This window comes from Chanos chanos, chromosome 7 (genome assembly GCF_902362185.1).
Source record: "Chanos chanos chromosome 7, fChaCha1.1, whole genome shotgun sequence".
Taxonomy (NCBI): domain Eukaryota; kingdom Metazoa; phylum Chordata; class Actinopteri; order Gonorynchiformes; family Chanidae; genus Chanos; species Chanos chanos.
In genome coordinates this window covers 44,278,282-44,350,370 of record NC_044501.1, presented here as the reverse complement: position 1 = coordinate 44,350,370, position 72,089 = coordinate 44,278,282, and the positions used below count along the sequence as shown (strand labels likewise).

At 39.8% G+C, this 72,089-nt stretch overlaps 1 protein-coding gene across 1 annotated transcript; it reads left to right on the top strand.

The window, feature by feature from the left end:
- Positions 1–56,914: 56,914 nt before the first annotated feature.
- Positions 56,915–60,758, top strand: LOC115816457 (serine/threonine-protein kinase Nek4-like). Its single transcript, XM_030779412.1, has 7 exons — positions 56,915–56,996; positions 57,413–57,555; positions 57,741–57,831; positions 58,332–58,429; positions 58,548–58,631; positions 58,773–58,829; positions 59,733–60,758. The coding sequence occupies exons 1-7, from the start codon at positions 56,915–56,917 to the stop codon at positions 60,756–60,758; spliced, it is 1,581 nt and encodes a 526-aa protein (XP_030635272.1).
- The last annotated feature ends 11,331 nt before the right edge of the window (positions 60,759–72,089 follow it).

Sequence of the window (72,089 nt, the reverse complement as noted above, 5' to 3'; positions counted from 1 at the left end):
AGCGATCACGAGTGTGTGAACATTTCGACCTGTTGGCCATCAAGAGCTACTATTTGTCTTTAGTATTAGGACTTCTGAAACAAATAACGGTAGTTGTTGTTGACTTTATTGGTCTTTATTCTTTATTTTGAAACCAGGACCCCCACAATTGAAAAACGGGCATAGCAAAAACTGTTCATTTTATGACAAATTTCAAGCTAAATGAAGCATAAGATGATCATAATGTTTGTGTGATATCATAACATGCTTTCCATTAATAGGTAAAATATGATCTTTTTTGAGGGAATAGTTATATTGTAGTTAATTGAGACATATTGCAACATATGCATTTCTGGAAACACTTTAATGAGTAACCAGTGGTTACTAGAAGATCAAAATGAACAGACATAGCTTTCTTAGGCTTTCAGTGTACACATCGTATCAAAACTGAAATCAACGAGGCGTTGTATGCATTCTCTCTCCGCAGTCTCGAGTTCATGGCTGCCATAATTTCTGCAAACCACCAGATGTCACTGTGCTGTCTGAAGTTGCCCTTCGAAACTTTGAATCTTTTTTTCAGAACAATCAGGAAGAAGCCTTAGAAGCTTCACAAGGCGTCGTCCGCCCATCCCTATCAGCCGCTACTGGTATGTCTATACTGTCAACACTTCTTATGGCCTATACTTTGTACCGCCTTCTGGAGGATACAAATAAACGAATAAAGATAGCAGAATGTATGAACTCTGAGACCAACTTTTGTTCCTTAAAGATATTTTAACCGGATCATGGAAGAAATTCATAAATGTACGCTAAAATTATTATTTCAAAACACAGTACTACACTGCATAACACTCCATTAAAAATAAAACTAGTTACAAAAGGATGGACAAATCATATTTAATAAGTAAATAATACAAAAGTGAGTGAGTCAGTGAGTGAGTCAGTGAGAGAGGGAGCGATTTTGTTATTTATTGAGTTAGTGATTTGGTTATTCAGTGATTGAATGACTTAATGAATAGGGATGATGGTACACTATTTTCCTTTGAATGTGTCAGCAATTTTTTGTACAGATACGCTATCAAAAATTACATTTTGATATCCAGGAAGTGTGTCTGTTCACGTGTATGTTGATGTTCATGGGATGACCAAGTGATTACAGCTTTACATCATGTCTTAAATACCAACAGTGAAAGATGCTACAGCACAAATGAAATCCCAGTTGATTTTATTGCATCTCAGGTCATTACAGAAAATATGTGAAAGGGAAAAATAAATGAAAACTGACAAATTAGGCTGTGGTGACCATGGCCAATCATTCTGAGAAATCAATAAATCTGTCTGTCTATGTATGTATGTATGTATATATCTATCTATCTATCAAACAAACAAACAAACAAACAAACAAATGAACAAACAAAAGATAAACATATGGAGATGTTAATCCATCTTTTTATATGGCAAGCTGGCTAATCTGATCATGGTTATCTCATTATGTGTTTTGACCTTTTACCTGTGAAGTGGGGCCAGTGTTAATGGCTTTTCTCACACACAGCTGATCACAACTAGCGAACACAGGCACTTATTTTAAATGACTAAAGAAGACCAGGATGTTGCAGGACTTTAAAAAGTTTGAATTCTTTTTGGATGTTGCAAAAAAAAAAAAAAAAAAAAAAAAAAAAAAAAAAGAAGGAAAGAAAGAAAGAAAGAAAGACAGAAGTTTGGGAGAAGGCAGAACAACAAACATAACTTTGAAACTTAAGACAAAGTTCTTAGCATTCAGTTGTGTATCCTGGTTTGAGTCACTCAGTTATTTCTCCAACCACACAACAAATTCAAAATTTCTATTCGGAAGATCTGCTTGAATGGAATTTTCCGAATTTTAAAAATAATTGAAAAGAAGAAAAAAAAACACGTCTTCTTTGGCCATAAAACCAAACTGAATAAGTTTGTGTGATCTGTGCATCAAACTCTGTATGATAGAACAGAACAATTACTATGCTGAATGGCTCTACAGAATACAGAGTGCTTACAAGCTATGAATACAGACTATAGCATTTATGAGTTGTATTTTTAATACACACACACACACACACAAACACATACACACACACACAAACACACACACAGCATGAAATAAGACAAAAGATCAGAGTAAAGTAATATTCAAAGTCAAGCGTTTATTTTGCTGTCCCATCAGAATTTCATGTGCAGAGGACTTTTCTTATTAAGCATTTCGACAGACACCTGGACCTGAGACCCCCAGTGAGCAAAAGCCTAAGGCAACAGTGGCAAGGAAAAACTCCCTCAGATTATGAGGAAGAAACCTTGAGAGGAACCCGACTCAAAGGGGAAGACCATCCTCTTTTGGCACAAAACAGGTTGTCTGATTTGACACAGGGACCTTTTTTCTCCACGATTGGGGACACCCCACGAGGCAACAGGAGAGACCACTGGAGCCTGAAGAATCAGCAGACACCCTGTGAAAAGAGAGAAAAAGAGTCTGTCAGGATCATATCAGTTTAATGAACTTTCAGTCATTAACCAACAGTATGAAAGAGCAGTGTGTGTGTTTCACCTGCATAAATCTTTGTTGCAGCATGAGTGTCTACTCCTTCAGTTGATAAAACAAAACATAGGCTGTGGTCCTCCTCTTTTTAAGAGCGAGCTCCCTCGTTGTCGTGGAGACGCTCTTATCGCTGACCGATAACCAGCGTGAATCTTTCTGGCTGGTGCAGTCAGCTACATAGTGCCCTGTGGAGAGGAATTCAGTTTGAAGGGGTTTTGTGAATAGTCATATTTAAAAATGAGCACAAAGTTAATTGTTTAGTAAGTCATGAGAAAATAATTTGCTTATATCAATAGTTCTAATAGCACTACCTCTGCCCACAACCATTATAACTGTAGACTGTAGACTGTGTGTCAGTGAACTTACCAGAGTTCAAAGTGAAAAGTGAGCACGGTGTTAATTGTTTAGTGAAATTCATGAGAAAGTCATGAGAAAATGATAGTTCTATGACTGCTACTTCTGTCCCACACACAGTATGACTGTAGACTAAGAGTGTGAGTCTGTTTGGTGGATGTGACTGAAGTAGTGGTGTGTATGTGAATATTTCCATATGAGGATATTAATACACAGAACAGTCTCCAGTGTTTGTTTATGGATGTTCTGGGCTGTAAGGTGTGTGTTGTGTGTCAGTGATCTTACCAGAGTTCATCGTGGAGCCGATGTGACTGAGTACACTGACTAGAGTGTACCTGCTGCTCTTCTCAACCTACAAACCAGAGACAGCACACACACACACAAAACCAAAGGACAGAAACAAAACACACGTTATCTGATATGTGATATCCTTTCTTGTCCTCTCTCTTTATCGTTCCGTTTCTCTCTCCAACACACACTTTCCCTCTCTCTCTCTCTCTCTCTCTCTCTCTCGCTCTCTGTCAGTCTGTCTGTTTCTTTCTCTCTCCATCTCTCTCTCTCACTCTCTGTCTCTCTCTCTCTCTCTCTCTCTCTCCCTGTCTATACATCTCTTTCTCTCTCTCTCTCTCTTTCTCTTCTATCACATGTTACATCACCCTGCTTCTCCCTGTTTTCTATCTTATCTTTCCCTCACCATGTTGTCCCTGTCTGATGCTCTCTCCTCTGCTTTGTCCTCTGCTTTTATGAAGGAAAAGAAAAAAATTAGCTCTTAAGCACTGCTCTGAGTTTGATGTCTTCTGTCTATGATAATCTGCATCTACAGTACATGTCTGTGATTCTGCTTTTGATTCATAATGTCTCTCTTGCTTGAATTAGTTCTGTCTGTCTCTTACGATTTTGGTAACATACCTGTGCAGATCACGTCCTGCTGACAGCCGATGACCCCTGACCCCGGCCTCACAGTGGTGACACGGCTGTAACACAACATCATACAAATGAGTTTTTTCAGTATTATTAGACATCATATAAATGAGTTTATTCAGTATTATTACACATAATACAAATGAGTTTATTTATTATGTATGCATTGACCTGAGGAGTGATTGAACAAATTTAGCAATGGGAGAACATGGTAACACAATGTGCATGCGTGTGTGTGTGTGTGTGTGTGTGTGTGTGTGTGTGTGTTTTCTCACCCCTGATGTGGTACATTGAGGCGCAGCTCAGGGAGGAGGTTAATCTCGTCCTTCTGCTTGACCGGCCTGAAGGACGGAGTGAATCTATATCTTTTAATGTGGAGCACAAGGACCCTATAGAGAGAGAAACACAGATCCATTACCACCAAAATCAAAATCATATTAACTTTCAACAATACTGTTAAAACATAACCGAAGTACACAAATGTGTATATTAAAGTTAAAATCAACATAGTTCAACAATAGCATCAAGTACTTTTAAGAATGAGGTAGAAGATGTTCCAGTGAAAGTCAAAAGACTCAGTGACAAGGTTTAAAGTCAGTCACTAACAATGAATCATTTAGTTGAATAGCAACACATTCAGTTTGCATAGAACTCTTAATGGTGATTAAAATCTTGCTGTGCGTTAACTCACCTGGGCAGTGTGTGAAACTGGTAACTCCACGTGGAGGACTGCCCATTACAGGTCTCACACCTGCACTCCACTTCTGAGCCCTACAGAGCACACACAAAACAGGCCTGAGTTAAGATTACACTCAACATCTGACCCCAAGAGTTTACATAGATTTAATGTTAAATGTATCACTTCATTAAGTATGACTTTAGATTAGTAATATTTTATACAGGCTGCTGTACAGAGAGAAAAAGACTCTGACCTTCAGGTACTGGTTCAGGCTGTCGACGACTGAGCCCCTTGGAACCAGGTCCACGGAGAGATGTGTGTACTCCTCCGCTTTGGTCCTCTGAGCTCCACAGCTGGAGAACACAAAAATGACACGTAAATACACATGTACCAACACTTTAAACTCCCAGTAATTAAATGCAGCTATTATTATCATTACTATTACTAGTAGTAGTAGTAGTAGTAGTAGTAGTAGTAGTAGTAGTAGTAGTTGTAGTAGTAGTAGTAGCAGTAGTAGTAGTGGTAGTAGTAGTAGTAGTAGTAGTAGTAGTAGTGGTAGTAGTAGTAGTGATGGTATTAGAGTCTTTGTACCTGTTGCAGGTTCTGACACACATTAGCTGGAAGCTCAGGTATTTGTTCACTGGGCATTGGTAGCTCAGGTTTCCAACCAACCCCAGAGTCAAATCTTGGTTCTGCATTTGGGACAGCGTGAACATCAGGAACTCGTGAGCATCCTGAAAACACACGGAAACACAAACTTCATGTCAACACACATCCTCATTTACAACAAAAGTATCAGCACTTTAATGTCCAGTAGACTGAGTACACTGTGTGTATCTTACATTCTGTCTGTCGATCCTGAACTCAGGGTTGAAGGCTGCTGCCGTGTCGATCAGCTCCATCAGGAGAACAGCCTTCCACATCACGTCAGAACAGAATCTCAGTGACCACAGGTCCACAAAACACCTGCACAGAGAGACAGAGATAAGAGAGATGAAACAATACGTATGAAGACATATTGAGGGAAGGAGAGGCAAAAACAGAAGTTGAGCCCAGTTGAATGGGACTTTGTGTGTGTGTCTTTGTACCTGATGAACTGGGCTGAGGGCTGGTTGATCCAGTTCTCTCTGTGGTCAGACAGCTCACGGCAGAAGGGCTCCAGACTAAACAGACACTGCAGTGTTGAATTGACATAGCAGGTCTGTCCCAGATTTGGCAAACTGAAATAACACAGAGTCAATTAAGACATGTCATATGGACACACACAGAGTACATTAGAAAAAACATGTTTATGATCACACACAAACACACAGTACATTAAAAACACAAATATATCATACAGTGTGTGTGAGCACCCACTCTCTCTCTCTCACACACACACACACACACACACACACACGCACATATGTCTTTACCCTCTGTTCAGGAGCTGTGTCTCACTGATGATGGAGACTGTCTGAGGGCGTGGTCTCACAGCCTGCTCTGTCTCCTTCACCTCTATAACCTGAGGAGCTTCACTGTCTCCAGCAGAACAGCGCACAGCACTCCTGAAATGGAGAGAGACAGACAGAGAGAGGGAAAGACACAGAGACAGATATATAGAGAGAAAGAGTTTGTGCTGTAGCCATGTTCATTCAGTTTAAAACTCCTTTTAACTATTAACTACCCATTTATAGGCTTCAGACCAGGAGCAACTCTACAGGTTTAAGTAAACACATACACTTAATAAATGTAAGCATATACAGTCATTAGTATCTGAGGAAACGGTGTTCAGTTTGGGTTAAGGAAAAGGTAACATATAGTGATACATTTAATATAAATGTTTTAATTCAGGTTTGTTTGTCTAACAGGTTTATGGGCTTGTAGCTAGTGTTAAAAGAGTCAAACTCACTTGTCCACAAGAGTGGAAATATCCCCATTTTCTGAGGTCACCGGGGCCTCTTCTTTGTCATCCTCTGAAGCCACTGGGACGATGACCTCTTCAGTCACTGGTGTGACTGGGATTTCCTCCGTCGTTTCAGTGGAAACTGTGGTTGTAGTGACTGTTTCACTTGAGACGTCACGTTCTGCTGGAGCCTCTTCAGGAATCAGCTCCTCTTCTTTAACAGCCTCCTGAGCTGTGGGAGTCTCACTCTCCTGGGTGGTTTCTGGACTCACCTCAGGAAGGGGCTCCTCTGTAGTTACAGCAGGACTCACTGCTGTTTGGACCAGCTCCTCCTCAGCTGTGTGAGTGGTCCTGAGGGGAAAGGCAGAAATCAGTCAGTCACAGAGAAACTTCTCTCTCTCTGTTCCCACACGGACAGACACACATACAGACATACATAATATATATAAAATAAAATGTAACGTTACATTTCAGATATTTCGGTCTCGTGACGGGTGGGCTCAGTGGTGCTCACATCGTTCCTCCTCTCACTGTCCACATCCTCGCTTACGCGAGAGGTCCTTTTTTTCACCAAAAAAACAAAAAATAAAAATAAAAAAACAAAAAAACAGTGTAAGCTGTTGACGACTAGTCTGTCGCTTCTGTGAAACCAGCCACTACACATTTCCTCACGACAAACGGTTTGAAATTTCATTCGCTTCGAGGACAACCGGTACTTGCGCAACGACGACCGCAAATACATCGGTGAGCGTCAGTGTCCGCGGGAGAGCCGTCATAGAGACCCTGTACGCGACACCTGACCGCTGAAACACAGCTGGTTGCATTAAATTACACAATTCTGATATAAACGACGTTATTCTCAAGAACACTTATTATACCAGCTTCAAATATACAGTCATCATATGTTGTTTACCTCTGTATGAGACAAAAAAATAAAACAGTTTTTTTATCCCTAAATTTAAGACAGAATTACAGAGAGAGAGAGAGATTGCATATTACCTGTCCCTGGCAGTGTTAGTTTGATTCAGAGGAACAACCTTACCCCGCTGGAAAGAAAAAGAAAATCGAATTAAAATGCATACACATATTAGAAATGTTTCGTATTATTTAGACTGTAGCTATTCCGCAGAAGACGTCTATATCTTGATACAAAATTTAGCCACTCTAATGTTCAAAAATCTTACCTTAGGGAAACAGCACAAAAATTTTGAAAAGCAAGGCATAATCCTTCTTCCAAGACAAGTCAAGTCCGCAGTGCTTGAAAAAGTTCAACGAAGTCGTCAAGTGTTCAAGTGAACAGGACGAACGTGATCTCGACCTATATGCGAGATAATTGTATCATCGGCTGATCGCTTATTGTGACGTCATTTTCCTCTATCTGTGTAAATATTTTGGAAAGCAAATGGCCTATAGAGTGTCTATGGCGGTCAAAAATTGCCCCTCAGACTCTGGATAACTTGACAATTTATGACACCAAAGAGAAGTTTTCGGAGTAAATTTTAGCATGCCTGTTTATTTACTTATTTATTTGTTCATATTATAGACACTTTGGGTCGTTATAATATCAACTAATTTACGCTGTTTTTCAATGCATAGGCTTTTTGTATGCCCACAATTAGGCCAAGGTAATCAACTGGTTAACTGATGGTTAACGCCAGATTTTGGGTGCTAGAGTTAGTCTTTCCTTTTGCGTTACAACTCAGTGCTGGCAAGCAAAGGCTCACATCTGAAGTACATGTAATTGCAATTTCAAATCAATAAAAGCTTTTAGATACAACTTAGTTTTTTTGTTTGACAGTTTAAGTGCGGCGTGCGTCAGTGATTGTAAGAGCTAAACACTGTTGTGCTAAGGGTGCATCTTTCGTAAATAAGGGGAAGATTTGTAATTAACTGTATTGTTATATATGTATATATGCCTTTATTAACATTGCCATTGCCAATTACCGTAATTTCCCTGCCGTATGCCTTTACTAGGATACGAGTATTGGTATATGTAGGCTAGTCCCTTTTAATACGTACTAGCCACGTAGCCGTATAAAGGATAAAGGATAAACGTAGCATAAATGATATTATGCTTGTGTACCTGTACAGTGGCGTGCATGACCTAAGTGTAACCCCTCCACCGTTACCATAGTGCCGGTCAACGGTCAGCGTTCATTAGCGAGCCAATATGGCGGCTAAAGATGGCGGCGCCCTGCAAATTATTTTCTTAGCATAGCCATGTAGCATGCTACCGTTAGCTATGTAGCATAATACAGTCAAGATACCGATATGGCCACCGCACACTAGCGCTATTAGTGGGCTCATGAACGTGGACCGGCAACAAGTTATTACAGTGTATCTAGTCATGCAACCAAATGTTCCCTGTAAATAGTATTGTTTACGTGTATGCATTTGTATGTATGTTTATGTTTACATCCACGATTCACTGTTTATTCATGGTTTATATGTTTATTTCCAGTAACCACACCAGACCATACCTTGCCAAACCTCAGCCTCTTTCTATGCAAGTTCAAGTGTGCTCATGTCGTGCTGTGCGTTTGTAATAAATATTAAAACCCAAACTGGATGCTTGAATTGTGTTCTGACTGACACCCCACGGTGACAACAAGGTCCCTTAAACAGCGCACAGGCACAGTGACACAGGGAGCAGCACACCTAACACTACACTCTGTCACTCTCCTTTTCAATAACTATAACTATACTTGTCATGACTGTGGGGAGTGTCATTCCTTTTTTGGCCATAGGGGTCCTCAGCCTTTTTGTTTTGTCCTTGCCACATGTTCAGTTTCCCTGTTCTTCATTACTGATGTATTGGTATCACCTGTGTCTTGTGTTCTTCATTATTGATGTATTGGTATCACCTGTGTCTTGTCTTGGCTGTCTGTTTAAACCATGGTCTTCCGTTCATTCTTTGCTTAGTCTTTGAGCTGTTCTCTATGTGTGTGTGTGTGTGTGTGTGTGTGTGTGTGTGTGTGTGTGTGTGTGTGTGTGTGTGTGTGTGTGTGTGTGTGTGTGTGTGTGTGTGTGTGTGTGAGAGAGAGTGTGAGAGTGTGTGAGTTCTTTCTTGAGTCCTAGTTCTGGTTTATGTAAGATGAGTTCTTTTTTTTTTTATTGGACTCTGTAAGTTTCTGCCTTTTGATGAAGTGTGTCTGTTTGCCTTTTCGGATTGAGCCTGTTTTCACTATCGATTTCTGTTTTTCATTTTGGATTGTGCTGCTTTTTTCTGGACTTGTGAGATTTTGTGTTTCATTAAAACCCTTTTTGAGATCCAACCTAATCTCCTGTGTCTGACTCTGCAACTACCCCAATCCTGGGTGGAGTGTTTACTGAGTGTTTGTCTTCTGCCCAGGCAACCAGGGTTCAAAGCCCACCAGGTCTAGCCTTGTGACAATACTGTTACTCACTACTGGGGTGACTTAGGCCTTCATGTTCCAGAACTTTTGAACTTTAAGTTGCAGGTGCAAGTATTTACTGATTTTCTTCTGGTCTTTGGTGACTTTTAAGGCCTTCCCAGTAAACGCCAATCCCCAGTTAAAGTCTCTAATGAGTACCATTTCTCAGTCATTTACATCAGAGTCATTGATAACAGAGACAACGCAGCTCAATCAGAGAAATGTAACATTGTTACTGTAATTAAGGAGTATATTGGCAAGGTTAGTTCAACCAAGAATTCATATAGCATATAGCAGTTCATTTTGCTGATGCTTTTATTGATTAGCTGTTTCACTTGATTGATTCATTTCAAGGCAAAAAGAGAAATGCAAGCAGGAGAAAGAACATACTGTGATTATTAACCCCCCCCCCTTTTTTTAATCTTTTTGTTGATTTGAGTTGATGACTCAGTGGTAGTGAATTTCAAACACTGCTGAGTCTTAGAACCTCTTCATTTTGCCAAATTCATTGCACACATTGATGCAAGTCTCCTTGAACAGTCTTCATCATTCCACCCTGCTGAAAATGAAACAAATATTCATTTTGCACATAATACGTCATAAGAAAAGTAACTGTTATTCATTTGCTATACTTGTCGGTAATCGTGGAATACAGATAAACCCTGCCAGTGACATCACTTAGGGGAAAAAACCATCGAAGTAAAATATTCAGGAGTTATTTTTCAGACAAGCCACATGGATTTGTTCAATGACACCACTATGCAGAGCTGTTGGTTTAAGGAGGACTCACAGAAAACTCAAATTTCCATGAGCTTGGCTCCGTACACACAAAGAGAGCATTGTTTACTCACGTGAACTTCAACTCTTTTCTGAGTCAAACAGCATGTGAAATTCTTTCTTTTACATTACCAAGACTGTGTTACAAATCTACCCAGTGAACAGAATTGCGTCTCCTATATCTCTCAAGTCTCAGATCTGTTTATGGTACTTACCAGTATTATGGATCTCCACACAGTCCTCTCTCCTCCCTTTGTAGTTATTGGGTTCACCAGAAATCCATCCACTGTAGTCAAACTTAGACCCATCACTCCACAACCACAAACCGTCCTGTAGAGAGTGATAATGATCAGGAGAGAGACCTAGTGATTCTAATCAGAGGAATGATGAACTTTTTCTGAAAAAACGTTTGAATTACCATTTAGCTCGTCTTGCTCTGTAGAAGAGCTCTGTGCAGTAGTTTATGTTATTGAATCTGATAACTTTGATTAAACAAAGAGAGGAAGACCACAATTCTCACACATCGTGGAAAGACAATGATAGTATTTTATTGTGGATCTTATGATTCACCTCCTTTTCTTGTATTTATTTACATATTCTTGATGAAAAACCCAATTCCAAGCAATACTCTTGCTGGTCAGATGAGTCCTTTGAGTGAATATTGTCACCTGAGTAGCATCATAGGCTCCTATCCAGGTACGCTGGTTCCTCAACACCTTCCGAAGGACGCTATCTACTGCTGCATTGCGCACAGATGCAAGGTGACCACCAAGTCTCAAACATTCTCTCTGGAGAGAGAAAGAATGAGAGAGAGAGAGAGAGAGGGGGGGGGTGTTCTCATTATTATTTATTTATTTATTTTTTAATACTTCATCTTCCTCCCACTTTGGTTTGTTTATCTATGTAATGTGTATCCTTGTTGTATAATTGCATAATGTGGACAAAAATACCCATCAGAAACAGAAGGAGTTGGGTAACTTTAGGTAGATGTAGATACTCATAACGCAACATTAAAATGACTCCTTCCATTTACAAGGTTTTTTCCCAATATTTATCTTTTTCTCTCTCTTTTATGACTGGTTCACTGTACCTCTGCTTCAATCCATGTTCGTGGGATGCTGACAAAGAGGTAACATCGATCTTGAAACTTTTCCCAACCAGATGGACATCGGCTATTGTTTTCTGTGGAGTAAGAATACATCAAATAACGTCTTTAATCGCAGCATTAATGGTATATCAGTCACTGATGTCACAACACAAATAATACATTATTCTTGTTGTATCTACTACCTGTTGCACCATCAGAAATGAAGACTGCAAAGAGGAGCAGTGAAATGGTCAAAATCGCCATCGTCAACGATTCCTGGAGAGTAAAATGTGTTAAGAGGAGACAAACAACTTTTCGTGGATGAAAAACAGAACAATCTATCTGACTGGAAAAAGCACCATACCTTGTATTGAGCTGTATGTGAGTCTGTGAGGGTTCTGTGAGTTTTGAATACACAGCCGCTCTTATATATACATTTGATCCTAACTTTGCATGTCAAGGTCAATAAGAAAGACAAACACCATATGATACATGCAAATGAACGCAGCCTGAAGATCATAAGATAACCATTTGCATATGCGCCGCTTATCTACTGGTTTAATCTTTTAAAGAAGTTGTATAAAGAACACATAAGAACAAGACAGACCGAGTGCTACAACTCAGTTCCGGTTTTTGTAGCCACAGGCGTAGTCAAGTTCAGACGAACTGGTGTTAACTGCAGTTTTCACTTCCTATTTCAAGCGTGAAGAGTTAATATGCATGTTGATGTCCTTTGTATTAAGACCTTATTGAGCACTGAAAAACACATTAAGCGTGCTCTTTATGGTTAATGCATTCATTGATAATATCTCAGTTCCTCTCTCTGTTTCTCTGTCTTTATCTTGTAAGAATTGGGCAGCAAGTGACAACAGCAAGACATGACCAACACTTGAGTTTACATGACAAGATGCACTGGAATCAGTTAGTATCTCTCTGTATGGTGTGTCTTTACATACTGGCAACATCCTAAAGCCAAAAGAACTAACAAAAAGAGAGTTACTGAACAACGATGGAAAATGTTTTAATGTACTTCAAATAAATGAAAGAAAAAATACACAAGGTCTTCTCTGCCATTTTATATAACCTTAACCAAGAGTAAAGTGGTGTTCTCCCTGGCTTACAACTCCATCATATGAAAAATTACAGCCGCTAATAGAACCAAAACAAAGTTTTCCCACATTCTACTATGGTATCTGCGACTAAGTAAATAATGGGGTATGGAGGAAATGATATTTTTGGTTTGTTTGTTTAAAATCAACCATAAGATCAAATTAAGGCCTTATGCATGATGTTTGCAGGGGAATATCCAGGATGGGCAAAGGAAACACAGGTATTTCAATCCAAATGGCAATGCATAACCATGTAAAAAACTTTTTTTTCCCATCATTTCCAGACACACACACACATACACATGCACACATGCACACACACACATACACACGCGCATACACACACACACACACACACACACACACACACACACACACCACACACACACACACACACACACACACACATATACAGTCACTGGCCAGTTTATTAGTTTCAGTTGTCTAGTACAAGCATCAACCTATTATGGCTTCCACAGTGGGATGCTGTTTATGTGTGTAATGGCATTATGCAGTTATACAGATACATGCGGATAACACATGATGCACAATGTGAAACCAGTTGTTCTTCACATGTATTTCGATTGGTGGCCAGAGTGATCATAAGCACTGTTATATGATGATGGGTTGACTAGTTTAAATCCAGTAATATCATTCAGTGAGGGGTCAGGTATATGTGTGTATGACTGGAGTAGAGCAGGTCATACCCAGAACAGGAAACAGGCACTGCTGGTCATTGCAGAGAGAGACGACACTGGTCATTTATGTTTACATTCCATGTTTACTTTCAATGCACTGGACTAATGGGTATCCATCCACGAGCCAAGCTGTGTAATAGGTCTACAACCACAGCATATAACATCCTGTTCTGCGCAACCCATACGATGTGTACAGTGCCAAGGACCAACCCAGACACAGGTGTGCTGCGTGATGTTCAGTGGTCAGCCCCCTCTGCAGGCCATTGTGCAGAGGGAGCTCGAGGCAGAGAGAGAGCAGAGAGGGGCAGGGAGGGGGAGATTACAGGTCATGGCAGAGAGAGAGGACAATGGTCGTTTATGTTTACTTTCCATGTTTATTTTCAATGTAATGACTGATGGGTATCCATCCATGAGCCAAGTTGTTGTGATTTCTCACTGGACAGCTACACCCACAGGACATAATATCTTGTTTTGAAAAACTCAAAGCAAATATTACAATACCAAAAGCATTCTCCATGAAGCTCAGTATGTATCATCATATCGACATCAAATGTTTGATATTTGTATAATATTACTGTCAAATAAATTACTTTTTGTCCAGTAACCTTTTTTTAATAGTTTCATTTTCTAGACACTAAGTGTAGTTGGAAGTGCCTGTCAAATGGCAGCATTACTATAGATACTACTTTACTGAGCTGAAAATACCAGAGTGGGATGAAATGCCTCATGAATTTATGGGGTGATGTATTAGTACATGATTAACAATTACCATTATGTGATGTCATGATAAAGTTGCCTTTAAAGAAAGGTTTACACTCTCTTGTGACCTTGATTGAATGAAGTGAAGTGAACTCCACTTACAACTGCACAGACACCCATCTATCACCACTAGAGGTTAGAGACCAGGAACTACCCATCAGCCCAAGGGAACACAACCCAATTACTTTTCTGCTGGACTCTACAAGAAAAAACGTTTCTCCTCTATTGGTAGTAAATTTGTAGGTTTCCTGTTACCCCACCTTTTCAGATATGACGTTTTCTCAGACATGTGTTTTCTCATATTGGGCTGTTGCTTTCATCACCTCATGAATGTATCGCACTTGTTTCAGTTATGATTAATCCTCTTCTAGAATTTCAGCTGTAGTCCATCTTAACAAAGTTAATTGGATTTGTGCTGTAAATGCAGAGAAATCAGTGCTGAAAAGGTTCATAGTATTCCAATCATTCTTGTGTTACCTGTTGAGCACTAATAGGAACCATTCTGTGAATTTACACAGCACTGTTATTAGTCTAATAGACTGACAACACAATACTGAAGACAAAGCACTTACAATGAAGAGCAAAGGAAAAAGGTGTGGTACAGGCATATATTTACACTGAAACAGTTCAATGAGACATGTGCTTGGTTTCAGTAACTTTAAACTCTGCTGGGAAAACAATATACAAAACTACTTTTCCCCTTTCCTTTTATTGATATGACATTGAGACTGTATTGGTCTCATGTGAGTACATCATCAAATGTTAATTAATCAATGCTCCTTTTATTACGTGATGATGTACTGAAATGAGATTGTAAGGAAATCAGCAGTTTCATCCAAATGCCATGCAACTACCATCAGAAAAAGGGGAGAAAACAGTAGTGTCTGTCTGCTGTCCATGTGTACTTTTACAGTATGGATTCCATTGGTATCCAACCAACAAGGACTAGTTCAGACTTCAAAGATCTTATTTATGTTTGTTACAATATGGTTTTAGTATGAATCTCTGTGAAATGTGAAACCAGTTGTTGTTCACAAGCATTTCATTTGGTGGACAGAGTGATTGTTAATGCTGTTAAATGACTATTGGTTGGCCTGTGTGAATCTGGCAACATCATTCAGTCAGGGGTAAGGTAAAGTAAAGCAGGTGGCAGCCAAAGCCAGGAACAGGTGCCACTGGTCACGGTGGAGAGAGATGACAATGGTCATGTGTATGTTTACTTTCCATGTTTATTTTTTCAGTGTGCCAGACTGATGGGTATCCATCCATGACCCAAGTACAACCACAGGATATAACATCCTGTTCTGCAGAACCAAACCATACATGCGGTGTAGGGGACCAACCTAGACACAGGCGTGATGTGCGGTGCTAAGCAGTTAGCCCCATCTGCCCGCTGTTCTCGGAGAGGGAGCCCAAGGCAGAGAGAAAGCAGAAAGTGGTAGGGAGGGGGACAATTTCCCACCTTTTCCCTCCATCCTCTCTGAAAGGGGGAGTAGGCATGTCCCTGGGACAACACATTAACAGTCCTTCTGCAGGTTCATCTATAGAAGCGTAATATAACCTTTAACTTCTCTAGACAGTCAAGTTTGATCGTCTTCTCAGTCCTCGACCAGGGCCCATGAGGAGCCCCACCGAGGCAGATCTTAAGACATCACTAAAGCATCCAATCACTAGTAGCAGCAAGCGGTGTGTACAAAGGGCCTTTGGCATAGATGTACGTTTGATTTAGATGATACAGTTTTGGGTGACCTTGGTTTTTTAGTATCTGATTTTTGAGAGCTGATTTGACAAGACTGCATGCATTACAATGTACATTTACATCAGCACCCTAACCCTAAGCTGTGTAAGAATATAGCACCCAAAGTTAATGTAGTCCGTGTATTAACCCCAGTGATAGTGATTGTACACACAATCCAAATGAGGGGATAAAGTACAGAGAATGGATACCTTATAAGTAATGGGTACCTTACAACAATTAAAAAAAAAGTCTGATTAGCAATAAGCTGGCTGAATGAGACATGCCATTTTCTGAGCTGCTTATAATTAGGGTTCTCAGAACTAGAGAGCTAGGACAAGGAGAACTGGTTCTTCATGTTTACTTTCTTACTTTTTTCGGTGTGTGGTATCCATCCACCAAATCTTTGTTTAGACAGCTGCACCAAAAGGACATCATGTGCTGTTTTTGCAAAACTCGTAGTGAATGGTGCAACACAAGTAACATCCTCCATAAAGCTTAGCATGTTAGCATGAGGGCTGTGACCTCTGGACCTCCTCGCTGGGAGGCCTCAGACAGTACAGATCGGCAGCAATGTAAATCTCCGTGATTGCACACACACACTGTGAACAGTGAGTTTGTCTCTGCATTTAACCCATCCAACACACCAGTAGTGAACACACACAACAGACGCAGGAGCAGTGGGCAGCATTCCTCTTAGGGTTAAATGCTCAAGGGCACACAGCCGTGGATGTTGGGCCTGGGAATCGAACCAGCAACCCTCCAGTCACTGGCCCGGTTCTCTAGCCTTTAGAACACGGTTGCCCTAGCAACACCATCACACTCAGGGGTGCATGCTGAACCCACTGCTGTTCACGCTGCTGACCCATGACTGCACCTCCAGCATGAACCACCTCATCAAGTTCTCCGACGACACCACCGTAGTGGGTCTCATCAGCTGATGGCTGAGATGACAATAAAGCTCTACTTGACTTGACTTGGCTCTGATCTCTTATAGAGAACATGTGGAACTTTATGCCTTTTTTCAGTGTTTGTGTGCCTGCTGGCTGCTGAGAGACCTGTGTCAACCGCAGGAGTCTTCTTTTACCAGGAGGATCTTCCCACCCTGGTGAGGGATATGATATCCAGTTCACAATGCAAAAAAACATCACTGTACAGCAGACAAACATTTTAAAACTGTGTGCTAATGAGGCTTAAACTGAAAACTGAAAATAAACAGTCAGACAATAAGCTAATGGGGAGGGACGTACACTCAGGTGTTAGTGTTTTATGGACACATTTCTTGATTGATAAGTTTATCGATCTAATAAACTAGCAACAGGGGCAATAAAAGCACGCAGAGCGTTACAGATAAACTACTACATCCTTTTAAGTATTTCAGTTGTCTTCACTTTCTAAGGGTGACAGTTGTCTGTTTCTTTGAACAAACATGCTTTTACTGTTGTCAGATGTGCTGTGTGTGCATTTCCAGAGATAACGTCGCCTTTTCAGCTGCACTGCATGATACACGTCATGAACGTGCTGGACCATTCCTTACTATACAAAACCTGGTTTACCTGGCAAAAGATTTCACTAACATAGAGAATGGTTACAACAGAGAAACAAAGAAACTGGTATGTATTTTATGCTCATGTTAAACTAAATGTAATACCACAGTCAAGATGTTACAATGACCACCCTCACAGTTACTAAAACATGTCACCCAAGCATACATTTCAGCCCTGTCTATATGTTGCTGTCTAGAGTAAATGGTTGACTTTGCTCTTGCAAATTATTATTATTGTTTCTGAGGTTTAGATCCCGAATACAGAACAACTAACTGAAGGGATTTCCTCTCTGATGTGTTCTGATCATTCAGGTATTTTTACTGCACCAGTGAAGGGTGTTCACTCCCCCAGCTACCACATCACAGGCACGAGTAAGACGCCCGTGGGTGTGAGTCTCTATCAGAATGAAGAGAAGATCAGCGCAGCATATGATCTTGCTTCTTCAGACAGCACTGATACAGTTTGTGTGACGAATCAACTCTCCGTCACGTATGGACTGTTTGCAGGCACGAACTGTTCATATATATTCACCGCACAAACATACACATTCACCACATAACACGGACAAAGTGCAAGTTAAATATTTATTGATTGTCGTTATTGTGATTTTGTTGTGTGTGTGTGATGTCCAATGTCTTCGTTTATTGATCTGTGAATAATAGAGAAAGACTAACGTTAGCATTCTATAGCATTCCATATCATTTCCAATTAAGTTGGCCAAAGATCCATTTACATATTCCATTATCCTCAGATTACCGTTAAATGCTACGTTAGGTTATGTTGTCTACGTGTAAATGTTGATTGATTGTTAATTGTAAGAGCTTCGCTTACCTGTGTGATGCTTCCTGGAGGTGAGGTTGCGGCAGTGACGTCAAAGAAACCGGCACGTCGCAGCCTCAGGTATTTTAAAACAAAAGTCCCGCGAACTCCGCAGGAGATCTGCGTGCGTCACATCCTGTTTTTAACTATAAAAGCCCTCCATTTTGTTTTAGACGGGGTGGGATGTTGTTGGTTGGTTGTGGAAGTTGGTTGGAGAGTGAAAGTTAGAGAAAAAATTATTGAAGAATTTATGTCTTGTTTGTTTTCCAGTGTGAATAGTGTAAATTCACCGGGTGTTCGTCACAAATCCCAATCTTGACTCCTGCTGCCTCCTTGCCTAAGACGGCTCCATCACAGTTTGAAACGGGACAGTTCTTAGCTTAGAGAAGGTGGATAAGGTTTCCATTCTCCTCTGAGCTTACCATGCGCTGACTGACAGTTACAACCATCGTGACACCTTCATGGGCTTCCTGGTGTTCCCTCTTTGAGAATTTGACCTAAGATTCACTGACAGGCCTAAAAAGCATGCTCTATACCAGCTGTTGAGAAAATTACTGAGACAGTTACTCATCCCAGTCCTGGCCTTGTCCAACCACGTAGGTGAGACAGGTCTGTTTTCAATATTCATTAGCGTTATGGTGTTAGGGTGTGTGTGTGTGTGTGTGACCCATCCTGTACTCCCCTCACTACAACACCCTACAGCTGCAACCCCCTCTACTCAAGAGAAGTCAGTCTCTCTCATACTAATAAAATGTAAAGTCACTCCCATATGTTGAATATGAATTCTGATACACTATTTAGATCAATTACAACACATAGTTTTCAGTTTTATAACAGTAAAATAATGTTTGCGCTTTGCCTCCACAGCAGAATTTCTCAAGCACAATTTAAAATCCCCCAGAAAATGCATTTATTCTCCTAAACGTTCTCTTTTTTTACCTCTAAGATCACTGAGAAAAAATTCTAAAAATTGCTTTTTGTGTGGTTTATTATGGTGATAACTGAATTTGGCATTTGATTTCTGTCACTTTCAGTCCCACTGGAGTCACTTTTCCATGAAGAATAGTTTAAAAGGATTTCTGAAATCCTGAAAAGGAAAAATACACACCTGTCTTTTTACTTACCTGAATGTCATCCTAACAAAACACACACACACACACACACACACACACACAAACACACACACACACAGACACCATAAGCTGCCTGTAGAAACCAAAAATGTTCATCTGCTCCCTTAGAAAATTTGGAATGTTTCCGTGAAAGGCACCTTGTCCACCATACAAGACTGATGTCATGATGGCAGGATTATAGGCTTCATATTACGAGTAACCACTTCCTACAGCCCAAAACTCCATCCACTGAATGCATTAAAGAAGCATAGCACCTGAAACATTATCTCTTTAAAAAGTACTTCAACTCATATCTAATTACATTACAGTCACTTCACGGTTACTATTTTCACATGCCGAGTGACAAAGGCACCGAGCATAATTTAGCTGGCACAGTGGCAGGTCTGTGCAGACCGGCAGTTACTGTTGTTACTATTTACAAAGCAAGAAGTTCAGTCGAGGTGGTGGGGACCTGGCAGTTTCCTCGCCCCGCCCTGGTGCCAGTCTGCAGCCCAAAATTAATAAAAGTAATAAAAAAAAGTGAATACGTTTCTGAGGCAAAACCATGATAGAGTGAAAAAAAAAATTCGCTCAATGATCTAGAGGATTTGTAAATGATCTATGGAGACAACTGGCTGTCTTAAGTCCTTAAGTCACATGATGTCATCCCAAAATATTTTGTTAATATTTTTGACTGAACCTGAATGTGCATATCAGCCTTGAGTTTCACTGTGACTGTTGTCGCAATCTCAAACACAGTGAGCTGTGTTTAGCAGGTCACAATGCCCCAGGGCAATACACATGCACCGGCAACATCTTTGCAAAGTGTTACACGTTATAAGAATAAATTCTAGAAACAATACACTATGTTAAAAACACAGTGAAGTGTTACTTGTGGGCAACACTTCACTAAACACAATACAATGAACAAGACGGAAAGTTCACAGTTCGCTGAATAAAACATCACTAAATGAGGCGGGAGTTTGCATGTTCTCCCCGTGTCTGTGTGGGTTTCCTCCGGGAGCTCCGGTTTCCTCCCACAGTCCAAAGACATGCAGGTTAGGTGAATTGGAGACACTAAATTGCCCCTAGGTATGAATGTGTGTTTGAGTGTGTTTGTCTGTGTGTCTGCCCTGCGATAAACTGGCGACCTGTCCGGGATGTTTCCCCACCTTTCGCCCTAAGAGCGCTGGGATAAGCTCCAGCACCCCCCGCGACCCTAATCAGGATAAGCGGCTTAGATAATGAGTGAGAGTGAGTAAATGAGGCGTTACTGGAAGTCCCAATCCAGCAAGATCCGGAACAGGTCTTTGGGCGATTCCTGCTGTCGGGAGTCCGGCTTGCCGCCTTTTATCCAGTCACTAGTTGAAATGAGGGGGAAGAGACTGATGGACATTGGACGGATTGTGTTGGGCTTCAGCATGTGAATATGTTACAACTGTGTTTACATTGTGATCACCACTGCAGTTGGTTCATATATTCATTAGTAGCCTGTTACAGTGCACACACTCCACTGCAGCCTAGAAATATAAATACATATTTCCCAAAATGGTTTGTGGAACCATGGTATGTGGAATGGTATATCATATCCTCAGGAATGATGCAGAATGTTTACAGTAGATTAATCAGGACAATCTGTCACGCTGGTGGTGTGGTGCATGACCCAAGTGCAAGACACGATGATGGAGGTGACAAAACGGAGGACTTTACTAACAAACTGAAGATCAAAATACAAGTGCAAAACAGGAACAAAAACTGAAAACAAAGGGTGCAGCATAACAGATTGCAAAATACACAAACAATGATAGACAAAGGACAAGGCAAACACTAGGGCTTAAATAGAGGGAGAACTAAACAGGGCAAAGCAGGATTGGTTGAAATTAACAAGATTAATAATGAGACAAACAGGAACAGGTGAGGGGCGGAGACAGACAAAACAAGAGCACAAAGACCAAACAAAACAAAATGGAGGTGCAGGCTGTGACATGAGCAAAGGAAACACAGATGTTTCAGTGTAAATGGTAATGCATACAACATGCAAGTGAGTTGAAATTGTATTCTGATTTCCATATGAAAATGTGACATTGACAGTAGATGATGTTTTAGATATCTCAAGATCACATGATCAACTTTATAATTTTCTCAGTTCACACTCAGCTGATTCTCTTTTCTTAATATTTTTAGATGCTGTGTTGTACAGGCAGTATTCCAGAAAGTGGGTTTAGTGAAAACTCTGAGTTAGTAAGTAATAAACCTCCTAATAGAATAGCTTTATGGCTTTGTTTTTCTAGGGGAATGAAGCCATAGGACTCTTCTATTAGGAGGTTTACTACCTACTCTGAGTTAACCAACTCAGAGTTTTCACTAATTCCGCTTTCTGGAACACCCACCAGGAGTCTAAGTTTCCAGCTTTACTAGGTCAGAAATCCACCTGCAATCAGTTGCCATTAATTACATTTCTTGTGACAGTAAATTTCCCCTGGGCACACTCATGCACCTTCAAAAAAAAAAAAAAAAAAGAGTCTGATTAAGATGGATCCGTGTGCAATCTGTCTGTCAGTTCATCTCCTGACTGTCAGCAAAGTATTGCTTTTAAGCATGATATCATGACAAGTCTCATCTCTCTCTGTCTGTGATTGGTGTTGTTCAGTATGGATTCTAAGCAATAAAAATGACAGTGTCCTTTGAAGCTAAGGGTTGAAGTGTTAACTTTGTGATTCTCATGAGAGAAAGAAAACAAAAGAAATATTGTTTTTTTCCCCTGAAATTGTCTCAGTGACAATAAAGGGAAGACTAAATTGAACATGAGTTTTATTTGCATTTGTCAATTTATCTCATATCTGAGTGAACCTGATATAATCTTGAGAAAAATCATCACTTTCCATGCTCAAGTGCTGAGTTTCTATATATTCCTGCCTTGCTAGTTTTGGGAAGTTGTTGAATGAGAAAGGGTGGCAACACAGACTCCAACACAGAGTTGGAATCCACATCTCTAACAACCCTTTGAACTAATTCCCAGACAGTGGATCAGGCACTCATAATTTATTATGATTAGAGCGCCATCTAGCTTTATAACTCTGCAATGCACCATGTATGAGACAAAGAGTCTGAGTGCAACAGATTTCAAACCATGAATGAGACCCACAAGCTCCAAAGGAATTTGTTTTCATTTGTGTTCATATAGTAGTTCTGAATTAAAAAAAACTGATGTTCCCCTATGACATATATAATCATACTCTGTTTCATGAAATGAGTAACTGATGGAAAAAGGTAGAACACAGTTCATTTTGCTGATGCTTTTATTGAGTAGCTGTTTCTTTTGATTGTTTAATTTGAGGGCAAAGAGAGAAACGCGAGAAGGAGAAAGAGCATGCTGTGACTTTTTTTTTTTTTTTTTTATCTTTTTCTTGATTTGAAATGATCACTCAAGGGTGGTGAATTCCAAGCACTGAGAGTCTGAGAAGCTCTTCATTTTGCCAAATTCAGTGAACACACTGATGGAAACTTATGCGAACAGTCTTCATCATTAAATCTGCCTGAATATGAAAGAAATAGTTCGTGCATAATGCATAGGCAGAAAAATAATTGTCATTAGTTTTTTTAAATATATTTATCAGTAACCATGGAATGGGGGCAGGGGATGGGGGGAGGGGGTGATCAGAGTAAAATATCCAAGAATTATTTTTCAGATACCGCTATGCAGAATTCTTGATATAAGGAGGACACAAAGAAAACTCAAACTTCATGGGCTTGGCTCCATACACACAAAGAAAGCATTGTTTACTCATGCAACTTCAATTCATTTCTGAGTCAAACAGCATGTAAAAGTCTTTCTTTTGCATACTAAGCCCGCATTACAGATCTACCAAGTGAACAGAATTGCGTCTCCTAAATTCTCTCATGTCTTAGACTTGTTCATGGTGCTTACCAGAAGTGCGGATCTCCACACAATTCTCCCGCCCTTTGTAGTTATCGGGTTGAGTAGGAAGCCATGGACTGTAGTCAAACTTTGACCCATCACTCCACAACCATAACCCTTCCTGTAGAGAGTGACAATGATCAGGAGAAAAACCTAGTGATTCAAATCAGAGGAATCATGAACTTTTCCTAAAAGTGTCTAAAATACCATTTTGCTTGTCTTGCTTTGTAGAAAAACTCTGTATAATAGTTGATGGTGCTGTATCGGATTATTTTGAGTAAACAAAGAGAGGAAGAGTCTCCTTGTTTGCATTTAAAGATGTTTCAAAGGTCAGTTCTGTCACATTGTGAAAAAAAAACCTGTAGTATTTTATTGTGGATGTTATGATTAACCTCCTTCTCTCGTATTTATTTACATATTCTAGATCAAAAAGCCATTTCCAAGCAATATTCATACTGGTCAGAAAAGAGTCTTTTGAGTGAATATTGTCACCTGAGTAGCATCATAGGCTCCTATCCAGGAACGCCAGTGTTTCATCATCTTCTTAATGATGCTAATTTCTGCTGCATTGTGCGCCGATGCAAGGTTACCACCAAGTCTCAAACATTCTCTCTGGGGAGAGAAAGAATGAGAGAGAGAAAGAGAGAGCAGAGGTGTGTGCTGTATTGACATTATTAAATGTCTTATTAAATTAGAGCACTTCATTTTCTTACCACTTTGGTTCGTTCATCAATGCAATGTATATCGTTGTTATATGTTGTATGTATGATGTGGACAAAAATACCCATCAGAAATAGAAGGAGCTGGGTAAATTTAGGTAGATGTAGATTCTCATATTACAACATTAAAATGACTCCTTCCATTTACAATGTTTTTTCCCAATAATTATCTTTTTTCTTTTTCTTTTTTGACTGGTTCACGGTACCTCTGCATTAGCCCATGTTCGTGGGGTGCTGACAAAGAGGTAACATCGATCATGAAACCTTTGCCAACCAGTTGGACATCCGCAAATGTAATAATAGATAATGAAACTGAGGGTAGCCCCACAGCGGCGCTACTTTAGACTTCTTTTGTACCTCTATGCATCACATGCAAATCATCTTTTGATCACTGCCGTGGTCTGCCAGTGCAGGGGCTGTTACCAGATACTCAACTAATGTCATAATAAAAGACTTGAGCTATACTTTGTACTTCATACAGTGACTGACAGTGTAAACAGTTGAAAATGCATGAGTGTGTGATCTTGGCCGATGGTTTGTACTTTATGCTCACCATGTGACTGCTGTAACTTTTATGAACCAGCTTCATAATGTTTATTACAGGAACTTATTTCTGAGATGTTTTGTCACTATCTGGACAAGTACGCTTAAAGAATGTAAAAAGCTCTGAGTATGTGGTATTTTTCTATATATTCTTATCTGCCTGTCCCATGACGTTGATCTCGTGGTTACCAAGACACAGGTAGATTTGAACAGTTCCGAAAATCATTTTAGATGAACTGAGCACTGCACATGGATCAGTTTCCTCCCTGGAAAGTGAGAGAAATGTTTCTTGCTCTGTGCTCACAGACTCATTGACATTTACACTCAGAGATGGCCAGTATTTCAATTAAATGTATTTAAAATATGTATTTAATTACTTTTGAGTATTTTGTAATTTGTATTTTGCTGAATGGAAAACAAAAAGATTGTATTTTGTGCATTTAAAATACTTAAAATACTTAATCAAATATGTCATTTTATTCTCAAAGAAGACAAGAACTTTCATCATCAGGCTTACTACAGGGCCGCTAAATATAGCCTATCACAGTCTTTGGTTTGATGCAAGTAAATCACATGACACATCCTGTTGGGTCCAGTGTGCTCATTTGGAACTGTTTGTTTTCTTCACTGTCCTGCACATGTTCGTTTTAACTCTCCTGGTCTCAGGACTGACACACCTGATTCCACTGCTCAATTAATCATCAAGCCCTTGATTGGCTCAATTATTGAAGAGTTAAAACAAAGACGTGCAGGACAGTGGACCCTGAGGTCTGGAGTTGAGAACCACTGTCTTACGGTAAAGTGTGTAGTAAAACATACGATCAGATAGTGCTCACTGTATGTCATTGTAGGACAGAAGAATAGAGCAATTAGTAGCTGACATTCTAGCTGACATCACAGGCATGCTCAGACAGCCTGGAACAGTGGCATCTTGTGCTTAGTCTTATGGACGGCTTCATTATCCATAAATCAGGCTATCTACTTTTGTCCCTGAGGACAAACTTCATTTCTAACAGCTAAATTTAGGTATTTTTTATAGCAGTTAATCTCTTGTACTAAATTTGTTGCACTTCTTCAAACGACTGCTTGGAAAGTTAGAGATCTGGGAAATTAGCTTACTCCACTGTTGCACTTATTGTAAATCGCTCCTGAAAAAGGCATCTGCAAGATGTCTAAAACAGTGTTACAGATAATTTTGTATGTATTTTTGTATTTTCAAATGACAAATTACTTGTATTTGAGCAAAATACTTTTTCTCACCAGTTTTTTGTATTTTATTTGTATTTTATACATTTGATGAACAAGTATTGAAATTTGTAAAAAGATACGTTTTGATGTATTTGTGCCCATCTCTGTTTGAACCTCTATGTTCTTTGTTGAATTATAATTTGAAACATTGACGACCTGAGGACAGGACTAGGAAAACTTGGGAAATGGCCCAGGAAAGTACCTTGTTTATCACAAAGTGCTATGATGGCGTGATTTGGCAGTCCAAGAGGACACACCTGGTAAATTTTCCACTGCTTGCACTAAACAAAATTTCCACCCCTTCAGTGAGGGCCACATAGATCTGAGCATTAGAAAACTTACTCTCTATCTAGTCCTTAACTAAACCATAACTGTTTTGTTACAATTAAGTTAATGTGTCAAAAGTATTACTTTGTTTTCTTAAGTAAGTCTTTATGTGTTTCTGTATTTCGTTGTGGCCACTTTAAGAATTACAATACGTTAGTAACAGGAGTTATGTCACGCGACCAGCAATTAGAACGTTAGTGAGCAGGATACTAACAGCTGTTGTTTTATTATATCGGAGATAATCCAGCGATATCTGCATACGTCTCATGCCTTTGGTAGCATCGTGGGTATGTACTGATCGTTTAATTGTTGTCTGTGGTCGCAGATCTTTATGTATTTATTTATTTTTGTGTCAGTGTTACGTTCTGTGAAGTTAGATTCCAGAAATCTGTTAGCTACAAGTTGCTATTGCTACTGACTACATCGTTCCTAGGCAACTGGAAGTTCATACGGGAATAGTTACAAATAAACGAAAAGATGACTGATTACATGTTAAAATCTAATGTTATATATTACATTTGAAGTTAAATCTACAATAAATACATACGTCTAACACTAAAAAATTAGAAGATTTAATTCATGCTAAATTTGATTGGTATATTTACATTGTAAGTATCTGTACGTTTTAAAAGCAAGCATAGCGTTGATTACGCTTTGTATGTTTCAGTTTCACCCTTTTTTGCAACGTCAATAAACCTGTGGACAAGGAGTTGACTGTCTTCAGAGTCTTGGTGTTAAGAAGGCGTTTATCTGACTGTCAAGTTATATACAGCACATGTAACGAGGACAGAACAATAACAATAATCCAAGCACTATATAGCGTTCTGACACTTCAGTACTTAATTCCAATTCTGACATGCATGAAATGCATAATTTTAGTCCAGTCACTTCTTATGACCTTTCATATTTTCCAAAACAAACGATAAATGATCTAACACATGCATGGTGTTAGTTTCTGAGCTGGTACAAAGTTTAACAAAATCAGACATGAAACGATGGGTAAATGAAAAAAGTTATCATGGACCTATGGATTAGTTTTGTTGTGTGGGTGCCAAATCCAAATCTTGAGACAGGGAGTTTAAAGTTCTCTGAAACCCCAAAGGAGGGTCACAGCTGCTGCTACAAAACCTGTGACGGATTGTAGTGAACTCTTATCCTCTCTCTTCTCAGTGTCTTAGTTGGTGCTGACTCAGTGTTGGATCTTGTAAAGAAATCACAGATCCTCTTTTAGGATTTTACCTAGCCTGTTTAGGGCTACAGACATAAATACCAGGATGGATATTGGACAGAATTGTGGAATTGGAGCATTAAAATGATACAAATGTTACAAACATGAAACAGCACAGAATTACCCAATATGCATAAGTGTTGCTTTGTGATTCTGTCCAACACAATGACACTACACATATATCCTTACAATTTCGCATATCTCGGAAACTTTAGAATGTCTTGGAAACAGAGAGAGTGATGAGCTGGTAAATGAGTAACAGATCTGTTTTACCGTCAAGCTACCAGTTTAGACTTTGACTTAAGAACGCTGATATCAGAAGAATCTGATAGCGAGTCAATTTAACTTTGAATATATTTTCATTTTAATTTTAACACACATACATGGAGAAATTATGTTGAATTTCTAACATTTACAAATGTAATTGCCCAAAATGTAATTTACAATTTAATATCTTTGATTGCCATAGGGACAGCATGGTGGCGCAGTGGGTATCACTGTCGCCTCACAGCAAGAAGGTCTTGGGTGCCTTCTGGGTGGAGTTTGCATCTTCTCCCCGTGCCTGCATGGGTTTCCTCCAGGAGCTCCGGTTTCCTCCCACAGTCCAAAGACAAGCAGGTTTGGTGAATTGGAGACACTAAATTGCCCCTGGGTATGAATGTATGTGAGTGTGTTTGTCTGTGTGTCTGCCCTGTGATGGACTGGTGACCTGTCCAGGGTGTTTCCCCACCTTTCGCCGTATGAGCGCTGGGATAGGCTCCAGCACCCCCACGACCCTAATTAGGATAAGCGGCTTAGATTATGAGTGAGTGATGATGATTGCCATAGATTAGATGTGTCACAATGGAACCAAATGTGTAATAAGCATCATGGACCAAGAGGCTCTCCATTCTAATTTCAGCAGCATCACTGAAGACAGAACCAACAGATTCATCTGATGGCTAGCCTGGTTAAAAATGTAAACTGGAGTCAGCACGATGTGACTGAGCTATTCCGTTTTCTTAAGAAACAGTTTGAAAGCAAAACAAAGAAGCCAGATTTTCCCAAGTGGATGAAATTCTCTATTCTGTGCAGATTCAAAAATTCACTGTTGACTTGAGATATACGATGGACACAACATTATCCAGCTATTTCAGGACACTGACAATAATGACAATAAACATTGCAATATTTTAAGAGATGAGAAAGAGGATGACGTTGACACAATCCTTGAAGAAATTCATCAGTGAGGAGGTGCAGAGGAAAGCACACTGCCTCGTATAAAAGACATTGTTAGCTCTGTCTTGTCTTTGATCTCATTTAATTCTACAGCAACTCTTAAAGGACTGAGCAAAGAACTTTTTGACCTGTACAAGGCTTTGGAAAAGACAAGAGCAAAAGAACAAAAAAATGGCATCTTAATCTGACACAGATGGTGAGTTGGTGCATCCTGGTACTTTCAGAGTCAATTCAGCTGATCCAGGTCAGCACAGGGCAGGGAAAGTCGTGCATAGTGGTGTGCATAGTGTTGCTGCATATCAGGCCCAGTCTGGAAAAAGTGTTGACAATACAACCAGATCTCCTGTACTTGCCAAAACAGATAAAGAGGAATGGTGTCCATTTTACAAAAGACTGGGTATCACTGTAGACTTCAACACCAATAAATCTGAAGAAGAGTTGAAGAGATGCTATGGGTGTCAGGTAGTCTATGGTACAGCCCATGCTTTTGCTGGTAACTTACTGTTCCATCACTTTGAGATAAGAGGGGTTAGAGTCAGCAGACATTTCCAGTGTGTTATTGTGGATGAGGTGGACTCTATGATGTTAGATCAATGTCATAAAGTGGTTTATGTGAAATGTGGTATGCCTGCCATGCCAAGTCTAAACAACATTTTAGCCTTGATATGGTATATCGTAAGCCAACACAAGCGACTTAATTCAGAAGCCATATTAGGCCCACCCCTACCCTTCTATAGCATCCTGCTGGACAATGTTGATACAGGTCAAGTTGGCAGAATTTTGGAAATAGCTGAGGATGCAGGCATTATTCCATGTGGTTCATCAGAAAATCGCAGGGGAAATCCTGAGGACACTTTACAGAATGTAAATAGTATTCTCCCTCTCATGGGCCCACCACCTGCGAGGGGAGAAATAGGGGCCGGGTGCGATGCCACACGGGTGGCGGGTTGGGGCGAAGGCCCAGATGGACTGGACTTATGGTACGGAAACTGGCTTTTGGAATGTGGAATATCACCTCTCTTGGGAGGAAGGAGCCGGAACTTGTGCGGGAGGTGGGGCGATACCAACTAGACATAGTTGGGCTCACTTCCACGCACAGCCTTGGCTCTGGAACCAAACTCCTGGATGGGGGCTGGACTCTATCCTTCTCTGGAGTTGCATGGGGTGAGAGGCGATGGGCAGGTGTGGGGTTTCTTGTTAGTCCCCGACTGAGCGCTGCTGTGTTGGAGTTTGTCCCAGTGAACAAAAGGGTTGCGTCACTTCGACTTCGAGTTGCAGGGGGGAAATGTCTGACTGTGGTGACGGCATGCGCGCCAAACAGCAGCTCAGAGTACCCAGCCTTCCTAGAGACACTGGAAAGTGTTCTAGTGAAGACACCATCTGGGGACTCTGTAGTTCTACTGGGAGACTTCAATGCTCACGTTGGCAATGATGGAGAGACTTGGAGGGGAGTGATTGGGAGGAACGGCCTACCCAGTCTGAACCCGAGTGGTACTTTGTTGTTGGACTTCTGTGCAAGCCAGGAATTGTCCATAACAAACACCATGTTCGAGCATAAGGCAGCTCATAAGTGTACCTGGTACCAGAGCTCCTTAGGCCAACAGTCAATGATCGACTTTATAGTCGTCTCATCACACCTGCGGCTGTATGTCCTGGACACTCGGGGGAAGAGAGGGGCAGAGCTGTGAACTGATCACCACCTGGTGGTGAGTCGGATCAGATGGCGGGGGAGTCTGCCGGATAGACCTGGTAAACCCAAGCTCATACTGAGGGTGAACTGGGAACGGCTGGCTGAGGACCCTGTCCGGAAGATCTTCAACTCACACCTCCGGAGGAGCTTCTCCCTGATCCCGAGGGAGGTTGGGGACATGGAGTCCGAATTTACCCTGTTCAGAGCCTCCGTTGTTGAAGCGGCAGCTTTGAGCTGTGGTTAGACGGTCACCCAAGGAGTGTCCAGTACGGTGGCTTGCCCCCTCTGAGTTGGGACTGTGTTACTGCCTCCTGTGGAGGAGTTCAAGTATCACTGGGTCTTGTTCACGAGTGAGGGTAAAATGGAGCGGGTGAAGAAGGAGTTGAGCCAGAAGACAAAGCTCTCAATTTACCAATCAATCTTTGTTCCAACCCTCACCTATGGTCACAAGCTCTGGGTAGTGACCGAAAGAATGAGATCATGAATACGAGCGGCAGAAATGAGCTTCCTCCGCAGGGTGGCTGGGCACACCCTTAGGGATAGGATGAGGAGCTCAGACACCCGGGAGGAGCTTGGAGTAGAGCCCTTGCTCCTCCGCATTGAAAGGAACCAGTTGAGGTGGTTCGGGCACCTAGTCAGGATCCCTCCTGGTTGCCTCCCTGTGGAGGTGTTCTGGGCACGACCAACTGGGAGGAGACCCTGGGGCAGACCCAGGACACGTTGGGAGCATTATATTTCCCGGCTGGCCTGGGAACACCTTGGGCTCCCCTAGGAGGAGCTGATGGATGTAGCCGGGGAAAGGGTTAGTTACAATTTACAATTTGGTATTTAAATAAGCAATTGGTGTAATATTCCTCAAATCCAGTGTCACACTGGTGGTGTGGTGCAGGACCCAAATGCAGGACACAATGATGAAGGTGACAAAACAGAGGACTTTACTTGAACTGAAGATCCAAATACACGTGCAGAACAGGAACAAAAAACCAATAACAAAAAGGTGCAGCTTGACAGTGCGCAAAATACACAAACAACGATAGACAAAGGACAAGGCAAACACTAGGGCTTAAATACAAGGGAGAACTAAACAGGGAAAAGCATGATTGGTAGAAATTAATAAGGTTAATAAACGAGACAAACAGGAACAGGTGAGGGGCGGAGACAGACACAGAACAAGAGCACAAAGACATATCAAACTAAAAGTCCAAAATGGAGGTGCAGGTTGTGACATCCAGTTCCTGATTCTAGAAGCTCACTGTGAAAACACATAATGGGAGAGATGACCTGTCGAGGTAGGACATGGAAAAGGAGTCTTTAAATAGGGGATCGTTATTAAAACCGTGGTTTTTATTTAGATAATTTGATATATCAGTCTATGTATGTACCCCCATATTCCAATGTCACATCACTCTGCTGAGTTTAGGATTTTTGACATAGGTAATCAAAATTACATCATTTACCGCAAATCTAAGAAAATCATTTCAAAGAACCGTGGGCAGTTTTTTTTGTTTGTTTGTTTGTTTGTTTTTTTCCCAAAACCAGGTATGTACAAACAAATTATCAAATAACCTAACACAGCATGTGTACTCTTTTATGAGTACGCACTGTATATCAGATTATCATTTGAGAACTAGTTTGTGTACATTGTTCATAATATTGAAAATCAAAAAGCATATCAAAAGTATACAGATGCATTAAAATTTGCCTCCTCTGTATCTTTCATGTTTCACAATCTTGAGGAATATTTGTATGATTGCAGTAGTGTTTTGTTTCTGTGTGAACAAAACAAACAACAGTTTATAAATCCATAAAACTGATTAAAATGAATACATCCATATGCAAGTAAATTCAATTCATCACTGAACTATGATAATACTGTAGAAAAAACAACTGAACAGTAATGCAATAAATCAGTCTTCCTCTTTGAAAAAGCAGGATCAAAATTTGTCAAAACAACTATTAAAATTCTGTAGCCTTTCTCTTATGAAACATGCTTGGTGCAGCCTTCAAGTTAACTTGCACTGCATATGCACCTTTCAATGAACACTCTAATAACAAAAAACAGCAAGACGTACTTCCTCATAGAAAGTGTACCTTGTGAGAATGAGTGTAATGTCACAGTAATTTCTCTTTACACTTTGAGCTATTTTTCAGCATTTAGTTACATTCAGTGGCTGGGAGGACCATAATATTAATCTTTTTACTTTGTCTATTAGTAGTACTTTTGTGGTGTGGCCTCCACGTTCTTGGGTTAGTATCCTCTGAAGTTTCCTGAGCACAGATTTTTTTTCTTGTACAAGTGAAGTTCACGAGAAGCACTATTTTTAAATGCAAGCACTAAAAAACAATTTGTTCAAGATGACCTTTCAGCAAATTAGCTTGTGCTGTCCTGAGACGACACATTATTTCCTAGTTGTGCACAGCATAGAATACACTGGAAGCTGAACACTTGCTTTTGTCACTGTTATCTAGCACTTGATTTTGGTTACCTTAAATAACCTTCCCTCAGTAAATATTTTCTTTTTGAACTTCTTAGTTCAGTTACCCAACCGTTGTCACAACAAACATAAAACAATGAATCCAGGTTTAGCACAGAAAGATCTTGGACATCTGTGCAGATCCACTCCCTGTCTCGGTATGTCAGGCTGTGAAACTGAGTGCATTTTCTCATTTGATAGTGTGCCCATTAATTTGTTGACATTTGCATGCTCAACAACATTCTTTGCTGTATTATTGTTTGATACATTTTCAACTGTCCATATACAGCTATAACAAAGGACTGAATTATGAGATCATGCAAAATTTCTGAGAAATGTATCTTGTTTACAATGTAGTGATATGATGGTATGATTTGGCAGAAAAAATTTTCTCCAGGTTTAATATAACAAACCATTTCTTGAACTTGCCAGAAATCCCTCCCAGTCAATAAAACAGTCAGTTAAAAACTTAAACACTGGTTCTTAAGTGCTTCGAAGGACATATGATTAACAAATAAACAGAGCAGCTGAAAACACAGCTGTTGTGCCAGCTACATAAGCAGGATAGTTTTTACTTCTCTATTAATGACATTAGTGAGTATGCTTAAGTGAAGTTCTGAAGAAGACATTCACCTCAGCAGCCAAATTCCCAAAGGATTTTTCATCATTATTATCTATTTGAAAAGTGATAAATGAGAGAAACATTTTAATGGACGTCAGATGATTAATAGTCCTTGTCTTTTTGTGCTTGTCTAGTTGTTGAACCCAGTTGTGGGGCCATTCTTTTCCTCATAAAGATACAGATCAGTCATGGTGGCAGTGCTAATGATCATATATAAAAGTCAGAAGTCAGAATATTACATAGCACAGTGTGTAATGGTAATACAAACTATTCCAAACTAACCATTACCTATTCCAAACTGACTATGAAAAGTGATCCAAACTAACAACTGGCATTGTAATGTAAACTACCCGTAACTAAATATGCTTTAAGCATGTTTAACCATTCAAAAAGACAGGCTTGACAAGATTATGTCCACCTTAAAAAGAAACAGTGTTAACTAGAGAGAAAATTATGCATGTGCATATGTTTATGACTGTTAAAATGTATTATCTGTTATGGGGCAACCAAAAGATATGTCTTTTTGTATAAGGAAACATCTTCTTTTAATGAATGTGTGGAGGTGTGGAGGGTAAACTAACAAAACAAATATTTAACCTGCCCCCCCTCTCAGGGGCGACAGTCTCCTTCCCCTGTCACCAAAGCAAGACATAAAAATCATCTGATCCATCTACATTATTTGAAGTCACAGTCCAGACATTACTGCTGTCTTGTCGCAAACTAAATGGACAAAGTGCAGGGCATCATTTGATCCTGTTCCAGAAAAACAAAACAAAAAATATATATATTCATTGACGACATTTTGGCCTTATATGATGATGTTGGGTTGATGATTTAAAAGTTGCATATTCAGGCACAGTTTAAAGGGTGTTTTTGGAGCTTTGGGTTCCTCAGTTAAGGGCAGTGAATAACCATGCAAACATTTCTTTTCAGAACACTACAATGGAAGTGACATGATAAATATAATGAGCCATAATAAATAATGAAATTGTAGCCCCACAGATGCTCTACATTAGCCTTCTTTTGTACTTTTTTGAGAAAGGGGGATTTCCTTATGTAAAAGAATAACATTTTCCCCAATTTCCACAGTCCACAGCAAAAAAAAAAAAAAAAGTGCTTCATTATTTTCTATCAAAATTAAAATCAATACGCCAGCATCAGATCAGAGAGTTAGTTGTTGTATGCTGTTTAAATTTGACTATATTTCAGCTGAAGTGCCTGGTTAAGAATGAGTGTTTAAGTGTTTGCACTTCTTGTTGACTGGGTCAAGTTTTTTTGTGGGTTGGAGTGGCAGTTTGTAGTATTAAATCTACAAAGTGCATCCTTTTTAGTGTGCCAAATCTCTCCATTGTTGTACTAAAGGATAAAAATATCTCAAAAAGAATGTAGCAAGGAATGTTTTGGCGTGCCAGTGCAACAAGTTAATGGGCACAGTACCAGTTCAGGAATTTTCCAGAGTTGCACAGTATGACACACCCACACCCAGACAGTTGAACGATGTTACATACCCAGAGGATGAAAACAGAGAAGAATTCACAAAAAATAAAAACAAGGGAAGCACATATGTAGGCAGACCATGGCACAAAGAATAATACATAGCACAATTGTGAAAGCACAAGATACATGACACACAGTATTGCGCAACAGATTATTGGTAGGGACAACAGAGCAATGCATGCACCTTGAATACAAAGTTACATCAAGTATAGCAACAGAGGCAAGTCGGTAACAATAACAGTGAATCAGTTTGCACAAACGCAAGATGGCAACAAAAGCAGCAAAACAATGGAAACAAAAACAAGACAAAGGCAGTTTCAAAGTTCTAGACATACAAAGAAATGAAAGAAATAATGAAAGAAAAAGTAAAAATGAACAACTGAAAACAGTGGAGGGCAGATCTCTGGAGGTGATAATAACATGAAGGATGTATAAAGGCTGATTTAAAAGTTGAGTTTTGTGTAAATTCACAAGTAGGGGCATTTCTTAAGGTAATGCAGTCCATGTGATAGGCCGAGTAATAGTGGTAGAGAACATAGTACAAATGATGGAATAATGTTCAGAGATAGGATACCTTAGAGGTAATGGACAGATACAACAATTCAAAAAGAAAACCTCAATAAGAATAAGCCAGTTAAGTGAGATAATCCATCATCTGATTTGCATATAATTATGGTTTCTCAAAAGTTGAGACTGGAAAGAGAGTTGTAACAAAGAGAAGGAGAACCAGTTCTTTGTTTATTCTCTTACTTTTTTTTTCTTCCTCTTTCAGCGTGTTGGTTCCAACCACCAAACCTTTGTTTAGACAGCTACATCTACATCCTGTTTTGCAAAACTCAGACTCCATAAAGCTCAGTATATATAATCACATCAAAACGAAAGGTTCTGATTTGATGTTATAATTGCACAAAATTACCATTACATGAAATACTTTTTGTATATTGACCTTTTTTTAGTCCCCACCCCCACCCTTACCATGCAGTGCACATAAAACCCTCTTTCTGATTACTTGCTATGTGACTTATAATGTACTTTTGATTCCCGGCCAGGCGGCCAGGGTCCTCACTGTGTGGAGTTTGCTTGTTCTCCTCATGTCTGTGTGGGTTTCCTGAAGGAACGCTGAAAATGGAGACATCAAATTGCTCCAGGTGTGAGTGTGTGTGTCTGCCCTGTGATGGACTGGTGACCTGTCCAGGGTGTTTCCCTGCCTTTTGCCCTATAAGCACTGGGATAGGCTCCAGCTTACCCCATGACCCTAATTAGGATAAACAGCTTTGTGAGTGTAGTTGGAAGTGGTTGTCAAAAAGTAGCATTACTACGATACTGCTTTACTGAGGTGAAAACACCAGAGTGAAATGACATGACCATGTAAGTTTATGGGGAGATGTAAGAGTGCATGATTAATATTGTGTGATACCGTCACAAAGTTTAAACAGAGGTTTTTAACCCTATGGAGTCTGAGGCCTGTCAGCCACTTTTGAGGTAGTCTGACATGCCTTAACATTTTTATATATTTCACCTATCTAAAAAACAAGTGTTACATATGCTTATATTCACCACAAACTCAGTACCAATAATCTGAGAGCAGTAAGAATTTCATTAATCTATTTTTTGTTTAAATCAACTGTAAACATACACTTTTCAAAAACCTGTTTTCGGAGGTGCTGAGATATTTTAAAAAAAACACATTATAAACCTGTCTGGCCAAGACTTTTGAGCTCTGAGCCATGTAAACACAGGTGTTGGCTACATATAGGTGATTAAAGCATTCAGAAATTTCATGAGGTTTGAGTACTGAATTGTTATAACTTTGGACTGACACTAAGTCAGTGGCCTACACAATGAATATTGATCAGATAGGTGTCAACACACCTGTCACAGTCCCCCGCCCCACTGTCAAAGGTAATGGCCCATCAGTCTGGAATGTCATTGCGACCTGTCATCGTGTTTGGAAAGTCAGTGTGAGTTGTAAGAAAAGAAGAGACAATAAAGGCCTTTTCACAGTTCATTGAAAATGCTGTGTTCAAACCCAAAGATACAATAGATAACAGAAGTTCAAGTTTCAAGTTTATTGTCATATACTTGATAACAATGTAACATCATTACTAGTAAGTTCATTCAAATGTTTTCAATGCAATTACTCATCATAAAAATACTCGGTCTTCATTGCACATGAAACGTTGCATTGTACGACGAGATAAAACACGGCACAAGGAAGTGTAAATCACCTTCTTACAGAATCCAGAACTGGTTTGAGCCTTTGTACCCAGACAGTGCTAATCAAAAGAATAAAGGAATGTTCCAGATGTTCTCAAAATGTGGGGTGAAAAGTCAATGTTAAAAATGCTGTTAAAATTTTAGAAATCAAAGGCTCTTTTGACTTTGTATGTCTTTATATAATACACAGTGACTTTGCATATGACTTTATATATTACACACTGAATGCCGCAGAAATCATTTTTACCCAAATATCATCAAGTGACTGTATGAGAGGAATTTGGGCACCACATTTACCTTCTGTCTTAACTGACTGTATTAGTGAGTTTGTCTTGCCAGTGTTACAGATTCAGGTTGATGGTCAAGCAACCAATACCATAATGCTCTTCATATCCAATTCTCCTAGATAACCAAGCTCCTGGATCAGCACATTCAGTAAGCTTGGACATGCTTCATTATGTGATCAGAGTATAGGAATACATCTGTCAACATTTATCACAACAATTAAATTCAAAATGGAAAAGATTTTTTATTGTTGAAAAAAAAACATGGACACACACACACCCACACAAATTAGAGCTCCCAGTGTCATCAGTGCAACCATCTGTGTAGACGTTATTCATCTCTGTCTACATCATGACTAACTGATTTATGCTGACTATACTATCTGGCATAAATACAATGCCTTTTTTACTGTCAGGCAGTCACTTCTTGATTCTATGCTTGAGGTGGCTCCCTGCACAGACGTTAGGGAGACAAACTCTCTCCATACCTTTAAAGCCAGACTAAAGACTTATCTATTTTCTCTATTTTAATGTATAATATATGGTTAAAAACCAAGTATACACAGTCAACGTCTCATTGAAACAATGGAAGGACCGCGTCACCGTTTATAATGCACCACGCCCGAGCCGAAGCCAAACGCGGAAGGGGGAGAACCGCTGACTGTTTAGGGATGCCATAGACCATGAGTATTATTTCAGAGAAATGTTAAACTAATTAGAACACCCAATGAAGTTAATTGAGGGAACTGAGACAGCTGTGGGATGAGGGAAATTATGCTTACAATGAACTACAGTGGCCAAAAAGACGCACATCGGTGCGGAATGTGCCGCCACTAGCTACATTTTTCCATATTCTTTATTTGGATTTTGGTCAGCTACTTGACAGAAAGAGCACACATGTGAGAACAGGTGGTGAGCAAGCCCTTATAGAAATGGTTACCTTGTGTTTCTGCCTCTATATAGATAGGAGTCAGAACAGAGGAAACGGAGGAGAGATTAGCGAGACTGAAGTGCACACCCATTCTGGGGACTTGAACTATGCAGTCACACTTGTTTACAGAGGCGAAACTCACACACTATTTTGCACTACCTGGCTAGCAACATTTTAGGAGACAAAGGAAAGAGGCATTTCATAAGAGCTCTGTGGGAGGGGATTTTCTTTTACTTTCTTTACTTTTGTTTTTCAAGGCCGTGGTGTTGACTGTACATGGTTAAATGACTAAGCTGTGGAAACTGAGATTTTTTGGGGACAAAGAAAAAAGACATGTCTTAAGAGCCCTGTGGGAGGGGATTTTCTTTTACTTTCATTTCTTTTGTGTTTCCAAGGCCTTGATGTACATGGCTATATAACTTGGCTGTGGAGATTTCTTTCTTTCTTTCTTTTTTTTTAATTGTCTTGACACATTTGGAGTAGCAGTTCTAGCCAATTACATGGTGTGAGTGCATACTGTGGTCAAAACAAATATTTATAAAAATTGAGAGATGCTAACTTCATCACTGCATTACTTGGTGATTATAGAAATCGCTACATGTAAAATGCAAAAAGTACAGTCTTTATAAAATGTACAACACCATTTGTTTTTTATTCCATGGATCCTGCTCAATGGACTTAATTTTTCAGATACCGAGCGGTTTCAGGAATTATGCTCCTCTCGAAATGTTAAAGTGTAAAACTGGATTGCCCAAATGCCCTACCAGAAGGAAGAAGCTCAAGGAGGGGAAACACTGTATGAGAACTTTCTCCAAAATGTTTAAAGACTTTTGATTGTGGTGAGCTTTACAAATTGAGGAGATAGATGAGAGATAGTGACCAGTGGTCTTGGTTGCAATCTTGACTACTCTATTCAAGAGCCTCATACAGAATTTTCCAACACCCCTAACTTCAAATTTCACTCCACTCCAAGCTGCCTGAGGAAATGTAATCTTTGGTGTGCTCTTTTTACATCATTTTGTACACTGACACCCCATTTAAGGTCTGTGGCAAGAAATTTAAGCTCTCTCACCTATTCAACTGCTTCACCACCAAATTTGGGTGGCAGTACTTCTCATTTCCCTCTTCTAAAATCTAAAACAACCCCCTTAATTTTCTGGTGTTACACTGTAAATTATTTTGGCTGCATATAGAAGAAACCTTCCCCCTATATGCAGGTTCATCATTATCCACAGTCCTCCGAAACAGCAGTAGTACCATTTGCACACTTCAGAAGTTTGAATCATGAGTGAGTCACTTGCATACAAAGAATGCCGTAGCAAAGAAAAGCAGAAATCCTGAGGAGCACCAGTGTTAAGAGTTAGCTGTCTGGAGAAAAGTGAATCTTCATCACTCGCTCCCCTATGCTAATTGGAGATTACTAAGTGTAATTTTGTAAACCGTGTGAATATGCTAAAATGATATCTGAACCTGTAATATGCTCTTGCCCCATCCCAGCACAGCATGGTGACAAAATCTATAGCAGGTTATCATCACCTGCAATGGACTGGCGACCTGTCCAGGGTGTTTCCCCACCTTTCGCCCAATGAGTGCTGGGATAGGCTCCAGCAACCCCCCGCAACCCTAATTTCCTCAGGTTAAGCCGCTTAGATAATGGGTGAGTGAGTGAGGTTATCATCACTACATTGTTGGTTGTCTAGATGGTGTCCTGAAGATAATGTGCACAATTTGCATTTGCACAGTGCATGTAGGTAATCCGTTAATGGGATATATGGTCACTCTCGAGATACTTCTAAGAAATTGGAGTAACACCAGGCATTAGTAACTCTCCATGAAAGAGGAGTTTACAACAATCTACCACCCATCCTCTGTCTAAACTGGCTACAATTGTGAATTTATATTTTCTGTGTGCAACTATGAGAATATGATGAGGGTGAGCAGTTTGCATTACTGAGTCTAAAATGCAGGAGATCTCCCCAATGTCTTTGATGAACTATTGCCTTAAGTCTCCAACTGGTAAAATGTTTTTTTTGTTTTTTGGGGGTTTTTTTTGAGGTTACAGTACACGTTAAGTAACCACACATACTAGCAGAGAAAAGATGGCCATGGCTGTGATGGAACCGAACTACTGTTGTTTCCTGTTTATGCCACCTGTTGTACCCCAGAAAATAGCTTCTCGCTATAGATCATTTCCTGGTTATAAATTAAGAAGTAATGCCCTTTCCAGCTGCCTTATCACCTCCACCGGCACCCACCTATGTCCCGGGGATGATGTCACAAGGACTCATCTTGTTCTCAAGCAGGAGACAGCCATAAGGTAAACAACCCGATACTGTCTGTTCTGTGCGTTAAATTACAGCTCCCAGTGTCATCAGTGCAACCATCTGTGTAGACGTTATTCATCTCTGTCTACATCATGACTAACTGATTTATGCTGACTATACTATCTGGCATAAATACAGTGCCTTTTTTACTGTCAGGCAGTCACTTCTTGATTCTATGCTTATAAGATACAATAGATAACAGAAGTTCAAGTTTCAAGTTTATTGTCATATACTTGATAACAATGTAACATCATTACTAGTAAGTTCATTCAAATGTTTTCAATGCAATTACTCATCATAAAAATACTCGGTCTTCATTGCACATGAAACGTTGCATTGTACGACGAGATAAAACACGGCACAAGGAAGTGTAAATCACCTTCTTACAGAATCCAGAACTGGTTTGAGCCTTTGTACCCAGACAGTGCTAATCAAAAGAATAAAGGAATGTTCCAGATGTTCTCAAAATGTGGGGTGAAAAGTCAATGTTAAAAATGCTGTTAAAATTTTAGAAATCAAAGGCTCTTTTGACTTTGTATGTCTTTATATAATACACAGTGACTTTGCATATGACTTTATATATTACACACTGAATGCTGCAGAAATCATTTTTACCCAAATATCATCAAGTGACTGTATGAGAGGAATTTGGGCACCACATTTACCTTCTGTCTTAACTGACTGTATTAGTGAGTTTGTCTTGCCAGTGTTACAGATTCAGGTTGATGGTCAAGCAACCAATACCATAATGCTCTTCATATCCAATTCTCCTAGATAACCAAGCTCCTGGATCAGCACATTCAGTAAGCTTGGACATGCTTCATTATGTGATCAGAGTATAGGAATACATCTGTCAACATTTATCACAACAATTAAATTCAAAATGGAAAAGATTTTTTATTGTTGAAAAAAAACATGGACACACACACACCCACACAAATTAGAGCTCCCAGTGTCATCAGTGCAACCATCTGTGTAGACGTTATTCATCTCTGTCTACATCATGACTAACTGATTTATGCTGACTATACTATCTGGCATAAATACAATGCCTTTTTTACTGTCAGGCAGTCACTTCTTGATTCTATGCTTGAGGTGGCTCCCTGCACAGACGTTAGGGAGACAAACTCTCTCCATACCTTTAAAGCCAGACTAAAGACTTATCTATTTTCTCTATTTTAATGTATAATATATGGTTAAAAACCAAGTATACACAGTCAACGTCTCATTGAAACAATGGAAGGACCGCGTCACCGTTTATAATGCACCACGCCCGAGCCGAAGCCAAACGCGGAAGGGGGAGAACCGCTGACTGTTTAGGGATGCCATAGACCATGAGTATTATTTCAGAGAAATGTTAAACTAATTAGAACACCCAATGAAGTTAATTGAGGGAACTGAGACAGCTGTGGGATGAGGGAAATTATGCTTACAATGAACTACAGTGGCCAAAAAGACGCACATCGGTGCGGAATGTGCCGCCACTAGCTACATTTTTCCATATTCTTTATTTGGATTTTGGTCAGCTACTTGACAGAAAGAGCACACATGTGAGAACAGGTGGTGAGCAAGCCCTTATAGAAATGGTTACCTTGTGTTTCTGCCTCTATATAGATAGGAGTCAGAACAGAGGAAACGGAGGAGAGATTAGCGAGACTGAAGTGCACACCCATTCTGGGGACTTGAACTATGCAGTCACACTTGTTTACAGAGGCGAAACTCACACACTATTTTGCACTACCTGGCTAGCAACATTTTAGGAGACAAAGGAAAGAGGCATTTCATAAGAGCTCTGTGGGAGGGGATTTTCTTTTACTTTCTTTACTTTTGTTTTTCAAGGCCGTGGTGTTGACTGTACATGGTTAAATGACTAAGCTGTGGAAACTGAGATTTTTTGGGGACAAAGAAAAAAGACATGTCTTAAGAGCCCTGTGGGACTAAAGACTTACCTATTTTCTCAAACTTATGGATAATATAATTTTGATTTGACTTTGTTATAGACATGTAAAGCCCTTTGACACTTTAAATAGTGATACTGGGCTCTAAATAAACTCATATTATTATTATTATTATTATAAGTATTATTATTATTATTATTATTATCTTTATTATTATTAATAAGCTTCAAGTCCTTGGCTTCATCTCCCTGGTCCTTTTACAGTTGTTACTGCTGCATATTTTGGGGATACAGCAGGTTCCCTACACTAGGCCAAAGAATTAGTTAAGGGAGTCTACCTGCGGGAGTCCACCGAGGAAGGACAACGAGGAAGTGGAGACAACTACTACCTGTCTACACTACCCTAAGCGATTTATTCTCATTTTGATTTATTTATTTTCATTTATTTATCTGTGTAATTGTGCTGAGCTGTGTCTCTTCCCTACCTCCTAAAATACCTTGTCCCCCTCTCACTAATCATGTGTCATCTCCCTATTCCTGTCCAAGTTTCCTCTTGCAATCTCCGCAGGTGGCGTCCGATGCATCCTCGAGGACGCAACCTGTCTAACCTCATCCATCTACCACGCTCTGCCAACACTGCTGCTGGCATTTCAGGTGGTCTCTGGAACTGCCAATCGGCGGTACAGAAGGCCGACTTCATCTCCGCTCAAGCCTCCCTGCTGTCCCTGCACTTTCTGGCCCTCACTGAGACGTGGATCATACCGGAGAACACGGCCACTCCCGCTGCCCTCTCCACTGCCTTTTCCTTCTCCCACACTCCCAGATCCTCGGGGAGAGGTGGGGGAACTGGCTTCCTGATCTCCCCCTCGTGGAGATTCCAAGCAGCCACTCTCCCTTCTATCTCCCCAACATCTTTTGAATTTCATGCTGTTTCTGTTTATTCCCCTTATAAACTACACATGACTGTTCTATACCGCCCCCCAGGCCCTCTGCAGTCATTCCTAGATGAACTGGACATCCTCCTCAGCGCCTTCCCTGAGGACGGCACTCCCATCCTGCTGCTAGGAGACTTCAACCTTCCGAATTCCACCCAGTCTGATGGCCTACTCTCCCTCCTTCAGTCCTTTGACTTCACCCTCGTGGAGTCCCCTGCAACGCACAAGGGTGGCAATCAACTGGACCTGGTCTTCACGAGAGGCTGCCAAGTTCCTGATCTCACGGTCACACCGCTTCACACCTCAGATCACTTCTTCGTGTCTTTCTCTCTCTCGATCTCTCCCTCCCTGAAATCCTCAGCTCCCAAGCTGCCAGTCGCAGCTAGACGGAACCTTCGCACCCTCTCCTCTAGTGCCTTCTCTTCCATGGTCTGCTCCTCTCTCCCATCTGTAGGAGACTTCTCACTTCTCCCCGTGGAAGAGAAATCCTCTACGGTCCTCTCTGCGCTGGCCTCCTCCCTGGACACCCTCTGCCCCCCAGTCACCAAGACGGCTCGCCTCTCCGCTCCCAGTCCCTGGTTGACTGATAGTATTCGTGCTGATAGAACCAAACTTCGCGCGGCTGAACGGAGATGGCGGAAATCGAGATCCTCCAACGACCTATCCCACTACCACTCTCTTCTTTCTTCTTTCTCCTCTACCCTGTCCGCTGCCAAATCTGCCTTCTTCCACTCTAGGATCAACTCTGCCTCCTCCAACACCCGCAAACTCTTCTCTACCTTCTCCTCCCTCCTCTCTCCTCCTCCTCCTCCTCCCTCATCCCTATCTGCTGACGACTTTGTCTCCTTCTTCGAGAAGAAGATCAATGACATCTGCGACTCCTTCCCCCCTTCCCCTCCCACCTCGGATCCTGCACCCCCCACCCCCCCTCCACTATCTTTTCCTCCTTCCCCCCTCTATCTGACGCTGAAGCTCTCCTACTTATAAAATCCCATCGTCCTACTACTTGTCCTCTTGATCCCATCCCCTCTCCTCTCTTTCAGGCCATCTCGGACGACATTTTGCCCTTCATCTCATCCTTGATCAACAGCTCCCTATCTACTGGCACGGTTCCTTCTGCCCTGAAGAGAGCACGGGTCAAGCCACTGCTCAAAAAGCCCACTCTAGACCCTGCTGATGTCAGTAGCTACCGTCCAGTCTCTCTCCTACCGTTTCTCTCCAAAACCTTGGAACGTGCAGTTTACAACCAACTCTCTCCATATCTTCTGCAGTACAATCTACTGGATCAGAATCAATCCGGATTCAAAGCCGGCCACTCCACCGAGACGGCCCTCCTTGCTGTCACGGAGGAGCTCCACCTGGCCAGAGCGAAGTCTCTCAGCTCTGTCCTCATACTCCTAGATCTCTCCGCAGCATTCGACACGGTCAACCACCAGATCCTCCTCTCATCCCTTTCTGGGCTGGGCTTCGCGGGTTCTGCACTCGCATGGTTCAAGTCCTATCTGTCTGACCGTTCCTACCAGGTCTCTTGGGGGGAATCGGTCTCCTCCACCCGCCCTTTACTCACAGGAGTCCCACAAGGTTCTGCACTTGGTCCACTCCTCTTCTCTCTCTACACCAGATCACTCGGTCAAGTTATCTGCACCCATGGCCTCTCTTACCACTGCTACGCTGATGACACACAGCTGTTCTTCTCCTTCCCCCCCTCTGACTCCAAGGTTCAACCTCGCATCGCAGCCTGCTTAGCAGACATTGCCTCATGGATGTCTGCTAACCATCTCAAACTCAACCCAGAGAAAACGGAGCTCCTGTTTTTTCCTGCTAAGAACTCCCCAGCAATCGACACTGCAATCACCATCGAGGGGTCTGTGGTATTCCCCACCACAGCAGCCAAAAACCTTGGCGTAACCCTGGACAACCAGCTGACCTACTCCGATCACATCGCGGCAGTCACTCGATCCTGCAGATTCTCCCTTTACAACATCAGGAGAATCCGCCCATTCCTAACACAACAGGAGACCCAGCTCCTGGTCCAAGCGCTTGTCATCTCCCGCCTGGACTACTGCAACGTGCTACTGGCTGGCTTGCCGGCCTGCGCCATCAGGCCGCTCCAGCTCGTGCAGAACGCCGCTGCACGCCTGGTATTCAACCTCCCTAAACACTCTCATGTCACTCCACTGCTTACTGCACTCCACTGGCTTCCGGTAGCAGCCCGCATCCAGTTCAAGACACTGGTGCTGGCCTACCAGGCCACTAGAGGCTCTGCCCCATCATACCTTCAGGCTCTTATAACTCCATACACCCCAACTAGGACCCTCCGTTCTATGACATCTGGACAACTGACGGTCCCCTCACTTCGGGAACCCGGCAGCCGCTCCTCCCGACCACGCCTCTTCTCCGCCATTACCCTGAGGTGGTGGAATGACCTCCCCCATGCAGTCAAGACTGCGGAATCTCTTACCATCTTCCGCAGGAAACTGAAAACCCACCTCTTTAGAACCCACTTGTCCCCCAATGCCTAACCTCCCTTTCCTAAAAAAAAAAAAAAAAAAAAACCCTTTGTCTTGTATCTGCGTTTGTCAAAGTATTCCAGGGGCGCAATACGAAGGGGCAATTTTACGCTCGGTCTTATTGTGATCTCTGCTCACAAGGTATTAGAAATCTGACTCTGACTGATGCACTGATTGTAAGTCGCTTTGGTAAAAAGCGTCTGCCAAATAACTAAATTGAAATTGAAATTGAAATTGAACTTACGCCACTGTTGCCTTGCATTAGAGATATAATTATTTTTAGCATTCCAGCATGAGAGTTCAATGATAGATGTGTACAGAGACGTCTGTATCTGTATCTGTTCAACCAACAAAATTATTTCTCTGTATCTGTACTCGGATAGCAGACTGGAGGTGGGCGTGGTTTACACAGGAAGTCACGTTAAATCAGGCAAATGTTGTATTTTCTCACCCAATATTCATTGGCAATGTAATTTTTGTGCCCTCAAAGCATCAGATTGATTGAACATTTGCATACAATTAATTATGTAACGTATTTTCCACATCCTCATACTGTACTTTTCATCTCTCTCTCTCTCTCTCTCTCTCTCTCTCTCTCTTTTTTTCTTTTTAACAACGTTCAACTGTTTTAAAAAAAAACAAACACCAAAACAAAAACAGCTGAACGTCATTTATTTACTACACATTACTGTTGTAAAGTAGGAATTCACATCTCCCTCGTGAACTGCAGTAACTTTAACACATCAAGAAATGCAAGCATCCTTAGAATTTATGATTATTCCCCTCAGTTGAAGGCTATTTTCTATATATCTTTACTGTGAACACTTTCTATTTCCAATGCAAAGCAGAATCTTCCAATTTATAAAACTTTTTTTTTCTTTTTTTAAATGGAGGAAATTAACACATACAGCTAAAAACTACAGGTTCTGAGCTTGTTTTTGATGTATAGGTTACGGGGGTAATCCAGCTGCCATACCAGGTTTTTGTCTTGCTAGCTCCCACACCTGACTCAGTGGGGCAACTAGAGAATATAGCAATCCCTTTTCAATAATGTGTAGTAAATGAATTGACGAGTTAGTGAAATCAAAGTCCTGTGTTGCAAACTGAATGGACATTTTTATCATGTGGCCACTCACAATGATATGAATGGATTTGAAGAAACATAATGGCTGACGCATAAACATGTCAATCATGTTGTTTGGTTTTTTGTTTTTTTTTCCCCCGATAGTAATGAGAAACTTCAGTTAGAGGAAATTTCTGTTCAATCACATTACTTGTGCTTTTCCGAATAGCCTATTCAGATTCAGGTACATCCCTATACAATGATAAAACTTCTTTCCTCACGACTCTGACGCAGCTTCAGATGCAATGTGTTCTTTAAAAAATGTGCATTGCACATCGTGCCAACAAGTGCTTTTACAAGAGTTACTGTTTTTTGCCCGTACAATTTTTGCAAGCAAGTATCTGAACCCACTCAAACCCACATTTGGTATCCATTCACATGGCACTGGGGTAATTTTACAGGGTTTTAACAAAACACATACTCACATACTAAGGCAAGGTAAGGTTCAAATACCCCAAGCAGACTGATTTGGTGGTGGGATTTACTTTGAAGATGTCATCAGCTGGTGGGGTGGATGTGGTAGTTGGTGTGCAGTGGTATACTTACATACAACCTCTATCACATCTATCTAGCAACCCACTAAAGTTCATGGTGTTGAATGATCAGAACATGATGGCATCCATTTGTAAAAATATTGCTTCAAAAGTAATCTTTGCAGTCATATGGAATGACACTGTTGTAGATCATTGTATTCTGCCCATGTCAAAATCCTGTCTGGGAAGTAATATTTTCAGAATATTGGCAAATTGCTCATGGCCAGTGATAAGCAGTCATAGAGTCATAGGGGGAAGTCATAGAGTGGAGGCCAGTGCTCCTTCATTACTGCAAAGGAGGACCCAGGAAACTGGATGGATGTGCAAACCATTGTTCTTTATTTAGGATGGCTCAGGCAGATGGTACAAACCCAATGGCAGGACACGTGCAAGAAAGACAGGGACACAGGAACAGTATGACAAGTTGTTGATTGTTGCTTCATCCATCCACATGTAGATTGTAAAAAATAAATGATACACTGGAGCATCCCAGTATTTTTACTTCATTGGATATGGCTATGAACTTTGGAACTAAGATGGAAAGCCATAACAGCAGCTCTGGGTTATCCACATCCTTGACAAATTTGCAAGTTGAGCATATTTCTGAAAAGAAACTATTTGGTTTTAAAAGAGATTGCAGGGCAGCCCGGAAGTGCTAAGAAGTTAATCTTGTGCAACAACAATAATTTTGATATCTTTAATAACTTAAGAGAGAATGCAAGGAGAAAACTGATCTTTAAGCTTTTTATTGGAGAGTGGCAACTGGAATTCACTCAGGGAGAGTGAATGGTGCAGCTGCAGGAATCTTGGCTGCTGTGAGTGCTACCTTTGCCTCGGTCACACTTGGGGATTCTCTTATTATCACGCGAGTGAATACTGGGATGGCTGCAAGGGGTAAAGTGATTTATGTTGCCTAAACTAAATTTTGATTGAGAAAGGTCTTACTTCCTCTAAATTTCTAAACAACTTATGTAAGCACAAATTAAATTGTGCTTAATATTTTCCACAGATCTTCACAATTTTTATTGACTCCAGCACTATACATAAGCTAAACTAATTAATCTATTATCATGTGACTGATTTGTAAAGTTAGGGTAAGTTGAATATAGACATAAATAAAACCATGCTTTAATGCAAAACCACAGAGAGGAAAAAAATGTTGTTGCGTGTTAATCAAGAATAATTCCTGATTCAACGTAGATTGTAAGTCTTTAACAAGAACAAATTTGATTAAAAAAGAATAAATATGTTGTCAGGAGCAAAGCCACATATGGGCCAGGGTAGGCCAGTGATGCCTAGACTGACAGCCGGTCCACCCAATCAAAAGTGTTGTAGCCTATGGTTTGAAAATGAGAGAAGGAGGGAAAAAAACAACATCACCTGCGAAAATAAGTTAAAATAAAATGTAGGCCTATTTAATAAATTACAATTCTGCTGTTGGAGAAATATTACTCTCCTTTAAGATAACCATTGTAGCAACCATGATAAACAATGTAACAATAATGTATTCATTATTATAGGGGTGAATCAATGTAATTGTTTATATTAACAGGTATAACTATACAATCCGTTGTATTGTAAGAAATGTCAAGTTCTCTATGTTCAAAAAGAAGAGGCCTGTGAGGCCCTTTAGGGGGCTGCGTGTGAGATAAGGACGGCGCCTCTGCCAGAGTGTTGTGGTCAGTCATAATATATGGAGAGGGTGAAATATTCTAGGTTTGTGATATATCTTACTCCACTACTTAGCAGAGCAGCAAATATTGGTGACGACGTATGGTAAACGTAAAGGAACTAAACAATAATAAAGTAACATAAACCAGCGATGAGAGGGGTCTGTGAAGATGGGCCAGCAGAGGCGCCCCACATACAAAGAGATAAGGTAATGTGTATCTTTTTTTTTTTGAGAAAATGTGTATAAAAAACGGTGCTTTGTGAGAAGGCGTCAGTCACTCCCCGGGACCTGACTCAGTTTGTTGTATGCCTTTTGAACTATACAATAAACTTACACTGCATCTGATTCAATGTTAGACTCAGTCTCATTTGGCCCAGGCTGAGAATTTCACCCACACTGCTCCACATACTTTTAGAAATATGATTTTCTTTAGTTTCGAGTCTTATGCTTTATATGACTGGGTAGGGTATTCAGATGTAGCTAGCTACGTCAACTTTAGCTGTGTCAGTCACTAACATTGGACTGAGCCAGCTATCATTAGCCATTAGGCGAGCTTATAAACTAGCGGCTGTAACCTAATCATGTCGAAACGGATGTTGCTGATTAACTACTTAAAAATAAAAACAGACACACACAGAGGAAAACGTGGAGAGACGGAATACAGACCTATACACACCATCTGATAATGATGACCCAGTGCCCTCAACCTCTTCTTTGCACCTTCCAACTCCTCTCACCCTAGGGATGGGGCGCTCGATATTGATGTTTTGAAGGCTATGCCGAGCTTTCAAAGCGCAGACTTTTCGAAATGCTGAAGTGTGAAGTTCCGAAGTGTGGTTGTAAACGTCACGTGACAAGGACTAAGTGAAAGTTCAGTGCGTTTCACCCTTGTTTCGAAACTCCGTGTCGACAGGTGACGAACCTGCCGCTCCTCCGTTTGATTGACAGTGTCAGGAACTTTTTTTTACTGATTTTCAGTTTCCATAAGCATAATTAGCGACATTTACTAAAACTTGGCGATTGGTGAACTGGGAACAGAGGAAGCCCAAACCTCAGCTTTACAGGCTATCTATCATTAATTTCCACCTGTTCCTGTTAATCCGCCTTGATTAACAATAAAACTAATGGCTGGATAATGAACACCAATCGTGTAAACAGAGTAATGATTATCAGTATCATTTTGTGATAGAGTTTCTGCAAACTATTTGAGGCATGAGTGCTAAACTTTATTTCGCATTGCACTTAACGCTAATGCTTTATACAGATAAAAGATCCTGTTATTTCTAACCTAAAAGTTTCGTCTTAGGAATTGAGATCGATTCAATAACTTACCTTCCGTTTTTTAAATATGAATTTTGTAACACAAGAAAGCTACAATGTAAAACACATTGAGGGGTTAGTTTTCCAATACATATTCAGATAATTGCCATCTTTGTTAAACAATTTCAGCTTTCGGTATAGCATACAAACTTCAGACAATCCACGGGCATTTCAACGCAAATCAGAAAAAGTTTATTTGATATAAATATTCCCTGACGTTGGACAGAGAGCGAAAAGTTCAATTATCCACAAATTACAAGAACATGTGGGTATAACAAATGCTACACAGGTCAGTAAAGAGAAATAATATTATAGCGAGATGACATTGGTAATAATTTACTCTTTTTACGCGATTGGTGTTGATTATTCTGCAAATCGTTAGTTGTATTGTCAATCAAGGGAACAATGGGAACAGGTGGAAATTAATGGTAAATTTAAAGGTGATTCGGGCTTCCTCTGTTTCCAGCTCAGTGTACCCGGATATTGTTGACGTAGATCTGCCATGGTGAAACTACAATGTTCCGAAGATGGACTACTAAAAGCGCAGCCCCGTGCGTTCTTACTGTTTTGTTTCATGCTATATAGACGTGAACAACCCGGTGAAAAATGTTACTTCATTACCGAGTTTGGAATTGAAATAAAAGACATATAGGCTACCAGTCACAAAAGTGAAAGAATGGTTGTTCACACTTACCCTCCTGTCCACTCATATTTATCCACATGAATCCCAGTATGACTGTATGAAAATTATTGTTACATTTAGGCAATAACGTGTTAGGCCTACAAATTTACTATTGTACATACCATAACTCTTAAGTTTGAAACATGTCAAATTAAAAACATCATCTGGCTATAAACGACTTATATCCATTTTTGCTCATGTTGATCCATTTTTAGAAAATAGAATTTAATTTGTTTTGCAATTACTAATGCAGTACCAAGACTTACTAATAATTTTCCAACTATAGTTTTATAGTTTTTTATAATTTTATATATAGTTATATATATATATATATATATATATATATATATATATATATATATATATATATATATATATCTGATTAAAGGTAAGTTATTTAAGTTCATATTGTGAATTTATCTATTTTCTGTTAAGATTTGAATGCATGAGCATGACGCGTTTTGCGCGAGCAGCAGTTTTATAGTCAGAAATCGTTAGACACTGTTTAGACACGGTTATCTTTTGGAGAGCATTATACATCTTTTGACTGACACCATCACTTTGTCATGTTACTTTTATTTATTTATTTATGTATATTTTACTTGTGAAAGATCAACAAATCAGTAATTGAGAAAACTTCAGCCAATAATCTTTGTTTCGCGTCAAGGATACGCTTGACACTGTCCAACGGTTAGTCCAGGGGTGTCAAACTCCGGTCCTGGAGGGCTGGGGTCCTGCTGTCTTTCTTGTAGACAAACTAAATAGAATCTCTGATTGGCTGAAGACTGTCCACACCTGTTTTCAAGGTGAAAATCAACAGGTAACTAAGAGGTGAAAAGAAAAATCAGCAGGACCCCGGCCCTCCAGGACCGGAGTTTGACACCCCTGGGTTAGTGTTACATTCACATAATCGTTCGTTTTCGTGAACGTCCGAATGGTGCAACGCTTTAAATGTTACTACCGCAAAGAATCATGGTAAGAAATTATCTCCTTTCCTTTTGTAAATGATGGTCCAGTGTACCCTATGCTGAAGGAGGTAGGAAAGGAAGCATTGAAGCACCTGTCCTTAACATTTCGAGAATTCGAACAGCTCTTATCATGGATGCCACTTCCGGTTCATTTCAACCAGTTAGGAACCTTCCTAAGCAAAAAAGACTATTCGGATGCACCCTGTAACTCCCCGATTTTCCTTGCTCCCAGATCCTCCCCAGAATTATGAAATCCGGAGGTCCTGCCTGCAACATGCAATAATAATTTACTGCACTACCCAACTTCCATGGTGTTTTACGACATTACATCACATTTTTGCGTTCCCCGTCGATTTACAATATTTTATTAGCTCATATTTCATAATTAGACTATTGTTTATGCTATGCTATGATAATATGCAATAAACTATAAACTATGATAAACTAAACTAAACTATGCTGATAAGCGAAGCCTTCAGAGAATCTAAAAAAAAACAGTATTTCAATAACATTATCAGTATATGCTAACACTCCATCTCTCAATGAAAACAATACGTGTTCTTTGTACCGTAAAATGTTTATGCTTGAGCAGTACAGATGTGGCACTGCTGGATCACGTCATATAGTGTGCGCACGCAGGGTGTGTAACTACTTCACAAAAGTCCACCCATCTTAAAATTTCTGGCCCCTCCACTGTATCTTATATGCGTGACAATAAATATATGAACGAAATTTATTCTGATTTTTTTCTCTATTTGTGATATATGTAATAGGCCTACATAAACCATTTTCTCAACATATCAGATATGTTTGAAACACATTAAATTGACTCAGTTTAACTGAGTATACGAGTATATGTTTATACTGCATGAAAACAATGTGGAAAAAATTCATGATATTTTTCACTAATGGATATATTTCAGCGACATAGTGAAGTGAAGAGAAAATGGCCTATTGTTTTAGGTGTTTTCCATGTGACTCCTTGTGAAAGCGAAAGAAAATAGCTTTCAGTGGTCATTACTAATGAACAAGGAACTACATGAGGATTAAAGCTGATTTATTTTGATTGTCTTGCCTCAAAGGCAAACATGAAAAAAGTGTTTAATAGGCCACTCTCCAATGGGTTTGTCGAAAACAAACAAACAAACAAGCAAACAAACAAAAAAAAATGTATATCATGTCTGGTTACCCCACCCCACTCCCCAAACACACACACACACACATACACACACACACACACACACACACACACATCTACTTAAAGGGGTAGAGACATGGTAAAATGCACGAGGATACATTTACTTTCATGTAAACAAAGCCTTCCAAGGAAAGCAAGACAATATTCTGTGTTTTAAATTAAACTAGGCCCATTTGGCTTTCAATATTGGCTTGTTTAATGTGAATCTGTAAAGACAAAATTAAGAACTATGGGGAAAAGTCCAGTCCTATGATCGCATAAAACTATCAAACTAGATAGTTAGACTACATAGATAGGGGGAAAAAAAGTACCTGCATTTAAGGGAGGCATGGTAATGTAGGTAATGTGATCAAGGTGAAAGGAGGTGAAATGCGGTAATACTGACAATAGAGTGAAAGTGGCATGACAGAGATACTTGGTATTTTGCATCAAAACAATTGCCTCTTTGTGTTAACTCGCTGGGCTGATTAGGTTGAATCTCTGAAATCACATGAGCTACCTTTCATGGGGAGGAGCTTCCATTTTAGGCAGGGCATAGAGTTCCTGTATTTAAGCCTGGACTTTGTTGCTGTCCTAGGAGATCTTTCCTGGACAACAGGTATGCAGATACATTTACATTGTACATAGACATAGTTCACATTGAATTTTAGTGTTTTGATTCTGTGTTTTTTGACTTCTAAACTGCATTTATATTTTATTGAGGGAAAGTCAAGTATCACTTTTTTGTTTGTTTGTTTTTTGGCTCCTTGGACAGTTTTTGGGAGAAATCTGAATACTTCAGATGCAAATGAAAATGTAAACTGTAACAGTACCCTTAAGTTTGAAATCTTTCTTTAATTGCATTTTGTACATGTATTTACTTAAGTACAAATGTATTCATTTAACTTAATGCTGTATCGTCCAAATCAGTGAACTAGGGTAGAGAAGCCACTAAATGTATATGTATGTAGGAGAAGAGGAGAGGGTACTAACTAGAGCCCGGCCGATTAATCAGCGTGTAGATATTATCGGTCAGTTGGAGCTAATTGCAGATAAATTGGTATTGGCTTTTATAACAGCCGATTTATGACAATTTAAAGAGAAAAGGAGAGAGAGAAGACCGTCTTGTTTTGTAAAACATGTACCCAGATTAATTCCAGACAATGACACGCTACAACTCAGAGTATTTTTTTGGTGCTCTGGACATATACATGTTGACTGTCTTGCTTGAAGTCTACCTCACACACTCTGAGACCGCGCTGACAAACTCTATCTGCGTGTGCTATGGACCAATAACAAGTATACTTCAGCATAAAGTAGGGATATTTGTTACCATCTCATATTTGCCATTAAACACATCTTACCAATATATTCTATGTGAATATTACAGATGGATCCTTCAACCATGCTGTGACATTGATGTCAGCCATGTCTGGTTAAGTGTGCAGCAAAGTGAAAGCGGGTAGCTTACTGTCAGTCAAACGTCACAATTACGCTTAACGTTACGGTAGCTGAGTGGTGTAGGCTAAGCTGTTGACAAACTTTATTGTAGGTTTATTTATTAGCAAGCATCTAACATGGCTTGGCAGCCAAAAAAGTCATATAGCTTCTCTTTCAAACGTGTAGTGTGAAATCCCAAAATCACAAGTTCTTGTTGCAGACAGTCATGTAGTATTAGATGCATTCAGCAGCAGCATTTACTCTAGGTCACTCTATCAGTTTACTGCGTTATTAAAAACTTAATATATTTTGTTGTACTTCTGTTCAAAGTAGTATTTATGACAATAAAACAAGTTTATTTTTAAACTACTATGTCATGTTGTCTAGGTAAGGATTCTTAAATAACTACACATAACAAATATTAAGGAAAATCTTTGTTCATGTTATCTGTTTTGGGGAAAGAAAAAAAAAAAGTAATATCGGCTGAGTCGTGAGAATTCAGAAGGAATGGTTTGTATTGTAAATACGTGTGTGTTTGTGTGTGCTATTGCATACCACAGCGTAAACCCCTATGGCATCAGACCGATCAAGAGGAAATGGTTTTTCCTCTATTTTGGTCACTGAGTTTGGGAAGCCACATGGAAATATATCCCGGTAGTGTTAGTACTGTTATTTTTATTTATTTATTTTCTTAGTCCACCACCTGAGAGGTAGACATAGTTCCCAAGTAAACAGAGTGAACATTTATGATTGTGAAGAGGATATTGGCACTGTATATTAGCAGATGTGCTAGTGTTATGGAGAAAATTCAAGACATTTGGGATTACTTGCAAGTTTGTTTTAGTAAGCAAGGAAGAAAAGCGCTCCTGCAATCTGTCAGATTTACAATGTTTGAAAAAAAAAATCTTAATCTTTCAATATTTCTTATTCCTCAATAACGGAAGAAGAAAAAATCTCAGGGATTACTGTTGTCATACTGTAATATTAATACAATATTTTTTTTCAGTCTTTTCTGCGACATGTGCTTGAACCACCTTGGGTCCTCCCACGGTGTGCCGATCCTTAAAAAAAACTCAAACATGTAAAATGTGAAAACTATTAATGTTTTTAGGCTCCTCTGTTACATCTACCTAGATGTAACACAGGATGCATGATCTTAAATCTAATGTTCCAGCAAGGACTTACAGAACATAAGACCTTTAAATGAATAATTATTCAACTTCTTAAAATTAGGTGTGTTGTTACTTTTCTCTGCAAATTACAGACAACTGTGTTATTCAAGTGCATGATCTTACTTCAGATCCTTTAAAATGATTTGCATAGTTGTCCTCTACCACATCCTTCGCTACACTGCTTGTAGCCATATTGCTTGGATCCCAAAACATGATGTTAGAAGCTCTTTCCATTTTATGGAGCAAAATGTCAAATCGATGCAGACATTTAAAGTTGCTCCTCTGCAAAATGATTTCTATGTGTAATGGGAATCTAGGTTTGACCAGTAAATGAATGCAAGAACTGCTCACCTTGTCTGTCGGCAATGGAGTTAAGCCAAGAGTAAACATTGTGAACTTGGGTGAATTTGCAGAAACTTCATATGATTGATCTCAAAACAATATGACATGTGACGTTTTCATCACTACTCTCACTCAACTGAGCTTTGTCTTTGTTTTTAATGAGAGACTAAATAAAAAAAAATCAAATAATCCAAAAAACTTTGATAAAATACAAAGCCCCTTCTCCACCTTTGAACCTTATGAATCAATTGCAGTTTCACAAACTGTTTGTTTCATATTTGTATCTTTTGACTTTGTGTTTCTTTCACATTTATATGAATACAGAAATTGCACTTGCAACAACTGCAAAAAGATCATTTTATATGCTATAAAGTACTGGGTGACTATGCTAGCCTGAATCTCCTTCTGAGGGAACAAAATAGTGATTCCTTTACAAACTGTCTCTGTCATTATCTTTCTTTTTCACAACAGCCAACAGAGATGAATCAATCGGGACAGCCTTATGAGAGATTAGGTAATCCTTCTGAGCCTGATAGAGATGAGGAGCCTGCCATTACTCCATGTGAGTGTCACTTATTCTAGTCATAATTAAATTGTCACCTAAAAGGGCACAAAAATACCAACAGGAGCTGTAGATGATATCAAAATATACAATTCTTTTATGCATTTTTCCTCTAAATGAATATACCTTCACAAGTTGCCATATCCTTTTTGGGGTGTATTTGGGGGTTCAAGCTGTGTTCATCTAGGTGGGGAAGTGAAGTAGTTGGAATATAAACTTTAGAACAGTTAATTTATTGAATCCCAATTCAAGCCTTGATTTGTCTGAAAATGCTGCCCTCAATTCATCCCTTTTGACTAATCTCCATTCTTTCTTGAGCCAAACTCAACATTCTGTAAATTATTTGACTAGTTATAATATTCAGATGTGGTCAGTGGAGAACAATATTAGAATGCCATGTAATATTTTCATTTCAGACACTGAAACCTTAGCGAACATTTTGGAAAAACATGGATACAGCTATGTTAGAACACTTGGATCTGGACGAACAGGAAGAACACACTTAGTTCGATGTGAAGAAAATGACCAATGGGTAATCAAGGAAATTGAGAGAAGTGATGTACGTAAATTAATGTGATGTTATCTATTGATGAATCAAGTGTAACTGTTCAGTGTCATTTTCTTTACGTAAATGGCATCTCAAAAATAACTGTGTTGAACGTTATCAATAATATATGGAGTGTCATATTATTAGGAACTTTCCAATACTTCCCAATATTTTTAACTATCGCTCTTCCTGTTCAGGATGAGCATATAAGAGCAATTCAGGCAGAGGAGGACGCTTTGAGGGCAGTGGGGCATCCGTACATTGTTCTTCTCAAGGAGTCATTTGAGGGTATAGATATTCTTCAGTAAACTCGCAAATATTGTCACTCAGAAACAAGTTAAAGTATCTTCTATTTGTGAATGTGCAACTTGTCTACATGTATGTCATGGTTTATAGAAGATGCTGGATGTATGTACAGGGCTGTCTTAGTTTTACTAACTTACTTAGTTGTACTAAACATGAAACAAAAGACTTCTTGGATCTTAGTGAGAACTGGCTCAGGCTTCAGAGTTAACACAACAGGTTGACAATTCAATTCCACACCAAAAGAATAAGGGAAAACCAGGAGTATTTATACAGACAGATGGAACCAAACTTACAACGAGGAACGAAGGAAATAACACAAAACTTAACATAAAACCGACCAGTAGAGGGGGACAGAGAGAGAGGGACAGGCTATGACAATGTAACTGAAGGGTCATAAAATGAAGGGCATTTTCTTAAACCTGCCCATGAATAGTCTTGGGAGAAACTGATACCTCCACTGTAAACTCTTGCTCTGCTTACAGAAAATGATAAAACATACATTGTAACTGAGTACTGTGAAGGAGGAGATCTAGCAAAGAAGATTAAAGAACAAAATGGTCACCCCTTTCCAGAGGACAAGGTATGATTCATTTGTAGAATTAATATTGAAAATATGAAGCAACCTATTGTGCTACCAAACTGAAATACAGTGAACACTTTGCACAGAGAATAAAGTGTATACATGTGTCTTTGTACAGATTCTTTACTGGTTTGTGCAGATCTGCTTGGCCCTTAAGTACATCCATGAGAGAAACATTCTTCACAGAGACATCAAGCCTCATGTATGTAAACCAAGAATGAAAATAAACAAACAGTCAGACAGACAAAAAAAACAAACAAAAAACAACAACATCAACAAAGCTACTACCATACCCTTTTTATTTTCTGAACCTTTTTTGTCCATTTTGTTCTATCAATCTCAGAACATCTTTTTGACTGGAGAAGGGTACATCTGTCTAGGAGACTTCGGAAATTCAAGAGTCTTGGACATGTAAAGTATTTCTAATGTTTGAAAATGTACAATAAGTTGACCAGTGTTAAGTTAATTTTGAGTGTTTTTTTCATCCTAGTGGGACATCAATAACATTGCAAGAGTTGATCTAACACTGGCATGTGTCATAAATAGGGAGATGCAGCTAGAGTCAGATTTTTTTTTTCAATATGAATGAATCTGTCTTTTTCTTTCTCAGAGCTGAATTTTACACCAGGACACAAACAGGGTCACCCTTCTATATGACAGCAGAGATTACGGAGAAAAGGTACCAAAAACTCTCTCAGCGAATGAGCACAGATATGCTGATAATCATGCTGAGAATTTGCAAATTGCATTGAGTTTGCAAATCAATGGATCCCTTAAATCTGAGTATGAATTTGGATCCATACAAATTCCACAGAATGACTTGTTAGTGATCTTGCCGCAGAGTCCCAGTCATCACCTGTAGAAGAAGGAAACACGAGATTCAATTTCACACTCGAGTTTCTGTTTACATTTGCATCAGTGTCCTGTGTCGTTATTTGAATATGGGCACATGAACTGTAGCATCAGTGTGCACACTGTAATAATCGTGTACTTGTGTATAAACTGTAGCAGACAAAGGTTTATGTATTATTCCCATTATAATACAGTGACCTCTGGTCCTTGGGATGGGTTCTCCATGACCTCTGCATGCCAGAAATTTTTGTAAGTATGAATTTCGTGTGTGTGTGTGTATGTGTGTGTCTGTGCACATGTATGAGTGTGCGTGAATATGAAATTCTCTTAATCTTTTGTCTGTGTGTGTGTGGGGGGGGGGGGGATTTTTCTGTTATTAAGAGGAAATATATGTATTTGTTGGAATTAATTACAGCATGACTTAACTATAAAATCTGCCTTTTCCCTCTAGTCCAGTGCCACAAAACGTCTTATCAAATTTGCTGCAAGCTTAGAGGGCTTCCCCCCATCTGTCTCTGATCATTACTCTAGTGATCTGGAATCACTTATCAGAGAGCTACTGAGTGTGAATCCTGAAGACAGACCTTCAGTGGATGAAATACTGGCAAAACCGTTCCTGTCAAATATAGTTTGGAAAAACCAAAGGGTTCCTGAGGAAGTAGAAAGCAAGCTCCGTGAAAGTGCTGAGAGTTTAATCCCACTCTATAATAAACATTTTAAGAAACTTGAGTCACTCGTGAGAAAGTGGAAGGAGCTAACTAACAATCTGGAAGCCTTTCATCGGGGTGCTACTATTGGCAGTCTTTCAGGAGGAGTAAGTGGTGCAGTAGGAAGTATCATGACTATTGTGGGTGCTGCCTTAGCCCCCGTCACGCTTGGTGCCTCTCTGATTGTGACAGGAGTGGGCATTGGACTGGTGGCAGTTGGTGGAGTGACTGGTGCTGCCTCAAGTATTACAAATATGGCCAAACAGAAGACACTGCGGTCTGATATAGAGAAAATACAGAATGAAATTAAAGAAAAGAGTGAGCCCATTGTCAAATGTCTGGGAGAGTTAAAGAAGTACCTCAAAAAAGTTCGGAGGTTTGGAACTTTTGCACAGACACAAGCTCAAGAAACTCCCATATTTGACAATGTTCTTGTTGGAGCCAGAGCAGGGAGAAATGCAGTTTGGGTGGGACATATGGCTGAACTAGCAAGCATTGCCAGTGTTGCTGGCCAGGCTGTGAGGGCAGTTCGTGTAGCAACATTAGTCACAGGAGCAATCTTTCTCCTGCTCGATGTCATTTTCATTGTTAAAGATGCCAGGGAAATCCATGAAATGAATAACAAGAAAGATGCCAAAGATGATGAGATAAAATCAAACATACTGAAGACCATTAATAAGATGAGGAAGGCACAAGAAGAGTATGACACCTTCTTAAAACGGTTCAAAGAGGCAAAGGAGGACCTGGAAAAATATCTACTGTGTAAATAAGTGTAAATAAAATATTGCTATCTGTTACCAAAATGGGCCTGAATGGAATGGTTTGAGAATGCCACCCACTGGGTGTTTTTCCACCTCTGGAGCCTGATCTAGCATGTCATATAGACATAAGAAATCTGTGTAAAATGTCATTGGAAGAGTCATTGTAAAACACATGATGTCCTTATATACTAAAATGGGGTGACCATACGTCCTCTTTTTTGGACCTAAAAAAATGCATCCTGCTGGAACTTTTAATTCGGCAAAAATGTCTGGGATTTTGCCTTTGCTTTCCACAGTCTGTGGGAGAAATATCACTTCACCATAGCTGTAGCTCTTAGAAGAAGTGCCTCATGACTATCGTCACGATGAAGTATTAACCTGATAGGGATCTGTGCTTACTTATTTACTATATGCTGTAAGAATGTATCTGTATGTTAAAGCAATTACTATATGTTACAAGAATGGATCTGTGTGTTAGAGCAGAGAGCATGTATCATGTAGGAGACAGAGCCTCTGTAAAATGGTAAGACTGTACCACTCAGAGAGCGGGGTACTGGGTGTCTGCACAACTCAAGGAACAAACATCAGTTATCCTGTGCCCTCTCAGAGGTCATCTTAAGGCCTCCACACATGTCTTTAGATCCCTGTCCTAACATATAAGGCTTTGTATTCTTTAATCTCAAGAGAGAAAACTGTGCTTCATGTCTGAGGTGTGCTTCTCCCATGTACACAGAATAAAGGTAAATGATTCATCACATCTGAAGTTTGTCGTCTCTGAGAAATTAACAAATCTTGCAACTGGGGACTCTGAATTTCCCTCACAAGTCGCCGTTCATTGTGTGTGTACTTGCATCAGCCTTTCGTAAGCAACAGTAGGGACCAGGAGTGACAGACACTTCATTTTCCAATATGTTAGGAGGGGAATGCATCATTCACACAGGCAAGTACAATGATGGCACACAAACTGTCATATGGGTTGAACATCACAACGAAAAGACAACATGATCAACAATACACACACACTTTGACTAGACACAAGTTTTATGGTTGTGGATGCATTTGTTGCCCCCCTAACAAAATCAGCCCATTATCATCTCAAAAATATAGCAAGAATTAGATGATTCATCCCTAAACAAGACTTAGAAAAGCTCACCCATGCCTTTATTTCCAGTCGATTAGTTTACTGTAATGCTCTATTCTTAGGGCGACTGAAAAAAGCTCTCAGACAGCTACAGCTTATCCAAAACACTGCTGCTAGAGTTCTACGTAAACCCGAGAGAGCTGAACAACTCACACCAATTCTCAGATCTCTGCACCGGCTTGCAGTTAGCCAAAGAATCAACCCTCGAAACACTGTTGGTTGTTTACAAATCACTCAATGGTTTAGGATCAAAATACTTCTCTGACTTGCTCTCACCATATGAAGCCCCTAAACCTCTTAGGTCATCTGGAACTGGTCAGCTAGCTATTCCCGGAACAAACTTCCAGAAGACCTCAGAAGCGAACCAACTCTGATTACTTTTAAATCTGGCCTTAAAACTTTCCTGTTCTGCACTGCCTATGCACCTTGAACTTTATTCTTTTTATGTATTCTCTTACTTGACAATTTTAAGTCCTTTTTATTGTCTCTTATACACTGTTGTATCATTCTTATTTGTTTTTACTTATCTTACTCTGTATTTCTTATCTAATGTTTTTGTTCTGCACTGCCTTCCCTGTTTTTATGTTTCCTCTTCCTCATCAGTTTTAATTCTATGTTCAATTTCCCTAATGCAGTGTATTATCTCTTTTTATTTGTTTTTATTTATCTTATTCTACATTTATTGCCTGATGTTTTATATGCCTTGTGTATGAAATATGCTAAATAAATGAACTTGCCTTGCTTTTTTGTGTAGTTCTCATTTTTGTTATCCTAACATTCAGATACTGATTTCAAAAGTATCATGCATCTTACCATTCTTTTCGATTACCTTTTCAAAACCAGCGAAAAATAAACACTGATACACCATGAAAGTAAGCAGAGGTGGGTAGCAACGCGTTACATTCACTCTGTTACATGTACCTAAGTAACTTTTTCCAATAAATTGTACTTATAAGAGTAGTTTTAATGCACAGTACTTTTCACTCTTACTTGAGTACATTTACGATTTAAAAAATGTACTATACTCCGTTACATGAGATTGCACACACAACTCACTACTTTTTTTAATTCATTTAATTATTTTTACTCCCACGCGCACAGCTTCCACACGGGTGACCGCTTTATATGTAGCTATATGTGGTCACTGTTTTAAATAAACCACACCCCTCTTGTGGTATACAAAACTTACAAATATAAGTTACTTGACTGTATTCACAAAAACGGGCAGAGGTCAAACAACTAGATGAAGCGGAATCTCGCAGTCTAGGCAGTAATCGGGAAAGCAAACAAGAGGTCAGCACTCAAACGATAATGACCATGGGTGCATCCGAATAGGAAGGTTCCTAACTGAGTGAAATGACCTAGAAGTATCCAACTGGCAGCCATGATGAGAGCTGTTCGAATTCTCCAAATACTAAGGAAAGGTGCTTCAGTGCTTTCTTTCCTATCTCATTTAGCATATGGTACACTGGACCATCCTTTACGAAAGTAAAGAAGATAGTGTCGCCTCACAGTTCTTTGCGGCAGCAACATTTAAAGTGATGCACCATTCGGTTCTGCCGCTCACGAAAATAATCGGTTATGTGTATTCAACACTGTTGGACACCATCGAGCATATCCTTGACATGACACAAAGATTATCTGGCTGAATATTTCTCATTTAATAATTTGCTGATCCTATACAAGTAAAATAAAAAATAATAGTAACATGACAAAGTGATGGTGTCAGTCAAAAACGTATATGTTCTCCAAAAGACAACAGTTTCTAACAACTTTTGACTATAAAGGGCTCCTCGCTCAAACCGCATCTTGCTCATGCATTCTTCCTTAAATTCTTAACAGAAAAAATTAAAATTCGCAGTATGAACTTAAATCATTTTCCAACAATTTTCCAGTTATTTCTGATTAAAAGTAAGTGCAAGTATTAAAGATTGAATCTACTCTCGATGTGGTTTGGGATGGTTGTGATCACTCCGGGGCATCCGAAAAGTTTCCCATTGATTTCTTTTATTCACATGAATGTGTGTGATTCTACAACAGAAAGGTTTACCACCATTATTACACCAAATATAAGCAATTCTAGAATTCAGTAATCAAGGCGCAGCTGCACTCACTGGTTTGAAAATTAATGACTCAGCTTAGACAAAGAGATAGAATTTCACAATAACATTACACAATTTACAAAATAACTACCCAGTGTTATTGCATCGACAGAACAACGTTATATCGGCAGCGTGTTGATCACCTATTGGCACCATTTCTCTGTAATGACTTATGCCTGCGCGTTAGTAACACACGCAGCGCCATCTTGTGGCTGGTAAGTGGATTATTTCTGTGGCCGACCTTGCGTTTGAACACACGTAGAGCCTACTTTGTACAGAGCACCGCTAAACTTTTTTCAACAACTTAAATTCTAATTTCTAAAAATGGATCAGATCAACCTGGCCCCCTTAAGGGATATGAAACGTTTACGGCCAGATGATGTTTATAATTCAACACGTTTGAAACTTAAGGATGATGATGTGCACAGTAGTAGATTTGTGTGCCTAACATATTGTTATGCATATCTTGAATAAATTTAACAATTATTTTCATACAATCACGCTAACTGGGGTTCATGTCGATAAATATGAATGCGCAAGGTGTGAGCAAACATTCGTTTCACTTTTGTGACTGGTAGCCCGTAGCCTATTCCTTTTTTGATATCAATTCCTTAAAATATGGACATAAAATATGTAGAAAGCGGCGATCGCAGGTGTGTGAACATTTAGACCTGTTGGCCACCAACAACTACTATTTGTCTTTAGTATTAGGACTTTTAATACAAATAACAGTGGTTGTTGTTGACTTTATTGGTCTTTATTCTTTATTTTGAAACCAAGACCCCCTCAACTGAAAAACGGTCATACCAAAAACTGTTCATTTAGAAACATTATGACAAATTTCAAGCTAAATGAAGCATAAGATGCACATAATGTTTGTGTGATATCATAACATGCTTTTCATTAATAGGTGAAATATGGTCTTTTTTGAGGGAATAGTTATATTGTAGTTAATTGAGACATATTGCAACATATGCATTTCTGGAAACACTTTAATGAGTAACCAGTGGTTGCTATAAGATCAAAATTAATAGTCATAGCGTTCTTACGCTTTAAGTGTACACATCGTATCAAAACTGAAATAGTTAAGTTAAGGCGTTGTATGTAACGAGGCGTTGTATGCATTCTCTCTCCGCAGTCTCGAGTTCATAGCTGCCATAATTTCTGTAAACCACCAGACGTTACTGTGCTTTCTGAAGCCGCTTCGAATTTTTTTTTTCAGAACAGTCAGGAAGACGCTTCAAAAGCTTCACAAGGCTTCGTCCGCCCATCCCTACCAGCCGCCACTGGTATGTCTATACTGTCAACACTTCTTACAGCCTTTACTTTGTACCGCCCTCTGGTGGATACAAATAAACGAATGAAGATAGCAGGATGTATGAACTGAGACCAACTTTTGTTCCTTAAAAATATTTTAACTGGATAATGGAAGAGATTTATAAATTTATTCTAAATTATTATTTCAAAACACAGTACTACACTGCATAACACTCCATTAAAAATAAAACTAGTTACAAAAGGATAGACAAATCATATTTAATAAGTAAATAATACAAAAATTGTACTTTTCCTGACATATCAATGTGTTTTAGACAGCATCTCCACTACTCACCTCACTAACTTGAGAGCATGTTGTTTTGGTTTCTCACTTTGTTCTTTTCTGTCAAATCGTTTTACAGGCCACTCTCCCACAGTAGTCAGTTAATGATGCCACAGTCTCAGTCTCAAGGGGATCTACAGCTTTCATAAAGCATGTCCACTATACAGGGGTAATGGTACACCATTTTCCTTTGAATGCATCAGCAGTTTTTTATACAGATATGCTGGGACCCGATATCCAGCAAGTGTGTCCGTTCAAGTGTGTATTGCATGTAGTTGATGTCCATGAGATGACCAAGTGACTACAGCTTTTCATCACGTCTTAAATAACAACAGTGAAAGATGCTACAGCACAAATGAAATCCCAATAGATTTTAATGCATCTCAGGTCATTACAGAAAGTATGTGAAAGGGAAAAATAAATGAAAACTGACAAATTAGGCTGTGGTGACCATGGCCAATCATTCTGAGAAATCAATAAATCTGTCTGTCTATGTATGTATGTATGTATGTATGTATGTATCTATCAAACAAACAAACAAATGAACAAACAAAAGATAAACATATGGAGATGTTAATCCATCTTTTTATATGGCAAGGTGGCTAATCTGATTATGGTTATCTCATTATGTGTTTTGACCTTTGACCTGTGAAGTGGGGCTCGTGTCAGTGGCTTTTCTCACACACAGCTGATCACAACTAGCGAACACAGACACTTATTTTAAATGACTAAAGAAGACCAGGGTGTTGCAGGACTTTAAAAAATTAAATTCTTTTTGGATGTTGCAAAAAAGAAAGAAAGAAAAAGAAATTTGGGAAAAGGCAGAACAACAAACACAACTTTAAAACTTAAGACAAAGTTCTTGGCATTCAGTTGTTTATCCTGGTTTGAGTCACTCAGTTATTTCTCCAACCACACAACAAATTCAAAATTTCGATTTGGGAGACCTGCTTGAATGGAATTTTCAGAATTTGTAAAGTAATTGAAAAGAAGAAGAAAAAAGCATCTTTTGTCATAACACCAAACTGAATAAGTTTGTGTGATCTGTGCATCAAACTCTGTATGATAGAACAGAACAATTACTGTGCTGAATGGCTCTACAGAATACAGAGTGCTGACAAGCTATGAATACAGACTACAACATTTATGAGTTATATTTTTAATACACACACACACAAATAGAGACACAAACACACACACACACACACACACACACACACACACAAACACATACACACAAACACATACACACACACACACACACACACACACACAGTATGAAATAAGACAAAAGATCAGAGTAAAGTAATGTTCAAAGTTCAGTGTTTATTTTGCTGTCCCATCAGAATTTCATGTGCAGAGGATTTTTCTTATTAAGCATTTCGACAGACACCTGGACCTGAGACCCCCAGTGAGCAAAAGCCTAAGGCAACAGTGGCAAGGAAAAACTCCCTCAGATTATGAGGAAGAAACCTTGAGAGGAACCCGACTCAAAGGGGAAGACCATCCTCTTTTGGCACAAAACAGGTTGTCTGATTTGACGCAGGGACCTTTTTTATCCACGATTTGCAACACCCCACAATGCAACAGGAGAGACCACTGGAGCCTGAGGAATCAGCAGACACCCTGTGAAAAGAGAGAAAAAGAGTCTGTCAGGATCATATCAGTTTAATGAACTTTCAATCATTAACCAACAATATGAAAGAGCAGTGTGTGTACTTCACCTGCATAAATCTTTGATGCAGCATGAGTGTCTACTCCTTCAGTTGATAAAACAAAACATAGGCCGTGGTCCTCCTCTTTTTAAGAGCGAGCTCCCTCGTTGCCGTGGAGACGCTCTTATCGCTGACTGATAACCAGCGTGAATCTTTCTGGCTGGTGCAGTCAGCTACATAGTGCCCTGTAGAGATGAATTCAGTTTGAAGGGGTTTTGTGAATAGTCATATTTAAAAATGAGCACAATGTGAATTGTTTAGTAAAATTCATAAGTCATGAGAAAATAATTTGCTGATATCAATAGTTCTAATAGTTCTACTTCTGTCCCACAACCATTATGACTGTAGATTAAGAGTGTGAGTCTGTTTGGTGGATGTGACTGAAGTAGTCGTGTGTATATGAATATTTCCAAATGAGGGTATTAATACACAGAACAGTCTCCAGTGTTTGTTTATGGATGTTCTGGGCTGTAAGGTGTGTGTTGTGTGTCAGTGATCTTACCAGAGTTCATCGTGGAGCCAATGTGACTGAGTACACTGACTAGAGTGTACCTGCCGCTCTTCTCAACCTACAAACCAGAGACAGCACACACACACACACACACAAAACCAAAGGACAGAAACCAGAAACAAAACACACGTTATCTGATATGTGATATCCTCTCTTGTCTTCTCTCTTCAACTTCGTTCAGTTTCTCTCCAACACACACTTTCTCTCTCTCTCTGTTCCCCACTCTCTCTCTCTCTCTCTCTCTCTCTCTCTGTCTATACATCTCTTTTTCTCTCTCTCTTTCTCTTCTATCACACGTTACATCACCCTGCTTCTCTCTGTTTTCTATCTTATCTTTCCCTCACCATGTTGTCCCTGTCTGATGCTCTCTCCTCTGCTTTGTCCTCTGCTTTTATGAAGGAAAAGAAAAAAATGAGCTCTTAAGCACTGCTCTGAGTTTGATGTCTTCTGTCTATGATAATCTGTATCTACAGTACATGTCTGTGATTCTGCTTTTGATTCATAATGTCTCTCTTGCTTGAATTAGTTCTGTCTGTCTCTTACGATTTTGGTAACATACCTGTGCAGATCACGTCCTGCTGACAGCCGATGACCCCTGACCCCGGCCTCACAGTGGTGACACGGCTGTAACACAACATCATACAAATGAGTTTTTTCAGTATTATTAGACATCATATAAATGAGTTTATTCAGTATTATTACACATAATACAAATGAGTTTATTTATTATGTATGCATTGACCTGAGGAGTGATTGAACAAATTTAGCAATGGGAGAACATGGTAACACAATGTGCATGCGTGTGTGTGTGTGTGTGTGTGTTTTCTCACCCCTGATGTGGTACATTGAGGCGCAGCTCAGGGAGGAGGTTAATCTCGTCCTTCTGCTTGACCGGCCTGAAGGACGGAGTGAATCTATATCTTTTAATGTGGAGCACAAGGACCCTATAGAGAGAGAAACACAGATCCATTACCACCAAAATCAAAATCATATTAACTTTCAACAATACTGTTAAAACATAACCGAAGTACACAAATGTGTATGTTAAAGTTAAAATCAACATAGTTCAACAACAGAGTCAAGTACTTTTAAGAATGAGGTAAACAATATCAAAAGATTCAGTGACAAGGTTTAAAGTCAGTCACTAACAATGAATCATTTAGTTGAATAGCGACACATTCGGTTTGCATAGAACTCTTAATGGTGATTAAAATCTTGCTGTGCGTTAACTCACCTGGGCAGTGTGTGAAACTGGTAGCTCCACGTGGAGGACTGTCCATTACAGGTCTCACACCTGTACTCCACTTCTGAGCCCTACAGAGCACACACAAAACAGGCCTGAGTTAAGACTACACTCAACATCTGGACCCAAGAGTTTACATAGATTTTATGTTAAATGTATCACTTCATTAAGTATGACTTTAGACTAGTAATGTTTTATACAGGCTGCTGTACAGAGAGAAAAAGACTCTGACCTTCAGGTACTGGTTCAGGCTGTCGACGATTGAGCCCCTCGGAACCAGGTCCACGGAGAGATGTGTGTACTCCTCCACTTTGGTCCTCTGAGCTCCACAGCTGGAGAACACAAAAATGACACGTAAATACACATGTACCAACACTTTAAACTCCCAGTGATTAGATGCAGCTATTATTATTATTACTATTACTAGTAGTAGTGGTAGTAGTGGTAGTAGTAGTAGTAGTAGTAGTAGTAGTAGAAGTAGTGATGATATTAGAGCCTTTGTACCTGTTGCAGGTTCTGACACACATCAGCTGGAAGCTGAGGTATTTGTTCACTGGGCATTGGTAGCTCAGGCCTCCAACCAACCCCAGAGTCAAATCTTGGTTCTGCATTTGGGACAGCGAGAACATCAGGAACTCGTGAGCATCCTGAAAACACACGGAAACACAAACTTCATGTCAACACACATCCTCATTTACAACAAAAGTATCAGCACTTTAATGTCCAGTAGACTGAGTACACTGTGTGTGTTCTTACATTCTGTCTGTCGATCCTGAACTCAGGGTTGAAGGCTGCTGCCGTGTCGATCAGCTCCATCAGGAGAACAGCCTTCCACATCACGTCAGAGCAGAATCTCAGTGACCACAGGTCCATAAAACACCTGCACAGAGAGAGAGAGATAATAGAGATGAAACAATACGTATGAAGACATATGGAGGGAAGGAGAAGGAAAAACAGAAGTTGAGCCCAGCTGAATGGCACTTTGTGTGTGTGTCTTTGTACCTGATGAACTGGGCTGAGGGCTGGTTGATCCAGTTCTCTCTGTGGTCAGACAGCTCACGGCAGAAGGGCTCCAGACTAAACAGACACTGCAATGTTGAATTGACATAGCAGGTCTGTCCCAGATTTGGCAAACTGAAATAACACAGAGTCAATTAAGACATGTCATATGGACACACACAGAGCACATTAGAAAAAACATGTTTATGATCACACACACACACACAGTACATTAAAAACACAAATATATCATACAGTGTGTGTGAGCACCCACTCTCTCTCTCTCACACACACACACACACACACACACACACGCACATATGTCTTTACCCTCTGTTCAGGAGCTGTGTCTCACTGATGATGGAGACTGTCTGAGGGCGTGGTCTCACAGCCTGCTCTGTCTCCTTCACTTCTATAACCTGAGGAGCTTCACTGTCTCCAGCAGAACAGCGCACAGCACTCCTGAAATGGAGAGAGACAGACAGAGAGAGGGAAAGACACAGAGACAGATATATAGAGAGAAAGAGTTTGTGCTGTAGCCATGTTCGTTCAGTTTAAAACTCCTTTTAACTATTAACTACCCATTTATAGGTTTCTGTCTAGCAGCAACACTACAGGTTTAAGTAAACACATACACTTAATAAATGTGAGCATATACAGTCATTAGTATCTGAGGAGCAGTATTCAGTTTGGGTTAAGGAAAAGGTAACATATAGTGATACATTTAATATAAATGTTTTAATTCAGGTTTGTTTGTCTAACAGGTTTATGGGCTTGTTGCTATTGTTAAAAGAGTCAAACTCACTTGTCCACAATAGAGGAAATATCCCCATTTTCTGAGGTCACCGGGGCCCCTTCTTTTGTGTCCTCTGAAGCCACTGGGACGATGACCTCTTCAGTCACTGGTGTGACTGGGATTTCCTCCGTCGTCTCAGTGGGAACTGTGGTTGTAGTGACTGTTTCACTTGAGACGTCACGTTCTGCTGGAGCCTCCTCAGGAATCAGCTCCTCTTCTTTAACAGCCTCCTGAGCTGTAGGAGTCTCACTCTCCTGGGTGGTTTCTGGACTCACCTCAGGAAGGGGCTCCTCTGTAGTTACAGCAGGACTCACTGCTGTTTGGACCAGCTCCTCTTCAGCTGTGTGAGTGGTCCTGAGGGGAAAGGCAGAAATCAGTCACAGAGAAACTTCTCTCCCTCTGTTCCCACACATACATACATACATACATACATACATACATAATATATATAAAATAAAATGTAACGTTACATTTCAGATATTTCGGTCTCGTGACGGGTGGGCTCAGTGGTGCTCACATCGTTCCTCCTCTCACTGTCCACATCCTCGCTTACGCGAGAGGTCCTTTTTTTCACCAAAAAAACAAAAAATAAAAAAACAAAAAAACAGTGTAAGCTGTTGACGACTAGTCTGTCGCTTCTGTGAAACCAGCCACTACACATTTCCTCACGACAAACTGTTTGAAATTCCATTCGCTTCGAGGAGAACCGGTACTTGCGCAACGACGACCGCAAATACATCGGTGAGCGTCAGTGTCCGCGGGAGAGCCGTCATAGAAACCCTGTACGCGACACCTGACCGCTGAAACACAGCTGGTTGCATTAAATTACACAATTCTGATATAAACGACGTTATTCTCAAGAACACTTATTATACCAGCTTCAAATATACAGTCATCATATGTTGTTTACCTCTCTATGAGACAAAAAATAAAACAGTTTTGTTTATCCCTAAATTTAAGACAGAATTACAGAGAGAGAGAGATTGCATATTACCTGTCCCTGGCAGTGTTAGTTTGATTCAGAGGAACAACCTTACCCCGCTGCAAAGAAAAAGAAAATCGAATTAAAATGCATACACATATTAGAAATGTTTCGTATGATTTAGACTGTGGTTATTCCGCAGAAGACGTCTATATCTTGATACAAAATTTAGCCACTCTAATGTTCAAAAACCTTACCTTAGGGAAACAACACAAAAATTTTGAAAAGCAAGGCATAATCCTTCTTCCAAG

Excerpts from the sequence above, each read along its gene's own strand:
- LOC115816457 (XM_030779412.1), top strand. The coding sequence starts at position 56,915 with ATGAATCAATCGGGACAGCCTTATGAGAGATTAGGTAATCCTTCTGAG. Across the intron at positions 56,997-57,412 it reads GGAGCCTGCCATTACTCCAT|ACACTGAAACCTTAGCGAAC; the intron begins GTGAGTGTCACT and ends TTTTCATTTCAG. Across the intron at positions 58,430-58,547 it reads ACCCCTTTCCAGAGGACAAG|ATTCTTTACTGGTTTGTGCA; the intron begins GTATGATTCATT and ends GTCTTTGTACAG.